Source organism: Lygodium microphyllum, chromosome 21 (genome assembly GCF_053477565.2).
Source record: "Lygodium microphyllum isolate KBCC chromosome 21, Lygodium_microphyllum_v1.1.10, whole genome shotgun sequence".
Classification (NCBI taxonomy): Eukaryota; Viridiplantae; Streptophyta; class Polypodiopsida; order Schizaeales; family Lygodiaceae; genus Lygodium; species Lygodium microphyllum.
The window spans coordinates 126883151-126955239 of record NC_141155.1 but is presented as its reverse complement, the minus strand read 5'-3'; the positions used below and the strand labels follow the sequence as shown (position 1 = coordinate 126955239).

The window sequence follows — 72089 nt, the reverse complement described above, 5'->3', positions numbered from 1 at the left end:
ATAGTATCCGAGCATGATAGCCCATCATAAAGACTATCACTAATCTTCTCATCAAAATTATTCTCCTCAATCTTTTTCAAGTCCATAGTCATCTCAATGTCAGAAAGCTGCTTGAATCTAGGTTGCTTTTTCGGCTTCGGATCTTTTATCTCCGAGGTATTCTGATCTTCCTGTACTTTCAATTTCTGAACATCAGTCATACTCTGCTTTGGTCCTGAAGAAGAAAGCTAAGAAACTGGATCACTCCTCCTAGTCATCCTCTTCGAACCTTCTGATTGATCCTCATCTTTTCTCTACTTCTCTTCAACAAGCACTTCGACTCCCTAAGATTTCTCCATCCTAAAAGAATTTGCCAGGGTAGATGAAGTTGGGGCTAAAACTGGAGCTGGACTAAGTGGCTACTACTCCATTCTAGTCATCTTGATTTGTAGGACTTTTAAGCTCTTTAATATCTCCTCCATCATATCTTTAATAGTCGGTTTTGCAGTTGGTTTGACAACCGCAACAGGAATAGGTATAAACATAGACACGGGTTGAGAAATAGGAGAAATAGAGGATGGTGCAATAGGAGAAATAGGAGAAGTTGTGGTAGGAGAAGTTGTCGCTAGTGGTGACTACATCTTGTTTTGCAAGCGAGCCTTCCATCTCCACCTCTTTGTTAGTGTATAAACCACATTGACAGTATCCTGTCAACCTGTCTTCAATCCCATAGGCTACGCACGGTCCTCTAGAAGCTCTCCTAAATCATCCAAAAGTGCAGGATTAGCTGCCTGTAAGAATAACTCCACTTTCTTTGAGTTCAGAGCTCTTTGCTTTAGTGCATCTAGCTGGTTGTATCTCTCTTCAAACTCTCGCAACAACTCAAAAGCAACAAGTCCTTTGTTGGGCTGATAAACCCATTCTCTGAATGTCTTTCGCATAGCAATACCATAATCCTCTAGAAAATATTCTTCTTGATGTATGCCTAATGGATGGCACTCATGTGTTGCTGATTTGATACTCAATTTTGAATAGTCAATCACTGTTGTACAACAGTGGGCTGAAGCATATTACTTTATGCTTGCCTATACCTCTTGGAATCAGGACATGCTTTGGAGATGTATTTTGATGTAGTGATCATCAAGGAGGATCAACTTTGAGCTTGATATTGCTTTGGATCATTGGTTGAGCTTGAGCTCCGCTTTGTAGCGCTTGAATCTCCGTCTTTGGATGCACTTTGGCATGTACCTCACTTATGTCTTGACCGGTCTTGACATGCTTGGCTTATGCCACTTGTACATGCTAGTTACATTGTCTTAGAGTTGATTGCTATTGCGGCTTACTTGGGCTTGACATTTAATTGCCCGGAGCTTACTTTGGCTATTTCTTGGCTTGCCAGAGTTACAATTTGGATGTACTTGATGTCTATGTATGCTATGTATGGATGCTACACGGGCTACATGTTCGGGATGTCTCATTGATGTTTGATCTTGGACACATGTCACTGGTGCACTCTTACATGCTTTGTTCGAGCTTTCTTGCTTGATATTTATGGCTTTTGTGCCAGTGGGAGCATCTTGATACGCTTGACAAACATAGATCAAGTGGGTCTATGCTACTTGAGCATTCAAATACTTGAGACTAGGATCTTCACTTTGGATGGTGCTTGGCTTCTACTGTTTGGTCCACTATAGAGCAAGTGAGTTTATGCTACTTGAGCATTCAAATATATGCTTGACAGACATAGAGCAAGTGGGTTTATGCTACTTGAGCATTCAAATACTTGAGACTAGGACCTTCAGTTTGGATGGTGTTTGGCTTCTACTGTTTGGTCCACTATACTTTCTTATGAGCTAACTTGGGTCGTTTTCTGTGAGTTGACACCTACTTGTGTCAAGTCTTGCCAGTAGCAAGTACATTTTGCTTTGTTGATTAGAGGTGTACACACTCACTGTCAGATGTTTATATGACATGTTTGGGTGTTTGTTTCATGATTATCACCTGTCATATGCCTACGCTATGCCTACATGATGCTGGTTTTGGACTTGGCAGTATTTGATTGACTTGGGATTTGCTTTTGGCACTATCAACTCTCATTTTCACTGTTCTGTAATTTATTGCAGCAAGCATTTATGTATAGATTGTTGTGAAATTTTCATGTTGAATCATCTTGATTTGATGTATTACTAATGGTACTTGGTAGGCAGCATCATTAGCTATCAAGTCATGGTCATTTTGCAATGGTTTTGATGGTATTTTGGCTGTTTACAATAGAAAACAGCAAGCAGTTTTGAACTGTTTGCACTATTTTAGCTTGTAGTATGGCATCTTCTTCCACTAATAGTGCTATCTTCAACATCACTAAGCTTAATGGTACGAATTATGCCTATTGGAAGAGCCAAGTTTGGCAGGTATTGGTGCGTTTCATAGATAAAACCACTAAAGTTACATGGAGAGTAGCCTGAAACTATAATTGATAACAAATAAATGGAGTTTGATGAGTTATGCAAGTCCAACCTTATGGGAGCTTTTGCTCAACTGCCAAGACCCACGGACCGCTTATTGTTTCAAGTGTTCCAAGCTGAGCACTAATGGCTACCTCTCACATAGCCGATGCGCCATCCATATCTATGGGTGTAGTGAGCTTACCTCCATGCAGATCGAGTTACCTCCTCTCCTGCGCACTCCGGTAGCTCTACGATCCAAGTACAAGCTTCAAGAAAGCTCTATCCTCAAGCTCCATGATCTAAGCTCCATTGCCACGAGCAAGACAAGAGAAGAGAAGAGAAGAGAAGAAGAGAGGAGAAGATGGAGAGCTTCTCCTCCCTGGTCCCTCACCCTCACACTCACTCCCTCCACTCTCTCTCTCAAGCACACGCTCAAGCAAGCAAGAAGAAGAATAAGAGAGCCACTTTTGGCCACACAAAAAAATGAGCTTCTCATTCACTTTTCAACTTTATATACAAAACCCTAAATCTATTTTGGGCGGTCATCCCCTTATCCCCTTTTTTACATGGCCGGTCGTAGCCTAGGCCCTTTTTCCCATTGTCCTTCTATCTTCCTAGCCTCCTTTCCACCACCCGTCTATATTTACAAATTGCACGAGTGAAAGCCCGACGCTCCTTAAATTAAATTATGATGCGCTTGCACTCTTTTACAAAAGTATTGACTTGCGCTTTTCCTTGTGCACCTTTTTCCCTTATTTAGGACTTTTCTACGCTTTTTGTGTTTCCAGATTTTTCTTGGCACGCCTTCATCTTTCGTTTCACTTTGCCTTGGCCTTTGTCTTCTACTTTATCTTTTCCAGATTTTCCACCTTGTTCATTTGATGGTTAACATTACCCCCCTCCTAGACGAGTGCCAATCCCATGGCACTCACCATCGTAGGTAGCAAGTTTTGGCATGCACTAAAGACATGGGTGGAAGGGACATATGTGGTTGCCGTGGAGGAGTGTTGGTGGTGGTGTGGAGGAAGGTTATTGGGGGCACGTTGGTGGCCTAGGTGGCTGGTGGTAGGGTTGTTGGAGCTGGTGGTAGGGTTGTTCTTTGTTGGGGATTGCAGTGATGGCCAGCACAAGTGTTGGTTTGTTGGGGATTTTGCACATGACAATTCTTGGCAGGCTTCCAAGATGATAAAGGATAAGAATTCAGAGTTGAGTGTTGATGAAGAGCGAATGATACTTTCGTTGGAGTCTTCAATACTTACAATTAAAAACCTCTCATAGGTGGTCTCTCCCTAGGGATAGTACTAGTCTTCTTTATCATGCACAAGACGTAGTTCAATTAGTTTGGGAGACAGGTCGAACTCTAAGCAAGCTGAGAGTATTGTCCTACACTTGAGGACCCAAACTCTTTATATATTTTGGTGCAGATATTATGTGAGTGCTTGTGCATACTTAGATATTATGTAGTTAGAAGACCGCGGGCTGGTCTCTCGTAATAATGTGTGGATGAAGCAAAGTTGTCCATGTTGAGAAGAAGTGCACGTGAAGGTGTATGAGACATCCTTTGCGTCATGATTGCACGACGTAGCATAATTGAACCTAGGGACACCGCACTTTCGGTAGCTTGGAGCTATTGGACTTGCTTGATGAGAAGGTGTACTTTTCATGGTCATTCGTGCGGTGCTTACCATGATTGATTGTAATGGTACTAAGGCGCATACTTAGATATTATGTAGTTAGAAGACCGCGGGTTGGTTTCTCGTAATAATGTGTGGATGAAGCAAAGTTGTCCATGTTGAGAAGAAGTGCACGTAAAGGTGTATGAGACATCCTTTGCGTTGTGACTGCACGACGTAGTATAATTGAACATAGGGACACCGCACTTTCGGTAGCTTGGAGCTATTGGACTTGCTTGATGAGAACGGTGCACTTTTCATGGTCATTCGTGCGGTGCTTACCATGATTGATTGTAATGGTATTAAGGCAGAGTGCAAGAGGGAACGTGTGAATGGGTCAGGGTGACAGGTCTAACCATAGGCGAGACAAGCTCCTAGGGTATGTCCTGCCCTTGATGTGCCCTGAACAATGGTGGGTGATGCGAAAGGGCGAGGGGAGATATCGAGCTTCGAAAGCTCAAGAAATGGATATTACAGTGATGATTGTGCCCTAGCCTCATAGTTAGAGAAGTAGTTGTTGAGATGGGGAGGTACATTTGAGATTTTGCAACCCTCTTTGGAATGTGAGATGTTGGTACAATTGAGGTAAGAGCTGTCGTGAGTTCCCGGTGTAGAGTGTAACCCAGAAAGAGAAAGTGATTATGATTATGCTTTGGACCATGCGATGTGGGTGATCGGCAATGGTGATTTTCACTTTCGACAGTGTGGCTTTGTTGCGGCTCTTTGTGAGGTTAGTGGTTTTGCGGTGATTTGGGCATTGAACATGTTCGCACGAAGACCTCTCACTTCATGAGAGTATATGCAAGTCGCATGTATCAAGTACAACGAACATATGCAATCATGTCAAGATATTACTTTATCAAAATCCTATGATGCTAATTGTGATGCATATTTCGGTGCTTGTTAAAGACGTGACATATATTAGAAGTAGGTAAGGAAAGTGTATAGAGGCGGGGAGCCTACCCCTTTAACCATTTAAAGACAAAAATTTATGGCAGGATGGCCTTTGTTAATCAGCTTATATATCATAGGGGCTACTCTATTTGTACGAGGTGGAGTGAGTCCGAGTGGTGGGGCGACTGAGGATGTGTCGGTGAGGGGCTCTTGTAAGGCTAGGCGAGGAAGATGTCGGTCGAAACCTAAATGGTGTAGTCCCTAGCCGAAACTATTTCCAGAATGCTTTTGAATAATGCATCACATTCTTGCTTGTTTCGAGCTACCCTCTCCTCTTTCGAGCACCTGGTACCTGAGCATCTGGTGGGGGCCTGCACAGTGGGTATTGCCACATCCCGTGTTGTGCTCCCTTAAGTCCTTGTCCTCTTGGCTTGGGGGGTTTTTAGCCTACATCTTGGGCGGTGGCTTTTGGGGCCCCTTTTCGGTGTGTACCTCATTAGAGTAGGCACGTAGTATTCTGGTGGGGGCGCTAGTGCCTTATACTCCCTCTGACGGGCAGAGAGCTTCCTTGCAAACCAGCTGCACTATATGGTCCATGACTACTACCATAGGGGAACCTGCAAAATGCAAACCAAGGGTTAGGCCCTAAGGCATGATAAAACTATTCACATGGAAGGGATTACATAGTGGGTTATTAAGCGCATATGATGAGGATGGGAGAGGTGAGGCATGCAGTGTTTATTGTAGAGGGATGGCCCCTGTAATGATGTTCGTTTTGCCTCCATCCATTAGCAGATCTTGGGTTATGCTAAGTTGCGTGGACCGGTTGTCATGGAGTGGGGCAGGGCTCATCCTCGGAAGGATAGACTGAAAAGGAGAAAGGTATATAGAAAGGGATGGTGCCCCGTCTCCACCATTAGAGATGTTGGTCAGGGCTTCCTATAGCGGTAATGAGGGTTGCATGCCCTCCACCTGAAAGCAGGGATGGTCACACGACTTCTAAATGTGTGGTGAGAGGAGGACCTGAGGAGCTCAGCCTGTCAAACCCAACTCTTCTCCCTATTCTTGACTATCATTGCTTCTTGTGTGTGTTGATATTATCTATACAGGGTCACAAAATTCATTGTTTGTTTATGTACATATTTACGAATCCATGTCACTTTATGAGGATAAAAACTAATTGTAGAACTCTGCATTGTACTAGAGTGTGGCACACGCATCCAGTACTCGTGGCAGCTTACTCAATCATGATAGATATTTTGCAACATCGAGTAGTATGGCACCTTGTCCGAGTCTACTGGTAACATGTAGCTCCTCCTCAGTGAGAACCTTATCAGCCAGAGAGTTCTCTTGGCTAGTTCTAGCTAAGTCCGTACCCCGAATGGCAATTAGCACTCGAAAAGAAGTTGGTGCCACATAGGTTGGGTCTCTTTGAGACTGCCATTTGGCCAATCACTTCTTTGAGACTGTTATAATTTGGGCTCCTAGTTCGGCCATTGCAACACGGTTTTCAAACCAACGTTTTTCAAATTGACTTCGACCTTCTAATTGTCGCTTTAGTTGCTCTATCTCTAAGAGATTTGGTTAGCAAAGCACATCATTGAATCTTATAGTTAAGCGTAGTTCGTCAGCTTCCTCGTCAGAGGTGAGTCACATGCGCTCATGCAGGATCCTGTCATAGTGCTCGTCAAGATGTTCTTACTCTTCCCAGGATAGGAAAAATGGAAAGTTTTCTTCAAGCTGCTCCCTAGGGAATGCGCCCATGTCTACAAGGATGTAGACACATGCGAATACCCTGAGTTTAGCATCCAAGTCAGTTAAGAATTCTGCGACACTTCTATGTTCAACGAGGGCTTGCTCAGTTGCTATCTCATGCAAGGTTCTAGGAGTTTCCCTAGGCTTCAGCATAGCTGGGGTCTCATGCCTATATGAGCAAGATTGGTCAACGCTAGGATTGCTTATGCTCTCGGGGTTTCCATGTTTCTCCTGAGCCTTTGTTATTGCGTCATGGTTCTCCTTGGATGTGACTGGTATAAATTTGTCACCCTGTTGTGACAATGTTGTATTTACTCTTGATTGGTCAATGCGAGTTCTGTTGTCGGTGAATTGAGTGTTGCAAGCAACCATTGATGGTAACGGCTGCTTTGATTTTTCAGAACACACGGATGTGTCTGAGGTTTCACTGCTATTAGGAGAGACATCAATGGGTTCATGGATGGACTCGATGCTTTATTCCTTAGCTCTTCGACACTCTTGGTTTCAATCTTCTTGGGGTCTATAGCCACTTGCAACTGCCGTTGTTGTTTTCGTTCTTTTCTCTTCTTTTTCTTGGGCAATCGAGGTGTATCCCTTGAATCGGGACCTTAAACTAGGTCAGTCCGTCGATGTGCTTGGTTGGGCCTCAGCATTCTCTTTCTCTAATGTGTCCTCATGGGACATAGCCGTGGCTTGTTGAATAGCCTCGCTAGGTTGTGAGGGTACAATTGCCTCCCTTTTTGGAGAGCCTAGCTCTTCAGCCAATTCCCTTCTGTTTAACTCCTTCAGCTTAGGCTTTAGGCACTTTGGAAGTGCTAGAGTTTTCAAGGAAGTTGGTTGCAACACCTCCTCCACAAGTGAACTACTAAGGACGCGTTCCGTAAGGGGCATTGTCATGGCCAAGGGCTATGACTGCTGTGATCCCTGATTGGAAATAGTAGTAGCTAGTTCAATGGACTGGCTACTATTTGTGGATTGCGATGTCAAGTCCTTAGACCGATTGAAAGTGGTCGTGTCTTTTATTTCCCTTTGAGCATTCACTTGTGCATATCTAGCCTCAGCTGTTCTAGTCACAATAGATTGCAAATGCATACCCTTGGGCCAAGAGCTAGGGGTGGTGCCATGTCCCACCTCTTGGACATTTGGAAGCTTAGATGAAGATAGAGATTGGGATTGAGTAGCTGCCCTTGAAGGCTGTTGTTGTGCTTCCTATGTTCGTTTGGGAAAAGAGGATATAGGAGATCTGGGACTCATAGGTGGACTTGGCATAGTCTGAATGATTTACTCGAGGCTGTTAGACAATTGTGCCATTTGCTTTGTTGAGCAATCAGCTTTCTTACGAGCAACGTTGTGCCTTTGGTGCTCATTATCCTCTTGGGAAGTCAAAAGCTCCTTGAGCACTGGTGGTCTTTGTGCATGCTCAATGGTTACATTTGACATTAGCTTATTAAGCATACTAGGCTAAGGCTCTTTCTTTCGAACACTCATGTTTGGTTTGTTGCCCTGAGACTTGGAATTTCTCTTAGATTTCCTCTTGTGCTTCGTTGTTTTTTATGCAATCTGGCCTTCAGCTGATAGAGATGGTTTCGTAAGGGGTTTTGGTACCCAAATCCATTAGTTACCTGCATAATACCCTTGAGCACGTAGCAACGCTTTGGATATCCATCTCGACATTGTATTGACTCTCCATCGATGCCTTTGTCTATAAGGCTTGGGCTTCTTTTGGGGTCTTCTACGATATTTATAAGTCCAAAGCATGTCCTTGGAATTGGCTCCCGATCTCCTTGTTTCAAGCATGGCCTCACTCACTGGTTCTCATTGTTTGACCTGTGCTTGTATCAACTCTTCCAACAAGTCCTTGCTTTCGTTAGCAGGCTTGACTAATATGTCAACACCTTCCTTGCCTTTCCCTTGAGGTTCGATGAGGTCACCCTTGCTAAAGGTTGTGATTATCCTCACACCTTGTATTGTCAGGTATATCCTCTATGCTACATAGTCAGCCTCACACTTGGTTGCCCTTTTGAAGGGTCTTCCTAGGAGGGTTTCCTTCCCGCAATTAGCACTATTTGGAGGAACATGAAATAGGATAGGCAAGCTTTCAATTTCAATTGTCGCAAGGATTTTTCACTTCCCTATAAGTACTTGTGGGTGTCCTCCGTAAGGGTTAAGAGTTGCATTAGTCAATGTGAGCTCTAGTTGGCCTAGTAGGGTCCATGCTTCATAGATCAAGATATTAAAATCTGGTCCTTCATCAATCAGAGCATCAATAGTGTGCTCTCTTTTTACGGTGAGTTTGACCCTAAGATAAGCTAGCAGTACTATGTCTTCATCTTCTGGGTCTTGGCTCATAAATTTAAGCCTTGTGACAAATGCCCTTGGGTCCGCAACTGCACGACCAGATGTGGATTCTCCACTGATGTCTTGGATGGCCGATACAGTGCTATTCAAGGTGCATCCATCGTTAGGACTGTCATATCTAGTCATCCTCGCCATTGTAGCTTGATGTTGTTGCTTTCCGCTTTGACTAAATGCAGTCCGAATGCAACACGTACGTGTTTTTGTAGTGTGGCCTTTTCGCCCTTGTTGGCTAGATTGGCCCATTGAGGTTCTAGGGTCTCTGTTTTTGTCTCTGTTTGGATATGGGCTTTTGGTTGCTCTTTTGCAAGTGAGAATCCATGCTCATGTAGAGCCATTACTACACTAGGGTCTAATTTGGAGGACCTATCACCGGCACGCGTTTTCTCTCCAACCTACTTAGGGGAGGTGCGGAGAAGATAGAGCCCCCTCTATGGGGATCCGAGGGGGGCAACCCCCCCCCCGGTCCGCAGGGCCATTACGGTACATGCCATGCGCAATTTGAAGGACCACTTATAGCCAAGTTTTAAACTACTTGCTCTAGATTTCAGCCCAGTGATAGATCTATGATGTGGTTTCGGCTCTATATGGTCTCTTGGTCTGTTTCAAGGTCTACATATTAAAATTTGAAAAAAATCCATATTCGGCCCAACAGTTCCGAATTGTAGGGGGCTGAATGCCCGATTCGGCCCATCCGAGGGCCGAGTAGAAAGAGCCGAATGTAATTGGTCCGAATATCAAATTCGGCCAGTCCGAGTTTGGTTGTTTGAGGGCCGAGTGGGCCGAGGGCCGAGTCAGGTGAATTTAGCTAGGTCGAACGTCAACTTGTCTGAGTGGGGTTGGGCCGAGTCGGTAGGACTGAGGGCCGAATTTCAAAGTTGGTCCAAATGGTTGATTTGGATGGGCCGAGCGATGGGTGTCCGAGTTGAGTTGACCGAGGGTCGAATTTCAACGCGTTCGAGTCAAGTGATCCGAGTCAGGTGGTCCGAGTGGTAGTGGACCGAGGGTCGATTCTGGGACTCGACCCAGAATCGTCGTCACTCGAAGAGCCCAAGCACGGTGCGACTTTGACCGGCGCAACAATAAATCGCTCGAATCACACGATTCAGGTCACGGCCTATCATACACACCTCCAGATCAAAGCTATGGATGGAGAGAAAGAGTTGTATATGTTGAGATATCGAGCTCCACTCGTGATATGCCAGGGTGACCGTTGTGCATTTATGTCATCGACTTATCAGTTGCAGATGCGGTTGGTACACCACCCATGAATAATAGCTAGATGATAACTATCCTTATCTACTCTAGTTCGTGGCTCAGTTAGTATGCCACCTTAGTTAGTTGAGTTTGGTTTGAGACCCATATATAGGGTTCTTCTATTTCTATGTACTTGAGTTCTTTTTTGCTTACACAACTAAGAAGAGGAAAACTGTTTTTCAGCCTCCACCTGTGTGTGTATTTCCCCATTGTGCAAGTAAGAAAGCTACAAGTGAGACTCCTTCCTTCTCTCCCACAATCTTGACATGGTATCAGACCCTTGTTCGTGGTAAGGAGCTCAAGAAAGCAAGCCAAGTTTGCGGTGTTCTAGTAAGAGGACCAGTGTTGCTTTCATTTTTCTGTTTTGAGAGCAAGTCTCTGCAGGTAGCACAACCGGAAAGTGCAAGAGTGCATTGTCTTAGATTGAGACGCCCTTCGGGGTGTAGCAAGAGGGCAATATATGCTGCATGATGGGGCTTTAGCTCTCGGTTGCTCTGTTTTTTTTATTTGAGGCCATTTCGGGGCCTGTTTTGGAGGTGGAAGTTTTCTGCACGCACTCAGGAAAATGCCCTGTTTTATGCTGTGCGACCACTATTCTACAGGTCGGTGAAAAGTTACTGTAGAAATTGCATCGTATGCCTGTGCGCAGAGACATTGGGAGTTACAGAATCATCCATGTTGCCTATTGATGCAAAATCGTCACTAGGAAGTGACTGTGTGGTCAAATACCACTTTCGCCAATTTTGCAGATTTGCCCTTATGAGACTAAAGCTGTCTTCTTTGCAGTGACAGAATTTTTTGCAGTGTTCTGTAATGGCGTCTAATTCTCTTTCACAGATTGTTACTGAAAAGCTTGACAAGAACAACTTCCAAGCATGGAAGTTCAGAATGACGAATTTCCTTATGGGAAAAGGATATTGGAAATTCGTTGCAGGAAATGAAGAAGAACCAATTCTTCCTTATGTTCCCAATCAACAGCAAATGCAGGCATTTAAAGCATGGCATGAGAGAGCTAGGAAAGTTATGTACTGGCTGTCTATCAGCATTTTAGACTCTATGATTGTGCATATTCAAGATGCAAGTACGCCAAAGGAGGCATAGGATACCTTGTCAAAAATGTATAGCACAAATACGCAAGCCAGGAAAATGCAGCTCAAGCAAGAGTTTCACAATGCGCAAAGAGAAAGTATGAGCATCAATGACTACCACATGAAGGTGAAGAAGATTATAGATGCACTTGCTTCCATTGGGTTGCCAGTGGAAGATGATGATTTAGTTTCTGTGACCTTGAATGGTCTAGGAAAGGATTATGCACAGTTCCGAACATCCATTTCCATCCATGAAAGATTTCCTGATTTTGAGGAGTTGATTGCTCTTCTAATTTCTGAGAAGCAGAGAAATGATGATGCATCTTCTTCAGGAGGAACTTCAAAAGAAGCTGTCTTCTACTCAAATGCTGGAAGAGGTAGAGGAGGTCGATCTAGAGGCCGTCGTAGAAATCAAAATATGCAGCAAACTCAAGAAAACCAGTCCTATGGAGGAGGACGTGGTAACTCTAGAGGTAGGGGGAGCCAAAGAGGTCGTGGTGGATAGCAAAGAGGCCAAAATGCAAACAGCAATGTTGAATGCTACTACTGTGGTAAAATGGGTCGTATGGCTAAAGACTGCTATAAAAAGCAGAATGACATCATGAATGGAAAATTGCAACAAGGGAATTATGCATCTTCTAGTAGACAGGGTGATGACAAAAATGAGCATTTGTTTATGGTGCAGCACATGACCAATTATGTAACAAGTGCAGAAGAAAGCAATGATGTGTGGTATGTTGACTCAAGTGCTTCAAACCACATGACAGGTCATGCAGAATGGATGCAGGATGCAAGGAAAATGAAAAAACTAGGATTTGTGGAGACTGGTGATGATACTGCACATCCTATTGTGCAGATTGAAAATTTTCCTTTGTCTATGCAAGATGAAAAAACGAAATACCTGTCGGATGTATTTCATGTCCCGAATATCACCAAGAACCTAGTTTCTGTTGGTCAAATGGTTGAGCAAGGCTTGCATGTCAGATTTAATTCTCATGGATACTTTGTTGAGGATATGAAAAATAAAGGTCGCTTGATAGCAAAAGGAAAGAAGAAGGGCAGAATGTTTATGTTGGATGCAGACATGCCTGAATTGAGTGCAACAATGTTTGCACATGGGACCGGTGTAGTTGCAGATATTGATATCTGGCATAAATGCATTAGTCATATTAATATACAGCGACTTAAATCAATGCAAGCCCAAAATATTGTTGCAGGATTGCCTAAATTCAAGGTTGCAGAAATGCATAAGGTATGTGAAGCCTGTCAGTTTGGAAAACAGGCAAGGAAACCATTTCCTGGACATGTTCAAGAGAGTAAGAAGCCATTAGAATTAATCCACTCTAATGTGTGGACTACTAAAGCTCCATCTCTTGGAGGCTGTCACTATTTTATCACTTTTATTGATGACTATAGCAGAAAATTTGTGTGTATTTTATGAAAAACAAAAGTGAAATTTTTGGGCATTTCAAAACTCTTCAAGCTATGGTTGAAAAAGAAACAGGCCTGCAAATAAAATGCCTAAGGTCAAATGGAGGGGAAGAGTACCTCTCAAAAGAGTTTGCAAGGTTCTTGTAGGAGCATGGCATAAAGCAGCAATATTCATGCAGTCATACCCCACAACAAAATGGAATTGTAGAAAGGAAAAACAGGCATATTGGAGAGGTATCTAGTGCCATGCTCAATGAAAAAGACCTGCCAAATTTTTACTAGGCTAAGAAAGTTGCTACAGCAGTCTACATAATGAACAGGACTCCTACTACAGCAATACATGGCATGACTCTAGAGGAGAGGTATACTGGTAGGAAACTAGATATTTCTCATTTGAAAATTTTTTGTTGCATTGCCTATGTTCATGTGCCAGATGAGTTGAGATCCAAGTTGGATCTAAAAGCTGAGAAGTGCATCTTTATTGGTTACTCTCTACAGCAAAAAGGGTATAGATACTATAACCCTTCTACTCGTAAGTTTACAGTGAGCAGAGATGTTGTTTTTAATGAGATGAGTAGCTGGTATAAACCAGTAAATGTGATTGATAATGTGGATGCACAAAATGGTAATGCTGCACAGAATTCACAGCAGCAGTCACAAGATATTAGTGGATCTGGAGAGTCCTCTAGCAGTGGTTCACATTCTTCGCCATGGACAGGCAGATTGAGATCAGGAGAATCTTCTCAAAGCAATGCAGATAGTGGTATGCAGGTATCACGAAAAGGAAAAGAGAAGGTAGATCAGTCCATGTTTGATGTGAATGCAGGTCACTCTTATGTGGATGGTGAATCCAGTGGCTCAAAACAGAGCATTGATGATGAGTTGGGTATTCATTCTATTGTTAAACCTGGAGTAAGGAAGACCAGGGATGTTTTGAGAGCACCTGGGAGTGAACCTACTTTGCGTAGTCTACCAGAGCTAGGTATCCTGTAGATAGGCTGAAATATAATGGATTTACAGCCATTCACTATGCCTATATGGTCAAAGTGATACAGGAACCAAAACCCACTTCTTTTGAGCAAGCCATGGGAAAAGAAAAATAGGAGAAAGCCATGGATGAAGAAATAGATGCCTTGGAAGTAAATGCTACATGGGAATTGGTACCTTTGCCTAAAGATAAGAATGCAATTGGTTGTAAGTGGGTTTATAAGGTGAAACACAATGCAGATGGTTCTGTGAATAGATACAAGGCAAGATTAGTAGTCAAGGGGTATGCACAAACATATGGCATTGATTATGAAGAAACATTCAGTCCGGTTGCAAGGATGGGAACCGTAAGAGCAGTCATTGCTATGGCTGCATCAAAGGGATGGTCTTTACATTAGATGGATGTAAAGAATGCCTTCTTGCATGGTGATTTGCAAGAAGAGTTCTATATGGCTTGAAGCAAGCACCTAGAGCATGGTCTGACAAGATAGGACAGTATTTTGTCACTATTGGCTTTCAAATTTCCAAGGTAGATTTCTCACTTTATGTGAGAAAAATAGATAAAGGTATTATGCTGCTTGTCATTTATGTTGATGATTTGATTATCACAGTTGATAGTGATGAAGATATCCTTCATGTGAAAATGCTATTGAAGCAGAAGTTTGAGATGAAGGATTTGGGAGAGCTACGTTATTTCTTGGGCATTGAGGTGATTAGATCACCAAGTGGGATATGGCTCTTGCAGAGGCAGTATGGATTGAACATGCTGTCCAAATATGGGATGACAGGCTGTAAGCCTATTTCAATTCCTTTGGAGCAGAATGCGAAGTTGAGCGCAGATGCAGGTGAGCTTCTCGAAGACCCTACTATATGTAGATGCATAGTAGGAAGTTTGATTTATATGACTATTACTAGGCCAGATTTGAGCTATGCTGTTGGATTGGTAAGTCAGTTTATGCAGGCTCCAAGGAAACCACATTTGGATGCACCTAGACGCATACTCAGGTATGTAAAGTCCACATTGCAGTATGGACTATTTTATGTGACTAGGGTTCAGATACAGTTGCATGGATACACTGATGCTGATTAGGCTGGTAGTATTTCTGATAGACGATCTACCAGTGGATATGTGTTCTCTTTTGGGAGTGCTGCAATCACTTGGAGCAGCAAGAAACAACCTACAGTTGCCTTGTCGAGCACAGAGACTGAGTACAGGGGTGCAACAATGGTTGCATGTGATGTAGCTTGGTTGCATAAGCTACTTTATGATATGCATCAGTCTATAGATGGGCCAGTTGTCATTTATTGTGACAACAAGAGTAGTATACACTTGGCAAATAACCCAGTCTATCATGCTAGAACAAAGTACATTGAGGTGCATTATCACTATGTGCGAGAGAGGGTTTTACTAGGTCTTATTGATCTAGTTTATGTCAGCACAGAGGATCAGGTAGCTGACATATTCACGAAGGCATTGGGCGCAGAGAAGCTGCGCAAGTTCAGAGACCTACTTGGTATGCAGGAATTGGGATTGAGCTCAAGGGGGAGTGTTGAGATATCGAGCTCCACTCGTGATATGCCAGGGTGGCCGTTGTGCATTTATGTCACCAACTTGTCAGTTGCAGATGCGGTTGGTACACCGCCCATAAATAATAGCTAGATGGCAGCTATCCTTATTTACTCTAGTTCGTGGCTCAGTTAGTATGCCACCTTAGTTAGTTGAGTTTGGTTTGAGACCCATATATAGGGTTCTTTTATTTCTATGTACTTGAGTTCTTTTTGGCTTACACAACTAAGAAGAGGAAAACTGTTTTTCAGCCTCCACCTGTGTGTGTATTCCCCCATTGTGCAAGCAAGAAAGCTACAAGTGAGACTCCTTCCTTCTCTCCCACAATCTTGACAGTATATACATGGAATAGCCAATAAACTCCAAAATGTAAATTGGTAATCGAATCAAACCCTCATGCCCTGTTATGATAGCAGAAACCTTGATGCTTGTTTTTTCTTCTTTTTCTTTTTTTTTTCCTACCCTAATGCACCCAAATCACAAAGCAAATAACTACACTACTCAAACATGCTTTTCCAAATCCCAAAAACCAAAAACCTACTTGCTAAGGAGATCGAATACCTCTTCAAACTCCCTCGCTTCCTACCTATCTACCTCAAGCACCGATTCGGGGAAAACCCTTACTTCGATGCTCAATTCAAAGTGCACAAGCGCTCAAGGCTTGAATCCGTTGGTCCCAGCAACGGAACCAAAATGTGGGAGCTTTTGCTCAACCGCCAAGACCCACGGACCACTTATTATTTCAAGCATTCCAAGCCGAGCACTAATGGTTACCTCTCACATAGCCGACGCGCCATTCATATCTATGGGTGTAGTGAGCTTACCTCCATGCCGATCGAGTTACCTCCTCTCTCACACACTCCAGTAGCTCCACGATCCAAGTGCAAGCTTCAAGAAAGCTCCATCCTCAAGCTCCACGCTCCAAGCTCCATTGCCGTGAGCAAGACAAGAGAATAGAAGAAGAGAAGAGAAGATGGAGAGCTTCTCCTCCACGGTCCCTCACCCTCACACACTCACTCCCTCACACTCTCACACTCCCTCTCTCAAGCACAGGCTCAAGCAAGCAAGAAGAAGAAGAAGAAGAAGAAGAGAGCCACTTTTGGCCACACACAAGAATGAGCTTCTCGTTCACTTTTCAACTTTATATACAAAACCCTAAATCTCTTTTGGGTGGTCATCCCCTTATCCCCTTTTTTATATGGCCGGTCGTGACCGATGCCCTTTTTTCCATTGTCCTTTTATCTTCCTAGCCTCCTTTCCACCACTCATCTACATTTACAAATTGCATGGGTGAGAGCCCGGTGCTTCTTAAATTAAATCATAATACGCTTGCGCTCTTTTACAAAAGTATTGACTTGTCCTTTTCCTTGTACATATTTTTCCCTTATTTAGGGCTTTTCTACACTTCTTGTGTTTCCAAATTTTCCTTGGTGCGCCTTCGTCTTCCATTTCACTTTTGCCTTGGCCTTTGTCTTCTACTTTAGATTTTCGAGATTTTCCACCTTGTTCGTCTGACGGTTAACAATCCTCATCTTGTCTCTCACTAAACAAGTGCATTACAATGTGGTTGAGGAAGCATAAAGTGCTTGGCAGCTTTGGGATAAGATCAAGAACATCTATGACAAGAAAAGTCTAGCAAGTTAGATGTATTAGCTCAAGTAGCTTATGGACCTATGCATGAAGGAGAATCTGACGGTGTTTGCTCATTTGAGCCAGTTCCATGATATTCTCAAGAACTTGACTTCGCATGGCATTACTTTCAATGATAAGGTTACTCAATTGTTTTTGCTTGAGACTCAAAGTGAGTCATGGGATGTATTTCGCACTGTCTTATGTGCTTCTGCTACTATTTTGAACTTGCATAATGTAGAGAGTGCTCTTTTACAGGAATAGATCAACCGTAAGAACTTGGATGCCTCGTGTGTCACATGCTTTGACTATTAGAGGTAGAGATGGTAATGGAAAGAATGACTGTGGGAATGGCCGTGGCAGAGACTTGAGGAAGTCTAGGTCTAAGTCATGTGGTAAGTTGTGTAGCAAGTCTTGTGGAAGAAATGCTAATGTGACATGTCACCATTGCAACAAGAAGGGTCATATATGCCAACAATGTCATGAGTTGTGCAATGAGAAGCACAAAGAGAAGGGGAAATACAAAGTACAGGAAAAGTGCTCTGATTGCAGCATTGTATCTATGAAATCTAGTGTGAAAATTGAGGAGATAAATATCATGCAAATTGATGACTCCAATGGGGAGTATATACTTGCAGCTAGTTCTTGTGATGCTACGCTGTTTACCAAGGTTCACTCTATGTATGCGCAGTGCTGGCTTTTGGATTATGGTGCTTCATTTCATGTTACACCATGTCGTGTGTGGTTCCACTCTTACCGCACTATCTCTAGTTCAGATTGCTTAAGTGATGATATGTCACTTTCTATTGTTGGCATTGGGGATGTATAGCTACAGTTCTCTACTAGCAGTATTTTTCTGTTTTACAGGATGTATGTCGTGTACCTGTACTTACACACAGTCTTATGCCTATAGGGCAGCTTGATGATATTGGGTTTCATGTCTCTTTTGGAGATTCTGCCTGGAAGATCACACGTGGCAAACTTGTGCTTTCTAGAGGTGCCGAGGCTAGCAGCCTCTATCCTCTTGTAGTTGATGGGTCCTCTATTGAACATGTTTTATCAGTGGGTTCCATCCCACATGTATCTCTTTGGCATGCTCGTTTGGGCCATATATCCTTGAAGGGAATGAAAATGCTTTCTGGTTTGCAGTACTTACCACCCCTTGACTATGCATGTTTTGATTCATGTGAGCATTGTCTTTATGGCAGATAGACTAGGAATACGTATAAGAAGTTTGGTAGGACGCGCATGAGTGAGCCCTTAGCTTTGGTATATTTGGATTTTTGTGGACCCATGTCCTGTCAATCTATGGGTAGCACAAAGTATTTTGTGACGTTTCTTGACAATTTTTCACGTAAAGTCTGGGCTTATCTATTGAGATGACAAGCTCAACACATGCAGACAATAATGATGGACTGCCTAGTTAGATGGGTCCACACGTCTACACTTAGCATGTCGGTGGTCATTATGACTCTCACATGGCTACTAACTCATTACTTATTATATTCAGGTTGTTACACCTATTTACAACTGGCATAGTTATAGCGCCAGTCGACTAGTGTAGTTGGTTATGCATTGTTTGACTTAATAGGCCACTTTCCTTTATGTTGTATCTTATCTATACTTTGTGTACGTTGAAAAGTGTGGAAGAAGAAGAAGAAACCAGCAAGAAAACGTTTTGGCCTCCATCTCTCTTCTTGTCTCTTGAGTGAGCTTCCCCTTGTGCATTCTATGTGTGTTCGGCGCAACATCTTGAGCAAGTCCCCCACCACGTGATTCTTGACATGGTATCAGAGCCGCGCCACTGAGAGAGGCTGATTTTGAAGGTTGAAGTGAAGGAGAAAGCAAGGTTCGAGCAAGCAAGCCACGGGTAAGAAGCTCTCCCATTCTTCCACTCTTTCTCTTGGACAGTGCTCATGGAGGCACCAAAAGCAAGGCAGAGCAAAAATCTCAGATTGTAATGAGATTTGGTGTGCGCGAAGAGCGCTGTGTATTCTGCAGAATTAACTCTTTAGGGCTCACCCGCTGCTGTTTTGGCCATCCGAGGTCATTTCAGGCCCCGTTTTAGAGCCACAAGGTTGCGGACAGCAATTCGAGATACCCTGCAATTTTAGCTGTCTGCTGTATACAAGTGCACTAGTTACAGATTTCAGATTTGTAAGTTCAAAGGTATTTACCAGGGAATAAACACAAGGTTTATCTGCAAACTGGTTGTTGCATGTATTGTTGACCAGACAGTGAAAAAGGCTGTCTAGTGTATTGCTGTGCACTACAGGTCGAGGATTGTAGAAGATTTTCTTGTTGTTTGGTATTAGTTTTGTGATAATGGCAGAGAATAGTGGAAACCCCATTATTGAGAAGCTCGACAATAACAACTATCATTCATGGAAGTTCCATGTCACGAACTTCCTTATTGGAAAAGGCCTCTACGAGTTTGTGTCAGGTGAAGAAAAGGAGCCGGAGGTGAGTGATCCTCCAACTGCAGAAGAGACAAAGGCAGGAAAGGAATGGAATGCAAAAGACCAAAAGGTCATGTATTGGTTGTCTGCAGTAATATAATAAGCTAGGACATATCAGAATTGCAGAGAATTCATATGCAGCTTGGACTATACTTGAAAGTATATTTTCCGTAAATACAAAGGCACGAAAGATTCAACTCAAGCAAGAGTTGAATACATTGAAGAAAGGGAAGATGTCTATCAATGAGTATGCACTGAAGGTAAGGAGCATTGCAGATGCCTTGGCAGCGATTGATGCAATGCCCGATGATGATGATTTGGTGTCATCTACCTTGGGTGGACTTAACAATGAAAAGGCTTGGAAGTCCTTTGTAACTTCCGTATATGTCAGAAAGCCATTTCCAGATTTCGATGAGTTGGTCTCTCTTATGATCACTAAAGAGATCAATATGCAGAGTGAGACACCTGAAAGAAGTGGTGAACAGGTCCAAGCTTTCTACTCAACTTTAGGAAGGGGACGTGGCAGGTTCTCTTCAAGAGATCATGGTACAGGACGTGGTAGTGACAACCAGCAAAACAAATTGAATCAGCAATTTGGCGATATGCAGGTTTCAGGAGGTCGTGGTAACTTTAGAGGCAGGGGACTTTAGAGGAAGAGGTGGATGGCAGAACAGAGGTCTAACAACTCTAGTATTATGTGTCACTACTGTGGCAAAACAGGTCATATTGCAGCCCAATGTTATGCTAAGAAAGATCATATTCACAGTGGTAAGTTACAACAAGGAAACTATGCATCGTCTTCACGACAGAATGAAGACAAAAATGAATGTATGTTTGTTATGCAGCATATGCTGAATGCTGTTATAGGAAAGAGAACACATGATGATGTTTGGTATGCTGATTCAGGTGCATCCAATCATATGACCAGCCATGTAGAATGGTTGGGAGAGATGCAGGATTTGTAAAATGCAGGTTATGTGAAGATGGGTGATGATTCATGCCACCAAATTTCACACATTGAAAAAGTTGCCTTGTCCTTGTATGATGGTAAGACAAAGAGTCTTTCAGATGTATTACATGTGCCATCTATTACAAAGAACTTGGTATCAGTCGGTCAGATGGTAGAGCAAGGGCTAAAAGTCAGATTCAATGCAAAGGGCTACTTTGTAGAAGACTTCAATGACAAGTGTAGGTTAGTTGCAAAGGGAAGTAGAGATGGACGTATATTTACTCTGGATGCTAGAATTCCTACTATGAATGCTGCTATGTATGCTAAAGAAAAATGTGTTGTTGTAGATATTGAAATTTGGCACAAACGCATTGGACATGCAAATATACAAAGGCTGAAATTAATGCAGTCCAAAGGGTTGGTTACAGGTTTGCCTACATTTAGAGTTGTAGAATTTCATAAGGTATGCGAAGCATGTCAGTTTGGTAAGCAGGGAAGACAACCCTTTTCACATGACAGAGATGTAAGCAGAAATATCCTTGATGTTGTGCATACAGACATTTGGGAGCCTACACAAAATGTATCTCTTGGAGGTAGTTCATACTTTGTCACATTCATTGATGATTGTTCTAGAAAGCTGTGGGTATATTTTATGAAGGAAAAGAGTGAAGCGTTTGAGCACTTTAGAACTTTCAAGGCTCCAGTTGAAAGAGAAACAGGCTTGAAAGTAAAGTACTTGAGGTCAGATGGAGGGGGAGAGTACCTCTCGAATGAGTTCAGTGATTTTCTGAGGTCTCATGGGATAAAGAGATAGTTCACATGCAGATATACCCCACAGCAAAATGGAGTTGCAGAAAGGAAAAACAGGCATATTGCAAAAGGTGCACGCACCTTGATGGCTGAAAAGAATATGCCTAAGCATTTTTTGTCTGAGGCTGTTCATAGTGCTATTTATATTATGAACAGAACTCCCATAGCTACAGTTCATGGAATGACTCCTGAAGAATGCTTTACTGGCAAGAAGCCTGATGTATCGCACTTGAAGGTATTTGGTTGTGTTGCATATGTTCATGTGCCAGATGAGCTACGGAAGAAGCTTGATCCAAAGGCAAAAAAATGTGTCTTTATTGGATACTCTTTAGAGCAGAAAGGGTATCGTTGTTATAACCCTGTCACATGTAAGTTCAGAGTGAGCAGGGATGTCATCTTTGATTAAATGAGCAGTTGGCATGCATCTAGTGGTGATGCATTGGATGATGATGATGATCATGACACTCATGTGCAGGCTGAAAAGCAAGAATCGTGGACTCTTAGTGGACCAGAGACATCATCTGGTAGTCCTTGGTCTAGGAGACTAAGGAGTAGCTCTACATCTTCAAGTGCATCTAGTAGCACTACAGGTAAAGACAAAGGAAAGAATAAAGTGTCAAATGGCATTGATGCAGTTCTTGATGGAGATTCCAGTGGCTCAAAAAGCTTGGATGATGAGCTTGGCATTCCTTCTGTCAGGACACCAGGTGTACAGAGAGCTCATAGTAATGTAAAGGCTCCATTGAGTGATCCGATGGTATGCAGATCTAGCAAAGTCAAATACCCTATTAAAAGATTTGGTTTTGAAGGTTATGCAGCTCACCATTATACTTATATGGTGAAACTAGTTGAGGATGTTGAGCCACTTGTTTTGAGGAGGCTGTTGGTTATACTCATTGGGATGCAGCAATGGATGAGGAGATGGCTGCATTAGAGGCCAATAAGACTTGGGATCTAGTATCATTGCCAAAGGGCAAGAAAGCTATTGGATGTAAGTGGATTTATAAGATTAAGCACAATGCAAATGGTTCTATTAGTAGGTACAAAGCTAGGCTGGTTGCAAAAGGCTATGCCCGGACATATGGCATAGATTATGATGAAACCTTGAGTCCAGTTGCTAGGATGGCAACTGTCAGATATGTGATTGCTTTGGCAGCAGCCAAAAGGTGGAGGTTGCAGCAAACGGATGTGAAGAATGCCTTCTTGCATGGTGATTTGTAGGAAGAAGTGTATATGGATTAGCCAGCAGGTTATGAAGATTTAGAGCATCCCACGTATGTGTGTAGGTTGAAGAAGGCGCTCTATGGGCTCAAGCAAGCACCTAGAGCATGGTCCAATAAGATCAGAGAGTATCTTATCAATATTGGCTTTTATGTTTCTGATGCTGATCACTCACTTTATGTGAGAAAGGGAGGTGCAGGTTTGGTCATCATAGTTATCTATGTGGATAACTTGATTATTACAGATGATAGTGATAGTGGGATTGCTGAAGTCAAGGACTTTTTGAAGAAGAAGTTTGAGATGAAGAATTTAGGTGAGCTAAGGTACTTCCTTGGCATTGAGGTGATCAGATGTGATGATGGTATATGGCTGTCCCAAAGACAGTATGGCTTGGATATGTTGTCCAACTATGGTATGACAGCATGCAAACCACTTTCAGTCCTGTTGGAGCAGAATGTAAAGTTGAGTGTTGATATTGGGGATGAGATAGAAGACCCTACTATGTTCAGGAGGATAGTGGGGATTTTTATCTACATGACCATTACAAGGCCAGACTTGAGCTACGTTGTTGGTCTTATAAGTCAGTTTATGCAAGTACCTAGAAAGCCACATTTGGATGCAATCAGACGCATATTGAGATATGTGAAGTCCACATTACATTATGGACTTTTCTATGAGACAGGTATAGATGTACAAGTGTTTGGATACACAGATATAGATTGGGCTAGTAGTATGTCTGATAGAAGATCTACCAGCGGATATATGTTCTCTCTTGGTTGTGCAACAGTTGCTTGGAGTAGCAAAAAGTAATATACAGTTGCTTTGTTGAGTACAGAGGCTGAGTATAGAGGTGCTGCTGTTGCAGTATGTCAGATAGTATGGCTACAAAAGTTATTGGCTGATTAAGATGTGCTGGTGGAAGGTCCAGTTGTCATTTACTGTGATAACATGAGCAGTATACAGTTGGCTAGGAACCCTGTGTTCCATGCCAGGACAAAACATATTGAGGTACACTATCACTTTGTGAGAGAGAAGGTACTAGCAGGTGATATTGACTTGGTGTATGTCAGCACACAGGATCAAATAGCTGACATCTTCACGAAGGCATTGGGTATAGAGAAGCTTCAAAAGTTTCGAAGCTTACTTGGAGCTGTAGAGATGTAGTTGAGCTTGGACCGCCTGGTTAGATGGGTCCACACGTCTACACTTAGCACGTCGGTAGTCATTATGACTCTCACATGGCCACTAACTCATTACTTATTATATTCAGGTTGTTACACCTATTTACAGCTGGCATAGTTATAGCGCCAGTCGACTAGTGTAGTAGGTTATGCATTGTTTGACTTAGTAGGCCACTTTCCTTTATGTTGTATCTTATCTATACTTTGTGTACATTAAAAAGTGTGGAAGAAGAAGAAGAAACCAGCAAGAAAACGTTTTGGCCTCCATCTCTCTTCTTGTCTTTTGAGTGAGCTTCTCCTTGTGCATTCTGTGTGTGTTCAACACAGCATCTTGAGCAAGTCCCCCCACCACGCGATTCTTGACATTATCCCATTAAGCTTAAGTCAAATGTCTTAACAATGTTTTAGAGATGGCTTGCATTGGTTGAAAACTAGACTGGGCACAGGATGAAATACCTTAGGACTGACAATGGGGGAGAATATGTGTCATGTGCCTTTGAGCAGCTATGTGACAAAAGGGGTATTAAGCATCAATTGATCGCCCCCTATACCCCACACCAGAATGGTTTGGCTGAGCGGATAAATAGAACCATCCATGAGCGTGTACGCAGTATACTTAGTCATGCAGGCCTACCACAAGGCTTTTGGACTAAGGTAGTCAGTACAACTGTGTATATTACAAATAGATCACCTTCTAGTGGTTTGAATTTCCAAGTTGTAGAGGAGGTATGGACTAAAAAACCTCTATCTTATGCGCATCTATATGTCTTTAGATGTGAGAGGTATATTGCCATGTGCCCAAAGACAAGCGTAGTAAGTTGGATCCTAAGAGTGTCAAATGCATTTTTCTTGGCTATGGAGATGCATGCAAGATGGGTTACTACCTTTGGGATCCGTAGGCATGGAAAGTCATCCGCAGTCATGATGTAGTCTTCCATGAAGACAAGATGAATAGGCAGCCTAAGAAGGTGGTAGAGATACGCAGGGTTATATTCCAGGAGGAGCCACATGCTCTTGCATAGCCAATTGGATAGCCTGCAACAGCAGTTGGTACACATGGTGAGGGTGTTGGACATGTAGCAGAGCATACAGTGAGATGATCTACTAGAGATAGACATCCCCCTAATAGATTTGAGCCCTCAATGCATTATGTATTGGTTACAAATGCAAGAGAGCCTCTCACCTATGATGAGGCTATGCGCAGGGGTGATAGTCACTTCTGGGAGAGGGCTATGTAGTCTAAGATGGACTCCCTACATAAGAATGACTTGGGATTTGGTTGTATTGCCTAAGGGCAAGAAGGCCTTGCCATGCAAATGGGTATACAAGCTGAAAAGTACCCTTGCAAACACCAAGCTGGCTTATAAGGCTACTTGTTGCTAAGGGTTTTAACAAGATCATGGAGTTGACTTTGATATCAAGATGACCATCCTACTCTTTGTTTTGACCTTAGTCGCACAACTTGAATTGGACATGTATTAGATGGATGCCAAGACTGCATTCTTGCATGGGGATTTGCACGATGAGATTTACATGGAGTAGCCTAAGGGCTTTACAGAACCTGGTAGGGAGCACCTAGAATGCAAGTTGAAGAAAAGTCCTTATGGCTTGCAGCAGGCACCTAGGGAGTGGTATCATAAGTTCGATACCTTTATGCAATCACAGAGGTATAGCAGGAGTGCTATGGATCCGTGTCTTTACACGAAGAAAGCCCATAATGACTCATTGCTTATTTTGGTACTTTATGTGGATGATATGTTGATAGCAAGGAAAGCTCATGATGAGCTAGATGGTCTTAAGAAGAAGAGCTTTGAGATGAAGGATTTGGGACAGACCTCTCACATTCTTGGTATGCGCATTAAGTGCGATAGGCATCAGGGACTACTCTACCTCTCACAGAGGGAGTACATTCATAAAGTCCTTGAGTGTTTTAGCATGTAGGACGTGAAGTCTATTGGCTGTCCATTACCTTCTTATGTGAAGGTCACACAGGACGATTGCCTGCAGATAGATAAGCAGAGGGCTGAGATAGCCAAGATCCCTTATGTATCAGTCATGGGTAGTTTGATGTATGCCATGATAGCCACTCGTCCAGATATTTCCTTTGCAGTTGGTGTTGTGGCACACTATATGGCTACACCTGGCAATAAACATTGGGATGCCGTGAAGGGTATCATGAGATACCGGCATAACAAATATATGTATTTTCTATGGCAACCGGGATATAGGAGTTGTGGGGTACATAGACTCTGATTATGTAGAACATGGAGATAGTAGAAAGTCCACTTTTGGCTATATATTCACCTATGTTGGAGGTGCTGTCTCTTGGATGTCCAGGGTTCAGAAGTGTACGACTCTATCTACCACTGAGGCCGAGTATGTTCCAACTATCGAGGTGTGCAAGGAGGCCATATGGTTAGGCCGTTTGGTTCATGACCTTTGGGATTGATGCTATATCTATGCTACATTCAGATTCTATGAGTACTATTCAGCTAGTGTGAGGTATCACTTCATACGTGGGGTCATGGAGGACAAGTCTATTGACCTTGTCAAGATCTCCACTGATGAAAATCCTACAGATTTTCTCATGAAAAGCCTCACTATTGAGCACTTTGCCTTGCTCAGGAGATTGATGGGCGTTGGATGAAATGACGTTCTTTTCCTCATCCTGTTGTACACGTGTACATTATACTATATTTTTCTTCTTATTTTTTTCTTTTTCACTCCTCATCACTGGAGCAGATTTACTTTTAAGTGGGAGGTTGTTGGGGGTAAAGGCGCCTCTGCCTAGCCGCTTGTGTATTACTACACTAATAGTACCCGCCACCACTGTACACTATAGGTGGCAGGCGCCTATCATCGTCACTTTATTCTTTATTCTTTTAGTGATAGATTGAATAAAGAAAGGTCCAATCACGCATTGTGACTATTGGAGTTCCCATTTCTCAACTCTCTCTTTCTTGCTCTTACTCTCTCGCCATAGCTCTCCAAGTGCAAGCTTTGATCCTTCTCACCTTTCACTTACTCTCTCGCCATAGCTCTCCAAGTGCAAGCTTTGATCCTTCTCACCTTTCACTTACTCTCTCGCCATAGCTCTCCAAGTGCAAGCTTTGATCCTTCTCACCTTTCACTTATTACATTTGCCCTTAAGAACATGACAAAAAGCCTCACATCCAAAGACATTCAAATGAGAATATAATGCAGGTTTTTTAGAACATAGCTCATTTGCAACATGATAACCAATAGCAATACATGGGGATCTATTTATCATATAGTAATCACCTCATCCCAAAAATATTGTGGTAAGCCTGCTTGGCTAAGCATGCTGTGAACTCTTTCTTGAATCATCCTATTCATGCACTTTGCAACACCATTCTGGGATGGGGTGTAAGGAGCAGTCAGCTAAGCACTTAATACCTTGCTCATCGCAAAACTACTCAAACGATTTAGAGACATATTCACTCCCATTATCTGACCTGAGGCATCTCAGCTTATACCCAAATTGGTTCTCAATAATAAAAGCAAGTCAATATTGAAAGGTAGCCAATAAATCTAATATTTGCTTTATGGGATATGCCTAGACCTTATATGAATTATCATCAATGCAAATCACAAATTACTTTACACCACCTAGTGATTGACAAGGTATGGGACCACAAACATCAAAATAAACAAGAGCCAAAGGCTTATCCATGTATGTAATACTGAACTTCCTATGACTACTGTATGTCTACCTACCATACAAACAAATGATCACATGAATCAAAACATTTATAGTCAAGGGGCAAAAGATATTGCAAATAAGAAAGCACATATGTCCAATGCAACGATGCCATAAAGATACATGTGATATGTCAACCACACCACAACCAAAACATGGTCAATAGACCTAGATACAAGTAAGGAATAGAGGCTACTAGCCTTGGCACCTCAAGCATAGACAAGATTCCCACATGTAATCTTTTACGCTGAATCACCAAAAGATACATGATATCCTATATCATCCAATGACCCAACAGAGAGTAGACTTTTGGTCAAAGCTGAAACATGGCGTATATCATGCAAAACAAAAGTGTTGGTTGAAGCAAACTGTAGTCTAATATCACCAATGCCAAAAATATCCAATGCTAAGTCATTTCCTAGTCTCACAGAATGTGTCATGCAGCAACAGAAATGAAACCAATTCCTATGTGGGGTAACATGAAAAAAATACCCCAAATCAAGTAGCCAACACTGAGAGAAAGTGGACAAGCCATGAGCCAACTGACTAGCATCAAGAGAAGAAGTTGTGAAGATGTAATCATTATCAGACTCGAGCTCCAAGGCATTTATCTCTTTAATTTTCATGCTAGACTTATTAGGAACAATGCTACACTTATCGAAAATTTCTTGCACTTTTCCCTTACCTTTCTCCTAATGCTTATCATCACGCATTTTATGGCAATGTGGCCTGATATGACCTTGCTTCTCGCGATATAATGACATGTAAGAGAGGCCTTACGACCACGTGACTTATTGTGAGATTGCCCATGAGACTAAGATATCCATGAGTCTCTACCATGGTAGTCATGCTCTTATCATCATGTTTGCCTCTAATAGTCAATGCATGAGAAGTACATGCCACATCCACATTCTTTCTATTTATCTCCTCTCTGAGTAAGGCACCCTTAACATCCTAGAGTTTTATACCATCCTTAGGTATATTACCACACATGGTAGTATGGAAAGTATCCCATGAGAAGTGTCACAAGCAAGAACAAGGGAGAGAGATTATCCTTGAACCCAATACCCTACAAAGTCAACTAGTTGAAAGTAGAATAAAATTCATTCAAATGTGTAGACATAGTAGTCTCTTCCTTCATGTGAAGGTCCATGAGCTATTTTAACCATTCAACTCATCCCACGTATCTTGAGATCAATGCCTTCAAGCTTTACACTCTCGGTTTTCAAAGGCCTAACCTACCTTTTTGAAGCAGTACTTACCATATTTGCATCTTCTAATAGGTGAAATTTATACCATCAAGCTTTTCAATATTGAAAATAGCATTATCACTTGAAGAACTAGCCATAATAATAGTATACCAATGCAAAATATAAGAGAATGAGCTATTGTAAATGACTGCAAATCGGCCCCAAAATTTAGCCAAACAGAGTGCAAAATAGGAGGGATAATCAAAATAGAGAGATGTCCACTAATTGCAAGTAATGAATAGCCAAAGTATAATGTCTACTCTCTAGGACAATGCTCAAAATTATAATTACAACAATGCTAACATAAAGACAATACATATGTCAATCCAAATATGGGCAAATAGCCAAGAAAGAAAGCTCCCACTTAAGGATATTTGAGTAGCAACCAGGATACAAAGAATGCAACTAGTAGTGACTAAATATAGACCACTGGTACCAAAGACTGTCACGGAATCAAAGTGTTAGTAAACCATACATCTCATAAGCATATGCATCATTAACAGATTACTAACAAAGATCATTGCTAGTGTTCAAAGCATATAATATCAAATAAGTTCACAAGCGGAGGTAACTATACCCAATAGCATACAAGAGAAAATATACATAAACCAAGAGTCTCATAGTCTCAAAGAACCATGCTTTGCCAAGTAAGTACAAGCATCTCCCATTGAAAGAAAATGAGAAATGCAACAGTAAGCAAGCAAAGCTCAAGACATATACATCAAAGCATCTCGAAAGCCTAAGTGTATCACAAATACATCTATGAGTATAAGTGTCAAATGAAGCTTCAATTCATGTAAGCAAGTAAAGAGAGTGGTGGGTTGCATGCCTATTATAAAAAGTTTGCGGCACCTAAATTAGGGTTTGGCATGTGGGACACTGTAACTCTCTAGGATCGCGTTTCTTTTTAAAAATGATAAGGTTTCATCATTAATTAAGTGTGTTTTGGGGCTGTTTAAGTCAGTCTAATGCAATTTCAGCTCAACAACAGGCACCAATCCTGGATGTCCAAGGATGAACAGTGGGTTCTCTTTGCTATCCCATATAGACAGCTTTGACAAGCCTTGTATGTATGTGATGTAGCTGTTTTTGCTCCAGCCAAGCTGTTGAGCCCACGTACTTCCATGGATATATCAAATGGAGCTCAAATCCAAGTATCAAAGTGTATTGTGACCATATCTGAGCTCATACATCAATGTCAAGACATGAAGAATACAAAAAATACAATGTAAACACAATAGGCATTCAAAGCACAAAGTTCACTTTTGTACACTTGCTCTCCAAATTTTTATGATAGCAATAAATCTCTATAAAACTAAGCTAGTTAAGCTCTTAAATAATCCTTACAGCACCCCAAAGCATAACCATATCATGTGGGTACCAGAATAGTATCCTCAAAGTATTAAACATGCATTATGAAATTTATTGTTTGTTGCTCAAACCAAAACTATTCTATTATGTGTGAAATAGAGAACTAAAAATTGCATAAAATCAACTCTATGGCTCAAATCTACAACTTTTGTTGTGCTCTTCATTTCTAGCTATAGAATGCCCGAATCTGATACATATGAAAAAGTTATGGCCAAAATATAAAAGTGATGTCAAGTTGCCAAAGCTATCCGTGACTTCTATAACATGTTCTTTATCCACTCAAAATGGATAGAATGGCTACTTCTTAGCTCAATAAGCACTCAATAAGGCTTCTCTAAGCCCTAGGAAGCTTCTCGACAAGCCTGAAGCAAGTTAGAACAAGTTGGGAGAAGGAAAGACTCAATGCATACCTTTGGAGAAAGAAACAATGGTTGCCATGAAACCTTGAGCTAGAATTTGGCTAAAGCAAAGGATAAAGAAGCTCCTCGAATGGTTGGCTTTGATACTAGTTGAAAGGTAGAGCCCAAGTGGAAGTACACAAGTGGAAGCAAGAACTACAGTGGATGGAGCAAGAGAGCAAGAGAGAGAGACATCGTATGTGGGAATTCCAACAATTGCAATGTGTGATCAGCATTCCCTAATTCAATAGTTATTAAAAGAATAAATAATAAATTTCAATGATGGGCACTCGCCACTTGTAGTGTATATGTGTGTGGTCATAACGTGTGAAGTAAACACAAGGCAGTATAGGTGCTTTTACCCCCAACAAGAAGATCAAAACCGGTATAGTTTGTGTTGAAGGGGTTGCTCAAGCCAGTGCATACCAAGAGCTGTCGCCTCCACATACTAAGAGCTAATGCCTACACTTGGGCCGCCTCCTCCACGACCCCTTCATGTGACTCATCACTATCACCAACTTGGCTCATCTCTCTCTCTCTCTCTCTCTCTCTCTCATGCGAATCATTAGGACAACATGCAAACAACATTGGTGGGATCGAAGGTGTTGGTGGCAGTGGCTAGGGGCAACCACGAGCAAGCAGATGGACTAGCCACCGATGCATCTCTCTCTCTCTCTTTGTAGTGGAGATGTTGCTAAAGCCCTTGCATACACCTTGGAATGTTGTTGTTGTTGTCCATGCCTACACAATCTAGGCATGGCTTTTTCCCATGTTGTAGTTGCTATAATTCTCAAAATTCTATGGAGCCATGGTGTAGGTTCAAGACATCACCAATGGTGTCTAATGTGTGGTTCCATGATTTTGCAATGCTACATGCACAGAGTTATTTGAATGATCTACAAATAGATCAAGGCCGTGGATGTTCGTGGGGAGTTTGAATCATGCAATATTGAGCAAGTTTGACATGTTATAATCTAGTGCAAATCAGGCCAACTTGGAGAAATGGAGGCATATTCATTTGTTGGTATGTAGCAAAGCTAGGGAAGAAGAAGCCATGAGCAGTCCTTTGGATGCATGAAGCTTTTCTTTCCATATCTAGCAAAGAAGCAAGATGAAGTTGCAAAGCTATTGGCTAGATCTTCAATCAAACAATACACCTAGATTATTAAAAAAACAAGTATCCAAGTGTTGATTAGCTTGAACAAACCAATGGTTATTGGGATTATGTAAGCTTTTGCATTGGAATGGATCTGGCTAGAAGAATATTGATCATTGTTGTATGTTTCTTTGTGAAGTCCTTTGATTGGAATTAGAAGATATTGCAAGCATTAGGAAGCCTTATGCTTATGTGTAACCCGGACGTACCGTCCCAAGTCGCTAAATGAACATGATACATAAGCTTTAATTGTTGAAGAAAATTGTATAGTTGCCCCTCTTTCTCTCTTAGTATTTGAACTACAAAACTCCAAAAATGACCATCAGAGACCTACAAAACAATATTTGAACTCAAGTTGCATTCTTTTAGGGCTTTCTAGCCATCTTTAACTTTAGGTGCTACTCATTGTACAAGTGAGGTGATTAGCCTAGTTGCTTATGAAACTGCATGTAATGGGGTAGCTAGGTGTTCATGTTTGCATGGCCACCAATACTAGGACAAATTTTTTTAGCTTGTCTTGTATTTGCATGTAGGAAATTTCACTTTATGATTTGCAATTCTAAGACAATACTCTCAACTTTATGCTATAATGATAAAATTTGAAGGCGGTAATAAGTTTTTCAAATTAAGTGTAGAGTGACCTATGCTTCATTATGAAGGGTAGATAATTTTTTCTCACACTAATATGAGTCATATACTTTACACATGATGTCTAATATGTAATGGGCTCATACTTTGCACTTTCATGATTAAAAATCACATTCTAATACATGTATAACACATGCAATTTGTCTTGGACCAAGAGCAATTCTTTTCTTTATCTCATATATTAAGAAGAAGTTTCGTGGGCTTTGCCATGTGGTGGATGCCACCAACCAACCCCCCCCCCCCCCCCCCCCCCCGCCGCCCCAAAAAAAAATAAAAAAAATCACACACACACACACACGCACGCACCCACGCACGCACGCACGCACACACACACGCACACGTGTATGTATATGTATATATATGTGTACATGTACATGTACATACATACATAGTATGTATGTATGTAAACATGATCGTTATGCTTATAAAATATATATTAATTATACTATAATTATTAATTATATTATTAGCATAATAGATCTTATATTATGTAATACAATGAATATACATTATATAGTTAATATTATAATTTGTATGTAATATAATTATGTATTATTAATATATTATCATATGTGTGTATATATACATACTCGTCAGCTAGCATGCACACGTACTTTCTCTCTTTCACACATTTCAAGGTATTTTTTTCTTATGCATTAATTTTACTTATTATAAATGTCTCTCTTTTTCTCTCTAAAATTCAATGTTTTTCTACATTCAATATACTTTAATATTTATAAAAGTGTGAAGCATTGCCCTAGAAAGAGTGCCGAGCACAAGGATAGCCTGCACACATTGTTAGAGCTTTCCAACCAATAAATAATTGGTCATTTCATGCTTCAATAAGTTTCATACTAAAAGCCCTTACACACTTACCTTAACCTTCAAATAGCCTCATTCCTAACACTAACATGAACGCGCATTAAAAACTAGCATAGCTGCCCTTCAACACCAGCGCGAAGCACCGGGATGTAACTGGAAGAATGAGCAAAAAAATCTGAGTGCTTCTGGCCAGAGAAAAGAAGAGCTATTCGTGAGAGAGCGATGGCAGCAACCAAGCCTTACCCCGCGCAGGTGGGCGCTGCCATAAAGACCCGTTGCAGGCCTCCCCCGAGGGAACATCCCATCGCAAATAACATATGGCAATAATCACCAGCTCATGACCGTCAATCGTCTGTTTGGTTGCGTTTCTTCGCTCCTCCGGTTGGGTTTTAGGGTTATGGGATTGACGCAGGATGGGTGAAATGAGAAGTTGGGATCGATTGATCAAGCGGGAGCAGAAGCATTTATCACTTTGCTTTACGAGGTACACTCAATTTTCATTGCATTAAAACACACGTTGAAGAAAATGTTGCTTCTCTATTGAATGGCATGCAATGAAAATGGTTGCTTGATGTGCACTACATTGGGTAGATCAATTGGCTTGCTTCAAGTTAACTAAAGTTCACACTAGTGGTTGATGTGCACTATTGAGCAATTGATTACAACACGCTGCTTGTTGAGAAGAGATAATGAATAACATCATGTTAATTAAAATTCACTAGTGGTTGATGTTGCACTCACTATCTGGTAGAGCAATTGAGTTACATCAAGCTAACTAGAGCCACACACGCCCTGCCCCCCTACCCCCCCAACCACCTGCACACGTACATGTGCATTGTGCACTTGGAGGCAGTTGAAGCAACCTGGATTAACTTGTTCTAGGCAATGCCTAACTTTTGGTATTTGCTTACATGAAACACAATTTGATTAACTTGTTCTAGGCAATGCTTTTGCACCCTTTTTAATCCTACTATGTTGATGATCATTATGATAAACCGACATTTGCTCCCATATTGGTTCATGTCTAATGGCAGTCCCACCAAAGCTTGATCGATCAAAGTGGTTAGCTTTGAAGAGTTGCCTCACTAAGTTGGCATGACATTAAAGGATCTAAAGTTTCTCCAACCCATTATGTAATCCTCTAGCTTCCAAGGATTTGCTTCTAGTATTGGACACTTTCTTTCTAGTGTTGTGGTGACAAGGGCCCATCTTTGTAGGCTTTGAATATGACACAATTTAAATGTTTTTATCAAGTGTGTTATGGTTGGATAGGAAGAGGATCCTTACCATTAGTGTGATGATATCTAGGAGTGAAAAGATTGTGTGAAGATATGCTAGGGTTTGCACAGAGACAACATAGACAATATGAACCCGACTAAAACACAAAAACTCAGACAAAAACGCAAAGATGCCAAAACACAAAATGCAAAATGCAAAATGCAAAAACACAAAACGCAAAAACACAAACAAACAAAGAAAAGAGAGAACTTTGAAGTGAATGAATCAATGCTATAAATGATGGAAAGAGTATACAAGGTGCTCAAAGGTAGAGCAATGGGAGTAGTTGGAGAGTGCGGTCCACTAGAGATGGATCTTGAGTGCTGTAACAACTAGTCAGAGCTGAAAAAGTGCTGAATGTAGAAGGGCAACAGGCTGGAAACCAAAACGTGGTAGATTGGAGGTTGAATTTGGCAAACATAGTAGTATATCACCAATCAGAGGCTGAAAAACTGATAAAAAAGGCTGTAAACAGCAAGGCGATAGCTAGGAGGGTGAGTTGGATGTCATACGGGCTTGCAATGACAAAAATGCAAACTGATGTCAATCAAGAAGTAGATCAGTAGGGCAGCCAATCAGAGCTGAAAATTCAACCATTAGGGGTTGTAGGAGTAGTTGCCAACAACAAGAACAATCTCTAGACAATAATTGGATAGGTGCTAGGTATGGGCTGCAATTAATAAATGTTGGACAACAAATGGATGTGGGTTGTAGGCTGGAAATAGGGCACCAACAGCATTGGAGAGAGTGTGGATTATGTGACTTGCAAAACAAGGATAGGCTGAATGGTGGGCAACCTTCCATTTATAGATGTAGAAGGATCCTCCCAAATTATGGTTTTTCTTATGAAATACAAAATCTCTATGGGAACACATTTCTTTTTAATGAAAGTTTTGATAATTATATGTTTTGGGGTTGTTTGAAAGAGCTAATAAGTTTGTAATGCATTTTTAGGTCAATATCCCCTCTTAGGCTCAAAGTTAGAACCGAAAAGGCACCGTAAAAAAGGCTAAACGACCCCAAGGCGTCCCACCCCAAAGTAGCCAAGGTGTTAGATAGGGTGCTTGTCCACTTCCCAATGGCCTACCAAGACTGTAGAGGCGACGGTTATCTTAACAAGGGAGCCTAACTAATCACCCTATGGAGGCCAATGCATTAGACAAAGGGTGCTTGTCAGCTGCCTGTGGCCTATTAGGACCTATGAAGGTGGATGGAACCACATTGAACTTTTTTTTTTTTTTGGGATTTTTCTTTTTCAAAAAATGGTTTTGAATAAGGTTTACATCCTATTAAGTAACTGTGCCTGAGGGGAAGAATGAAAGGGATGGTTAGGTCCGCCACATTACAAAATAGATAAGTTATCTCGACTATCTATGGATATTGGTGACTAAGAAAAAGAGTGAAGAGGTAAAGGGGTGGAGAAGTATGTGTTAAGAGTGCAATGAATGTGGAAGCATATGATTGGGCTGAAAGAAAAAAGTGAACATGGAGAGAGAGAGAGAGAGAGAGAGAGAGAGAGAGAGAGAGAGAGAGAGAGAGAGAGAGAGAGTGTGAGAGAGATTGAGAACGGAGTGTGATGGCGGGAGCGAGACAGGAACCCTACTGTCGGTCCGTCCTTTCTGCGCCCATTTGGCCCGTCGCTGTCGTCGTCGCCTGACCCGTCCGTGCCAGTCGTTGTCGTCGCCTGTCCCATCCGCGTCAGTTGCCGTCGCCTGTCCCGTCCGCGCCCGTCCTCGCCTGTTCGTGCCTGCTCGGACCCGCTCGCCCTGGTCCGCCCTGGTTCGCGCCCCATCTGAACCTTGCTCAACATCGACCTAATCATTTGTGAGCCCCCGCGCGCACGTCTCTGCCGTTTTCCCTGTCCGGCGGTCCCTGCGTCTGCATGACGACCTGCCCCGCGATTCCCTGTGTCGGTGCGCCTGCCTGGCCCCTCATTTGACTCGTTCTACTGAACTTGTGGCGTCGGCTGACCTGCCCTGCGAACCTGAGACGTCGGCTGACTGTGACCTGGCTAACTTGCCCTGCAGACCTGCGACGTCGCCCTTGGCTGCGCGCCCTGACAGAGAGAGAGGCCAGTAGTATGGCTGGCTGGATATGGCTTTTATCGACCAGACGGTGGCTGCCCTTGGTTCTGATTCTGATACAGAAGAGCCGGAGGATATGGTTCCTTTCATGGAGGAGATGCCTTCTGGTTCCGACCTGCCGCCTGTGGGCAAACGCTCCAAGCATACTTCCGACGAGATAATGGGTCCTCCGGAACGTTCCTATGCGCAGGTTGCCTCTGATTCTGTGGATTCCCAGGAGATTGACTGGGAGCATTTGCTGGAATTTGCCAATACTTTGCTTGGCGATTATGTCCAGCATAATCATGAAGCTTTTTCTGACTCGGGAACGGATGAAGTGCTGGAAGCCACGGTGGACCCGAAATCAGTCTTGCGGTCTTTTTCGGTGTTTATGACCGTGCAGTTATACTCTTCTTCACTGGCCGGATCCTAGTGCTTTCCCATATCCGCCAGTGGCTGCACCATTTATTACAAGGGGAATGTGTTGAGGAGATCTTTCTTGGACCCCGCAGCTTTTATGAGGTGCTGCTGAAATCAGAGACACATCGGGCTGAGCTCCTATCCAAGTTGCCATTGTTCTTTGATCGCCGCTTGGTCCATGTTGTGCCATGGCGCCCTATGGCAAACTTTCAGCGCCTGCTTCAACGTGAATGCCCAGTGTGGGTTGAAGTGGAAAATTGTCCGGCAGTCTATTGGCCATTGTTAAAGGATGCGATGGCAGTTGTGGGAACGGTGCTGGTTCCCCCAAGCCTAAGGGCTATGAATCGAAACCGTTTATGCATGTTATGGGACACTGCCAGGAAAAGGCCTGCGTGGCTTCGTCTCAATTGCTCTGGCATGCATCCTTTGCACTTTCGCTTGAAATGGGGCAACTTTGCAGGACACTGCTTTTCGTGTGGAAAATTGGGGCATTTTATGGCCGAATGCCCAGAGAGACAACCGTCTTCAGATGATGCGCATGTTGTGCTACCTAAGGATGACATGGTGCTTGATGCACCTAATGTTGTGGATAAAGGTAAACAACATGTCCTGGGTTTGGATTCCCGTAGCAATGACTGGCTCGAGGCACGTCCCAAAAAAGGTAAAAATTTGGATGCAGGCCTGGTGGATTTTGGGCCTAATGTTTCACAGGATTCCGTGTGCACGTATATGCGCATGAAAGAAATGTTCTCTTCATAGCATACTGCGCGTACTATGGTTCCTTCTGCCCCCCGTACTCGGTCTACAAGGAAAGTCTATATAGACGGTCCAAAGGGCCCACCTGCTAAGCTGGCGTTTGATACTAGAGGTAATGTGATTACACCCTAGGATCATTGTTATCCCCGTTCCACTCCCAAGGCAGTGGATATTCCATCTACCTCTAAAGCGGGCCACCAGAATTCATTTGCAGTGTTAGTTGATTTTCTGGATGAAGGTGTCCTGGACGCTCTCGCGGAAAAGGTGAAATCGAGGCAACAGGTGCCTCGTTCCTGATTCTCTTTTTTGAAGATATATGAAGATAGCCACGTGGAATGTGCGAGGCATTTGTTCTCGTCATAAGCAACATGCCATGTGGACTGTCTTGCATGAGAACCAATGGGATGTCTTGTGTGCGGTTGAGTACAAGAGTCACGGGGAAGCAGGAAAAGTTGTGGATTGCCATGGGTTTCGCCTGTTTTATGCAGGGATACATGCTATGCACTATTCGGGCGTGCTTATGATTGTCCATGAGAAATACCAGCCTGTTCTTATTCAAAATGATGTATAGGGCTGCTTTGTGGTAATCGAAGTTTTATTTGAAGGAGAGATTTTATGGTTGTTGGGCCTCTATGCTCCGAATGACCTTGCATCCCGATGGGATCTTTGGAAGACTTTGCAAAGCTCCATGTCCCTTGGCAGAAGGGGTTTTTTGATGGGGGATTTCAATATGTGTGTTGACTCTTCTCTGTCCACTTCAGGGCATTCGGTAATGGATGCTTTGGAAAGTCGGGTATGGAATGCCTTTGCTCTTCACGTACTTAAGCAAGATCTGTGGTCTTGGCTCCACCCTTCTTCTTCAGGGTTTACTTTTCATTCCGCACAATATGCAACTACTTGGTCGCGGTTGGACCGAATGTATATCATGCAGGGGGATGATTTTCTTCCCGAGATGCTGGAAATGAAAGTCTTGCAGCAATATGCCTTGTTGGACCATTTCCCTCTCCAGCTTGAGATGCTTACACAACCTATTGTACCTTTTATGCAGTTGTTGGATAGACTCCCTTTGCGTTTCAACTCGTCTTATTTGAAGCATCCAATCTTTCAGGGCTATATACAGCAATTGATTGAGAGGTTTTTATTGGACTTCGCCTCTGAGGGCTTGGCTTCCTTTGCACGGCGGCTCTCTAATGTGCAGCGGGTTGCTCGGCAGTATGGGATCCATCATGTCTCTATTTGTCGGCGGCATCGACATGCAGTGGAGGATTTACTAGCTTTGGTTCGTTCGCTGCTGGTAGACACCCCAGATGATGAATTTCTGCTGTCACTGGCGATGTGTTTGGCTGATCTTATTCAAGTATTTCAGTTGAAATCCTATTAGTAGGCCAAACTGCACAACTTGACTGACACATTGCAAGATAGTGCTTGTCAGACTCATAAGTTCTTTCGCGCCTTGCATGCTTCTCCTACTCGAGAAAATATGATTAGACTTCAGGATTCAGAAGGTCGCATGGTCACTGATCCGCAGACCATTGTCAATATGTGCATAAATTATTTTATGGATCTTCTTGGTTCTTCTCCGTCGCCTCCTAACCAGGTTACGCATGCACGCTCGGTCTTCCATGATCCGGTCCGCCAGCAGGTTCCACTTGATATGCAAACTACTTTGGAGGCAGATATTTGTGAGGAGGAGGTTATGGATGTTTTGTTACACCTGCCTAAGGATAAAAGTCCTGGTTGGGATGGTCTCACCAATGAATTCTTTGAGAGCTCGGCCACCCAGCTGGTGAAGCCATTGGCGGCTATGTTTCAGCAGGTTTGGGAAACCGGGGTCATGCTTTCCTCATGGAAAGAAGGCCTTATCAAACTGCTTCCAAAGGTCCCTTCACCGTCGATGTTGCAACACTGGAGACCAATTTCTTTGATGGGTTCGATGTATAAAATCTTTTCCAAAGTGCTGGCGAATCGACTTCACAAGCACCTTCCAGCTATTGTGCATCCTCTTCAATATGGTTTCATTAAGGGCCGCAACATTCTGCATAATATCTTAAATGTGCAAATGGCTATTGACTATGCGAGGCCTCCAGTCAGGAAGTGGTATTGATTTAATTGGATCTGGAAAAGGCTTTTGACTATTTAGACTGGTCTTTCATTGTAGAACTTATGTCTGCCATGGGTTTTGGTACTCGGATGTCCCGATTGATCTACACCATTAGCGCTGCGGCTTCTTCACGCGTTATGCTCAATGGTGGGGTTACAGAGCCATTTGTCCTTGCACGCTCGGTGAGACAGGGTTGCCCTTTGAGTCCTCTCTTCTTTGCCCTGGCGACTCACCCGGTTCTTTCAATGTTATCTTCAATGGCGGCTTCTGCACAGCTGGCTGGATTGTCTCTTCCTTTGGGACAGCACTTCATTAGCCAATCTCTGGCTGATGATAGCTTTATGATTTTGCGTGCGGACAAGGACAACATTCGCAAGGCATTAGATGTTTGGATGCTCTTTGGCCATGCTTCTGGTCTTCGCATCAATGCCTTCAAATCAGCCATTCTTAGTTGCACGGAGTCTGATTTACAGTCATTGGGTTGGCAGGGTCAGGTTGTTTCCCGTGGCTCCATTGTCAGGCAACTTGGATACCCATTGGGGGTTGATGTTCGGCCAAAGGAACTACTGGAGTGGATTTCACAGAAACTGGCAGCTAAGTTTATGTATTGGAAGTCGCAAGCGTGGCCATTCCATGTCCGCTTCAAAGTGGCTCAAACAATTATGCTGCCAATGCTCACATATTTTTTGCCATTGCTGCCGTGGGCTCCTACTACTTTGAAGGCTCTCACTCGCCCCATTCGTTTCATGTTATGGAAGAAGGATTCATTGCATGCAGGTATTTGGTGGATTTCATGGGCACATACATGTACCCCCAAATGCCTGGGTGGTGGAGCTATTTTGGATGCTGAAACTCATATGCTGGCTCTTCGTTGGTCTCTTTTTCACGCTATGTGTGTGGTTCACAACCCGTGGACCATTATAGCCCGTTATTTTCTTGAGGACAGCGGGCTTTGGCATGGTAATACACGTCTTCGGTGCTCCTGGTGGCATGTCCTTAATGCAGACACTCGATTTTCCAGTCCCTCCTCCTCTCTGTTACTGCATTTGGTCGGCTCCTGGAAAGTGGTGCTCCAAAAGGCGTGTTGGCATCCAATGGGGGACCGCTTGCATACTAACTCCTTTCAACTGGAATTGTTGGCAGTCTCGAGATTACTTTCATGGGAAGACAAACATGAGCTCAGACCAAGATTTAATCGCATGGCCCGCTTGGGTGTGACTTCAGTTGCGGATGCCACCCTTGCCACTCGTAATGTCTTCGCATCCTTTCGTACTGCCAGGAGACTGTTCAGGATCCCACGCGGATACTGTGATTTATGGGAACAGCTTTTGTCGGTGCTTCGGGGCAAGCAACCCTTTCCTGCCCTGGCGGTGGATCGTCCTTGGCAGGACTGGGATCTTGTAGGCCAGTTGAGCCTTGAAAAGGCCTCTGCTAATCAGGTGTATCATCTTCTCATTAAAGATCAATGGCTGGGTGTGAAAGCTAACACTGTATGGGGATTGCGGAAATCTCAGTCATGGTGGAAGGCAACTGTGATGGAGGGCTGGTTGAATAAGACACCTTTCACATGCAAGGTCTTTCTTTGGTGGGTGATGATTGGTGGTCTTCCTCTTGCCTCGGCCCTTTCCAAGCGGAGAATCTCGAACGGCAATTGTTTCTTTTGTACCACTACTGTGGAATCGGCCCGACACCGGTTTATTTCTTGCCCCCTCACCAAGAATATCTGGTCACTCTTGTCACAAGTTTGGCGCGCAGTGGTGGGGTCCTCGCTAACCCCTTTCGATTGGGTTTTTGTGCGCCCAAAATACCCCACACGGCCACAGTTGCATATGAAGATCTTATTCCACTTTTTCAGATACTGGGGATGCTGGCACATTTGGACCATGCGGAATGCCTTTCTTTTTGATTCGGCCTCTAATGTACCGAGACACATTGCTCGGCTTAAAGGTCTCTTGCATTGGCAGATAGATCTCATTCGGCACTCGGACTTGTTCCCTCGGGAGGACTTGCTTCCCTGGCATAGGGCAATTTCCTCTGGGTCTTTGCCATGACTTGTGGAATTTTTTCGTGGCTTAGTTCTGGGATTTTACACACGTTGGCCTAGGGCCCTCATGTATCTTGTAATCGTGTAAACTTGTACCTTTTTTTCGTAATTAATACAATTACCTTTTACGAAAAGATAGAGAGAGAGAGAGATGGCGGAACTGTGGACGCGATTTCCTGCCGGCGCTCGTGTTTCCCCTGACCAGTGGACGTTCAAATCTGCCTTGCGTGTTGCCTGAGCCCTCCTGGCAGTCTTGCGCTGGGTCCATTCCTGCTCGAGCCTTGCCCTATCACGCTTGCGAATAGTTGACCTGCACTGCAAACAGTCTTGCTCTGCGACCTGACATTCCCGTGACGCCCTGCTCTGCGTTTGAGTGAGAGACTGAACAGAGATCAATTGCATCCGTTAAGAATCATACCCTCAGGCCGTGTGCCCTTTCAACTGCCCACCTTGTGCCTAAGCCCTGTCGCCAAACTGTCTTGCGTCTGGTGTTGGGTATCTGTGCCTTCTGCACAGGGAGCTGGCCTGTGACCTTGCAGCTGTTGGCAGGCTTGAAGGCCGTCTGACCTGCAATTCGTGGCTCCCTGTCTGACCTGCGTAGGGTTTGTTCATGGTGTTTTGTTCTGCATCTGGGTGAGACAGAGAGTTAGAGAGAGAGAGAGTGAGAAGGCCTGTACAGACAATACACAGAGTGAGAGAGAGAGAGTGAGAAGGCCTGTACACAGAGAGAGAGAGAGAGAGAGAGAGAGAGAGAGAGAGAGAGAGAGAGAGAAGGCCTGTACAGACAGTACATCAAATTCTCAATCTACACAAAGAGCCTGAAGCACATCTGCTTGTAGAAGGTCACAGATTCTATTCAGATCTGTGACAGCCAGTCATGGTTGAGAGAGCTTGTAATAAGGTTAAAGATCGGTTATGGCGAATCTGCAGGTGTCTAATGGTATTGATATGGCCTTTCTTGACCAGCATATAGGAAATGGGGATAATAAAGATTTGGTAGAATTGGATGGTGACTCGTCAGCTAAAGATTCTGGGCAGTTGATGGTTGGGGATGAGATGGGTAAGCGTCGTAAGATGTCGGTTGATGAACCGTTTTTGTGTGCCCCGAATTGGCCTCAGCAAAATGTTCATGCTTCATGCTCTCAGACTGATGGGTCTCTTTAGTTTATGCTGGCCACTGCCAACAATCTCATGTCGGATTATGCTCATGCCAATGAGGGTAAAGCGAGTTCTTTACCGAAAGGGGAACATGTGGTCGATGCTATGGAAATTGATCTAGTCCTTCAGCAGATTGCTACTTTCCATGAGAGGGAAGCCATCTTTTACTTTACGGGAATGACTCCTTTGATCACTAGAATTCGTGCTTGGTTGCAGTCTATGCTTGTCAGTGTTGAGGTGTGTCAGGGTGATGCTTCAGGGCAAGTGCAGGCCCCTCTCGTTGAAGAGATGTATGATGGACCTAGGGGGTTTTTTGAGGTTCTTTTTTGTTCCCCAGAAGTGCATGCTCACATTATGCAATGCATCCCTTTGTTCATGGATGGTTAGTTAGTACATATGGTCCCATGGAGGCCTTTGGCAGAGTTTGAGGAGGTACTTGGGCATGCATGCTCAATTTTGGTCGAGGTGGTTGATTTTCTTGCACATCTTTGGCGACTTCTTTCTTTGGTTTTGAGATCCCTTGGTGAGGTGTTGGTGGAGCCGTGGTTGGCCTCCCGCAATAGGAACAGGGCATGCATGCTTTGGGATACAGGGAAATCTTGCTCGAACAAAGTTCGTTTTGAGGTTCCGAGGTTGTAAACTTTGGTTTATGAGCTGAAATGGGGCACATTTGGTGGACACTGTTTTAGATGTGGCCAATTGGGCCATTTCATTTTAGAATGTGATAGAGGCCTTGAGGTATTGCAGCGTTCTATGGATTCATTCATATAAGGCAAGTTCTGTATAGTTTCAGTTAGCCAACTTTGGGATCTATCTTTTTTTGTCCTAATCAGAAATTTATTGTTAAGTGCTCCCTTTGAAGAGGGCAACATTAGCTTCGATTTGAATCAAGAAATTTATCGATTAGAGCACTCAATCAAAAGTTATGGCTGATTTAGTAACTATAGGTATTGTAGGACTGCACTGTTCACAGGCAAGGAAACAGAGTATTACGAGTCATATCGTACATAGAGATTGGTTCTAGTAGGATAGATGTTTTTTTGTAGTAGTACTACTTTTTTACAGCCTTTTGAAGGCAAGGCTGTATTACATTTGTTTGTATCATTGCTTAATCAATCATCTCAGCAGCAGTTAGAATATATATTGGTATTGCTGCTAATTAGTGGGCTATGATCATTTGTATACCTCCATTGGTTAAGAAGCGGTCATGGGCTTCATTGGAAGGACAGCTAGTATGGGAAATTGCAAATGTAGGTATGAATTCATTGGTCAAACTTCTTGGAAGAGCTTCTACCAACGTAAAAGAATACGCTACTTTCATATTGATTCATCTTTGTATCTACCATGAGGATTTTTGTAGTCGTCTGGAGATGGCAATAATCTTTTGCTAAAGCATGCTCAATTGAAAAAGAAAATGCTTGCATTGATTGCCACTTGGTGCAATCATGAGGGTAAAATTCAGCCTACTCTGCAAGATGTGGTCATTTCTTTGGAGCATTATGATGCTGGTTACATGTCTAACTGTGGAGAAATAAATCATGGGCAACATGTATACTTTAATGTTAGGAAGAAGAGGATTATTTTGTTGATCTTGGACAGCAAAATGCAATGTTGAATTCTTTGTTTCTTCAAGGTAATAATGATGCTGAAGTGGACAATGGGCAATATGATAGGCAAGAAAAAGGACAAGAAGAGGCCAATGAGCAAGATGACAAACAAGAGTATGAACTACAAGAAGATGACCAAGATGCTCAACAAGAGGATCACCTAGAAGGGGACAATGCATATGAGGATCACTTACGGATTAGTTGAGGATATGCATCAGCTCACACTCAACCAAGGTCTGCACCAACTACAAGGAGAGCGGTATGTATATGATTATGAAGACTTTGGTGATTACTATTATGATTGGTATGTTGATGATGAGGATGTACATGTGATTCATGATGGTTATGATTTGATGGATAATAGATATGTTTATGGTTGTGATTATGGGGATACTTCTTCCTACCCATTTGACCTGGGTGGTAAAGGTTATGAGTTTGATGATAGTTTTCTAGTCTGGATCATTATTATGATGGTATATCCTTTGATCCAGGAGGTTATAGAATGGCTTTCACATCCTCATTAGGTCAACATCCATTTTGGGATCAAAATCTTTACTTTTAAGAGGTTTACTTGGCTGAAAACTAGTCTTTTGACCCATAGCATGCTTGATTTGGATATGCCCACCATCAAAAGATATCTCAATTTTACTACAGCAAGGTCTATAGTAGACAGCATGCTGTCTATTGTTTATAGGTCTCTTTTCTTGAAGTTATGGTGGTCTAGTTCTTAGTTTTATAATCTAGAATGGATGCACATATGGTCTATTTGGTTTTCCACTTCAGATTCCATTCATTACTTAGTATATATTAGTGATTTTCCTATTTTTGTAGCCACTTGTAATAGAGTAGTACTTTGACTTCCTTTACATTCAATCATTGTAAATAGTCTCAACATGTTTTTGAGGACAAAAACTTCTTTTGAGTGGGGATGGAACATGAAGGATGGGAAATAGGATATATAGGGTGCAAGTATAAAAGGTGAAAGTACTAATCATTTTAATACTCAATTTTGATATAGTATAAGTCTTTTCTTGTTTCATCTCTCTCCTTCAGCTTTCATGGTTGACATCTTCTTCCCTTTTCTGTGTTTCTCTCTCTTTTTCTAGTGTTTCTCACACCATTTCCTTCTTTCTCTCTTCTTGTAGTCTCTCTCTCTCTCTCACACACACACACAGAGACACACACAAAAAATTCACTTCATGACAAAATGACTATCCACTTTTTGGAACATGGATGACATAAATCATTCATCATCTATTGGAAAGTTGCTTGAGTATTAGTTACTTGAAAAGATAGGATGAAAGTAAGTAATTGCAAAGTTGCCTAGTTATCTTGTCCTTCTCTTTTGGGCTCAATTGATAGGATTGCTAAGACACAGGATGGCTAAGGGGCAACTGTCTTGATCCTATGGTCTAACATACCACTTGCATGCTTCTCTTTCGGGCTAGGTAATCATAAAATTATCTAGTTATCTCGTCCTCATCTTTCGAGCCAAACTAATATAATTGCTAAGACACGAGATGGCTAGACATCAATATGTTTGTGTAGAATTGGATTCAAATATTTTTAATATTTGAACTTGTATCAACATTATTTCAAAAGACATGGAATTACATTGCACCGTAGACAATTGAACATTTTTAATAAAATAAACGTTAAGTAATAACATTTGGATCACGAAAAAATATACAAAATTTGAAGCTGATATATCATGTCACATGCTCATTAGATTCAGTGATCTTGGAGGGTGAACAACCCTGGATCACATGATAGCAATCATCAAGCTCAAAAGAATACACACACGAGTTTTGCAATCACTGTACAAAGAGGAAAATCTATTAACAAACCACGGTATGCCAAGAATAACATTGGTATGCATCACGATCAAAGCTCATTAATCAAAAGTCCAAGAACTCACAGTAGTACTGGGTTGAAGGATCTAATCTCCACACCATTCAATCCCAAGGATTGACAATTGGGCCCTCCACATAACAGACACGATATTCTTGGTTAGCATGTATTATGTGGAGTTAAAGTCTTTGCAGCAATTGAGATTGATTGAAAAGAAAAAACATTATGAGTAGAATTGTCATCAGACAAAAATGTAACCGTTTGGTTAGTAATATAGCTAGTAACCTTTAAAAGATCATGCGAGCCAAACACAATTTTATTTACAGAACGACCATTACAACTATTCACATTAGCAAAGCAATCATTTGCTAAAAATTTAGGAAAAATATATGGAGCTTCTCCCATATTTACGGTAGCCTTTGAAGTTGACTTTGCCTTCTTGTTCTTTGGACACTCTTTATCTCCAGGAAAGTGTCATGTCTAATGGCAAGCAAAACAACGATCTTTAGAGTGGTCCTTCTTGCGAGTCGCTTCGTGTTTATCATCCTTCTTCTTGCATGATTTTGAAGGCAATTGATGTGGAGTTGTTGGGGTAGATGTTTTCTTTGACTTAAAGCTAGAGGTAGGTTGATGGGACCCACCCATCGACTGGCTGCCTCTACTTGTAGCCAAAGTCTTGTGAACGTTTTTGGTGTATCCTAGATATCCTCTAGGAATGTAAAGGATTTCGGTGTGTCTCGTTTTGGTAATTTAGCAATAACCCGAAAAGATATCATATATAGAGTAATATCTGCAGATCATCCAAAGTCTTTGTTTTGAGGTCTTTAAATTCTTGTGAATATATATCTAGGGTCTTTAAATTCTTGTGAATATATAATATCTGCAGATTATCCAAAGCCTTTGTTTTGAGGTCTTTAAATTCTTGTGAATATATATCCAGGGTCTTCTTTCCCATATTAAACTCAAACAACTTGTGTAAATTTTTAATCCGATCATTGGTCACAAACGACTTTTGAAAAATGGATTGAAAATCTATCCATGTCTTTGGCTTGGGGCATAGCCCTACCCACCAAGTGTATGCCTTCCTTTGCGATATAATCTATATATGTTTGATACATTGAGTGTCCTTGCACTGGTACAAATCGAAATAGGCTATCCACTTGGCTAGCCATGAGTCAATGTTGGTCTCATCACATTTCTTCTTCTCCCCTTGAAAGGGATTAGGCTAAGAATTAGAGAGGCAATGTCCTCATGACTGGGGGCACAAATGGAAAGTTGAGAATGTGCAAGTTAGTCAATCGCCATTGCATATCTTTAATTTGAGCTTGCAAAACTGCCACACGGGACAAGTTTGCATTAGATTTCATGGAAGAAGATCCTTCGGGTCGGTGTCTATACGTTTGTTTGGGTTTGGGAGAAGCCAATCATGCATCTTTCATGTGTTGATACTCACTTGGAGTAGGTGCATCGAAAAAGTACATCGTGAGAGGAGAAGGTGTCGATAAGAGATTGTGTGGAAAGCAAAGAAGGTTGAGGGAGTAGAGAAAATAAAAGGTTATGTCTATAACAGGTGCAATATTTGGGGCCTTCTTTTTTAGGGAGAGGAGTAGGGCAAGTAGAATAAGACTGAACTGTCCCAAATTTTAATATATCCCCCACACCCACCAAAACCAATCCCCCCCTGTAAGGGCTTTGTAGCTATACCATGCCGTTGCTACCGATTGCACCTATATAGGGAGTAGTAGTGACTCAAAGCCCTGCCTTATTTCCACTCTACGTGTGATTCCCTATGCCCAGTGGTGAACCCTCTTATGTGTGGCGTCACGAGGGTGTAGTCCTGGGATGTGTCTATGTTGTCCCGCTTTTTGGATTGAATAATACAAGAGTATACCTTGAGCTCATATCGTGTTACCTTTCTGTGCCGTGTTGAGTGCGTAACGAGTGCAGGTTTATCATACTTGGTATCAGAGCAACTCTTGCTTGGAGTGAACGAGTGCTCATGGAAGCAGGAGGAAAGATCCAGTGCCCCGAAGAGATCGAAGTCGTAACGACCCACAGCGCGACGCCCCGCGTCGTGTCGCCCCACGTCGCGTCGCCCCACGTCGCGACGCCCCCCAATGCGTCGCTCCGGCGTGACGCCCCAACCTCGACATCCCACCGTTTGAAGACGTGACGCAACTTTCCCGCGGCACGACCCACACCACCACAGGCGAAACGCGGCTTCCCCGTGGCGACACCACCACCAATCACATGGAGGACGAAAGGGAGAACGTCAGCCTCCCAACATTGGAGGAGAGGAAGAAGAGTAGGGGGCAAGAATGGAGAGTGGCCCAAGAGGAGAAGGTGGCCCGACTAGAAAGACAATTAGATGGTATGTCAGGCATGCTAGAATCAATATGAAGGAACATGCAGATGAAAGAAGAGGAGGAAGAAAGGAGGAAAAAACTAGAAGTAGAGCAGGACTATAGAGAATGGGTGATTCAACAAGAAGAAGATGATAAAAGACACCGAATGCAAGAGGAGATGGATAGAACAGGTAGAGAGGAGACATCTAGGAGGGCGCAAGATACAAGGAAGGAGAAGGAGAAAGTAGTAGAATTAGGAAGCAAAAAGAAAGACAAAAAGAATGAGAAGAAGCACCATCGCAAAGAAGAGGAAGATAGCAGTAGTTCAGAAGATGATTATGGAAAATTCAAGATGCCCCAATCCGCGAAGTACAAGGGAGAGAGAGATGGGTTGGTTCTGAAGAAATGGATCACAGAGGTGGACATGTACTTAAAGTATTCACGAATTACCGAAGACAGGAAGGCGGAGGTGGTAGCCATTTACTTGGAGGAGCACACTGCCAGTTGGTACCTGCTAGAACAAGAGCAGGGCTACACAATCTGTTCGTGGGAAGAACTCCAGGAAGAACTGAAGGACTACTTTATTCCAAAGCTGGAGAAATTCAAAGTGAGAGATGAATGGAGGAATCTCAAGTAATGTTGAGTGTTGAAATGATCTATTTTTTGGCTTATTTTTGTTGTTTTTGAGAGCTGAATGGTTGATTTTATGAGATGATTGATTGGTTTGGAAGTGGTTTGAGAGTGTTTTGGATGATATTGATTATGCTTTGGAAGTTTATGATGATTTTCAGTGGAGATATGAGGTTCTGTGATGTTCTGATAGGTTCTGTATACCTTCTGTATAGCTTCTGTTTTGTTCTGATTGTCTTCCGTATGAAGCATGGATTGATGATTGATGAGGATTGAGATTGTTTGAAAGCTTATTGAGTGATTTTTGATGGTTTGGAATGGTTTGAGTATGAGTTATGAGGTTTTGATGACCTTCTGTAACCTTCTGTAAATCTTCTGTAGAGCTTCTGTCTCTGTTCTGGTACTGTACTGTGACTGTTCTGTAGACCTTCTGCAGGTGTTCTGTAGAATGTATGTGTAATTTGGGAAAGTTTTCTAGCCTTGGAAAGAGGTGAATACAAGTGCAAAAGAGCTAAAAGAAGTGAAAGAAGTAGTTGCTGAAGACTCAAGTAAAGACTGGAGTGAAGTGATAGTGGTGAGCTATAAAAAGACATTGTAGTGGCTCTGGTAACTCTTCATATCAGACATACCTCTTGGGAGGGGTATCCACGATCTAAGAAGGATTATTGTGAGTAATTATGAGAGATTGTAGTGAGGATATGATGTATTATTGATGGAGAGAGAGAGAGAGAGTCAGAGATAGCCAAATCTACTAAAACAGAGTGATTGTATATGAGAGATTGAGAGAGAAGACTATGAAGACATTGAAGATGAATACTATGTGATGTATTTCCATTCAAAGATGGTGTATTCCTTTGCTTTCTTTGTTCTATTGATGGATTTTGTGAAGATATTAAAGAATATGGTTGATTCTATCAAATTCGTGGGAGATCTACATGATGCTGCATGAAGATTTGTTGTGCCTGGTGTTCTTTTTTTCATTGTGATCATATAAACCCTAATAAAAAAGCTTGTTGATGTTACAAGATAGATTTTCTTGCAAGAGAATTTCCTTTTCCTTGGTGTTCCTCTTGGGGCTCCATGTTTTTGGTGCACAGCCGGGGAAACTTGCCATCAACAAGCACCAGAAGCGGCTGAAAATGAAGGAAATGGCATTGTCAAGAAGAGAAGAATTCAATGGATGTTTGTAAAGTTTCTTCTTCCATTGAAGAGTTGGAATTTCTCATAATTAAAGCCACTTTCCACAAGAAGTTCATCCCACAATGGCGGAAACACATCACCATCATGATGCATGCTCTATGTGGTGGACAGTTTCCTCTTCCTGTTGAAGCAGTAGAAACTTGCATCTTGGTGGCAAACTGTTTAGGGACAAACTGAAGAGCAGAAACAGAGAGAATGACCATACATGGAAGATTTGACATTCATTGAGAAGTTTCCAGACATCATCAAGTGGGAGATTGTGAAGAAGCTTCAGGAGTCTTGGTTTGTGGAGGTTCACAGAGACAAGAAGGAAAAGAGTTGGAATTTGTTCGTGGATGCTCAACAGCAAGATACATGGGATGCTTGGTGTTCTGACAATCTTCTGTTTGTTCAATTGGCAACCCACTGGAAGTTGGTAGACAGAGTGTTTTTCACAACATACACTGTTGAAACCATCAGAAGCTGGCATTACTATGACGATAGCACCACCACAATGCTTAGACGTATGCATTTTGACACCTTCAGAACCGAATACCTTCCTCTGTGCAGTGGCATGAAAGCAGAATTCAGAGACGTTGAAAAGGAAAAAGTAGAAGAAATGTTGGCAAGAGAGTCCTCTAGAGACTGAAGTCTTCTGTTAACCCTCTGTGGAGCACTAACATAGTGGAGCCAACCCCCTGATAAATGACGCAATAAAGAGACAAACATTGGAACGAGTCCAGAGGTACGTGAGAAGAGAGAAAGCAAAAATCAAAGCTGAGAACGAGCTCGCAGCAGAAGCCGCCTTTGACGCCCTTGCGGAACTCTTTACAAAAGTCCCAATGGCACATCAAGCCCTTCCTTCTCCTGCTGGAGGTCCACTTCCAAGCCAGATCCGTCTTGGAAATATTGATGACAGGCCAGCGAATGTAGTTCCATTGCTAGTTTTTAAGGGAGAGTACAATGAAGACCCCAATCTTCATGTAGTAGAGTTTATGGTAGCATGTGTGGCTAACAATGCCAGAATCCCCGAGCATTGGTTAGCAATATTCCCCGCCACTTTCAAGGGCGTGGCGTTTCAGTGGTATGAGAGACAAGCAGCAGGAACTTTTGACACATGGGACGACCTGAAGTTGGCCTTACTAAATTCAGGCGTGAAGGTTTTGAAGAGCAGATGCGAGAGGAATTTATGAACCTAAGTCAGTCCTTTGGAGAAAGAGTAGAAGCTTATGTCTCACGAATGGAATCCATCCTGAAGAGATGGACTAACCATAATCTAGATGATGGCATTCAGAAGGGGGTATTTCTCAGAGGATTATAACTAGAAGTCCGTAAGTTTGTGGAGCTGCAAAGATCAGCCACACTGCAAGCTGCAACAGAAGGTGCAAGACTGTACGATGAAGTGGAAGCTAGATTGGCGATGAATCCAGGAAGAGGAGTCCTACCTCCTCTGATGCCAGGAATGATGTACCCACCAAATGCAGTCTCAGGGACAGTTCCCTACCCTTATCCACAGATGCCCTCAGTATCACAGTACAGTGTACCAAATCCACAGTGGCCACAATCAATGCCTCAAATGATGGTTCAACCACAACAACAATGGTCCCAACCAATTTCCTCAATGCCAAATTAGCAGCAACAGTGGAACCCTACCAACTGGAGCCAACAGCCAACAGTTCAAACAAGAGCTTTGAATCAGAACCAGAACAGAGATCCCTCTGCATCAATCCAACCTGTTTATGCAGTGGTTACAGAGACTCCTCAAAACTCTACTGCCAGTACCTCAGAAGGAGAAAGCTTGAAGGATTACTTATCCAACTCAGTTGCAAATATCCCTTGTTACTGGGCAGACCATGGCTTTTTGAAGCTAGAGCAAGGACGGATTGGTTCAAAGGAACCTTGACCTTGGGTAGAGGATCTAAAAAAGTGGTGCTGAAGCTATATGGTTCTCAAAAAGGGCATGGATCCACCTCCTTGGAATTATCTTCTGACTCCCCTAATGAGGCTACAGATGGAACATCAGCAGACGAAGATGCTGTCAAACAAATCCTTCCCAAGAAAACAGTGGCACGTTCCTTAACAGTGGATACTGTAAGCCGACTTCCAAAAGATGCAAAGTCCCTGTCAATGGGTGAATACTTCCTGCCTGAACCAGGAATGATTTCCGAAATCACTTCTGACAGTGAGATAGAAGCATGGATGTACTGCTCTCCCTGTTACATGGCTATAGCAGAGCCAGAGACAGAGGCAGAAGATGAAACAGAGAACCTGTTCTTCTCTTACAGAGCTCCTACAGAGCTAGAGATAGATACAGAGCCAGAGCCAGAGATAGAGACAGAGACAGAGACAGGAGAGGAAGGAGATGATATGGAAGAAGAAGGTTATGAAAGCGAGATGGAAGAGTCTATCCCACCCGAAGAGGATATATATGAAGAAGAAGTTCCAGAAGCAGACGAGCTCATGCTGTGGGACAGAATGGCGATGGTATCATTTGGTCTGGTAAATGGATCTTCTCATATGCAAAATCTTTATAAGAAATGGGTTAAGAAGAATAAGCCGTTTTTCATTCAATATCTTCACAAAATTCATCAATAGAACAAAGAAAGCAAAGGAATACACCATCTTTGAATGGAAATACATCACATAGTATTCATCTTGAATATCTTCATAGTCTTCTCTCTCAATCTCTCATATATAATCACTCTGTTTTGATAGAATTGACTATCTCTAACTCTCTCTCTCTCTCTCCATCAATAATACATCATATCCTCACTACAATCTCTCATAATCACTCACAATAATCCTTCTTAGGTCATGGATACCCCTCCCAAGAGGTGTGTCTGATATGAAGAGTCACCAGAGCCACTACAGTATCCTTTCATAGCTCACCACTGTCACTTCACTTCAATCTTTACTTGAGTCTTCAGCAGCTACTTCTTTCACTTTTTTTAGCTCTTTTGCACTTGTATTCACCTCTTTCCAAGGCTAGAAAACTTTCCCAAGCTACACATACATTCTACATAACACATACAGAAGGTCTACAAAACAGTCACAGTACAGTACCAGAACAGAGACAGAACAGAGACAAAAGCTCTACATAAGCTCTAGAGAAGGTTATAGAAGGTCATCAAAACCTCATAACTCATACTCAAACAATTCCAAACTCTCAAAAACTATTCAATAAGCTTTCAAACAATCTCAAACCTATGAATCAATACTCCATCCCTCCTTACAGAGAGAAAACAGAACAAAACAAAACAAAACAGAAGCTCATCAGAACATATCAGAACTTCATCAGAACTTCACATCTCTACTAATAAATATCATGAGCTTAATAAAACTATTTCAACCTATCCAAAACACTCTCAAACCACTTCCAAACCAATCAATCATCTCATAAAATCAACCATTCAGCTCTAAAAAACAACAAAAATCAGCCAAAAAACAGGTCATTTCAACACTCAACATATCCCCACACTTAATAAGGAAGCGTCCTCGCGACCCACGAAAAAGGGGATACAAGTTCATTCAAAAGCTCAACTTTGATCTTCAATACATTTTCAAAAACAGTCCATCCAACCACGACCCCAACTTATCACATGTATCTGATATAAAAAATACAACGAAAGTAAAACCCTTTATACATTAACACTTCTTATCAAACTGAAAATCACAACAAACTTGTAAAGGATATAAGAGGTTTCTTCATCATCATCATCAGCATCAACTATCCAACCAGCAACACCATCACCACAATTCTCCAAAAATGTAGCTCGCACGAAAGCCAATCGAATAGGCAACCACCACGATCTTATCACATCAATTAACCCTCAACACAAACACTACACACAACACAACCATCTGAATGACTCCTTCAAAAAGAGATTTATCATTAAAAATCATCCACCATACATGGTAAAGGTATCAATGAAGATGATCCCTCTTGAAAGATTGGTGATTTCGGAAACGATCCATAGACAAAGATTCATCTACAAATGTCTTGGGAGGATTCTGAAAAAACTGAAGGTAGCATATTCTTTCCAACAAGACAAGGTATCTGCTAGGCAAACAAAGGGCATGAAAGTACAATACATCCAGTTGCTGGGAATCAATGCTCACATTGACATTCATGCACAACTTTGGAATAGGCTTTGAATCATTATGAGAATGCCTATGCATATACGCCAGGTACCAAGCAAAATGAGCAGTTAATCTCACCGAAGGATCCAGAGACTGTGAATATTGGTGAGCAAAATGAATATAGTTCTGGTATGCTTGATTGGCAGTTGTCCAATTTCCTGGAATTATTGGCCAGTTTATCTGAGGTCCTGTAAGAGAATCATTCGAGCTCCATCCCCTTCTTCTGGAAATCTGATGATCAAACTCGTCATAGTCACTAACCAACTGAGGTGGTTGAGATATAGAAGTGGCAGGAGATGGAAGTGGAATAAGGAAAAGTGGATGAAGAGATGGGAATGCAAAATCATAAAAGGAGGAATAATTTAAAGGAGTGGCTGAAAATTTTAGAGAATCACTTAGGAAGGGTCTTAACTGATAAGTAGGAAAGGTAGAAGGTACATGAATGGATGGAGAAGACATGGTGGAGAAGGGGAAAATACTCTATCCGCGAAAAAAGAGCACTATGTAAATATGGGAATTTGAGGAAAAGATTGAGGTTGGAAAAGAAGGGGTAAGATGTTTGTGGAATTGGTTTGATAGAGGGAAATATATATATCATAACGGTGAGCCATTTGTTGGTAATAGAGTAGGGTAGGAACAGAAGGACCTAAGATAGATCTTCTCTGATAGGCATAAAAAAAGGTAGAATCAAATGGATTATGTTTGGAAAGATAAGCTAAGAGATCCACCCTCAGTTGATTAGTACTCTGGACATAGGTAGGAGCTGTGTTCTGTCTTTGATTCAGGACCACAGAATCAATCATGGTATGCTAGGAATTATCAGGGCAAGTAGCCACTTTGGAGGCATAACTCTGAAACATGTCATCTATTCGTAACTCCAAATGGTTGACATACAAAACAGCTTGTAAAACCATGTCTCCCACATACCAAGCCATATCCACTTCATCTGGAATCAACAAGTCTCCTCGTAGATACATATATGACATCAACATGGTATCGGTCGTGACAGAATCTTCAAACACCATACGGACCACCTCTGTCAGCAACTCAGGAGACCAAGCCCCACTCCAACCATCCTCTGGAATAGGTAAATCCATCGTGGAAAGCTTCATGTAGAAGACCAACTTCTGTAATTGATAGTGAACAAAGAAAGAATGGTCCGGAGGAATATATTTTTGGAATTGCTCAAATGAAGACCATAGCAAATCCATTCGAGATTGCAATCTTTCCACCTTGGTCTGGAATAAGGGACATAAGGTAGCCTGTCTCTGAAGAGCTGCCAAGTCCTACTGTGAGAGAGAAGGGATCAAGGGAACATGAGGGCTTGGAGGAATAGATCGTGACTTTGCCAGTTGATCTTGCAACTGCTTGATTTGGGAAGCTTGTGATTCCGCTGTGTCATTAGCAGTCTGTAAGGCTGAAAGTTTGACATCTAAAAGAGTTTGGAACTCTTGCGCTTCTTTGGACATCCTCTCCTTCTCCTCTGAGAGGCTAGTAACCTCTGATTGAGCCTCTATTAACTGAATCTTCAAAGAAGATATCTCATCTCTTTGGGTTTCAATCAGTTGGGTTTGTTGCTCCATTTGCTTAAACAAATCTGCTAGGGTATCCTTAGCAGAGGCTAACTCGGATGTTGCCTTATGCAACTGGTCCTTAGACTGCATCAGTTCTTCATAAAAGGAAGCGTACAGCTGTTGAACATAGGTTGTCACTAACAGTTCAATGGAACTCTGAATGTCTTTACATAGGAAAGGAATGGCATCTCTCGAGACGAGACTGTTCAGTGAGGGGACTGATATGTCCAACGAACCTTCTCGATGTGCTCTGAACAGGTTATTACATTTGAGATAGCCAGGGAGATCACTGCCAAAGGTAGCAAGAATGGGCACTGAAGGAAGAAGTGAAGGAGCTTTATCTGCTACCCGCTTCAAGCGTTTGCGCTGTATGACTAGGGGAGGCGGAGAATCCAAATCCTCTATATCAATTGGTTCTGACTTATCTGAAGGTGGAGGAGGAGGTACTGGATCAGATGGAGGAGATGGAGGCACACTCTTCTGTAAACCTGAGTAGGTCAAGAAGGGAGACAAGTACGATCCATAGGTGACATTGGTAACATTGCCTTTGGTGACTTTGATGAAATGTTGATCCATCTTAGTGAGTAGGTAAGTGTTCCAATCAATAGCTACTCCTTTTAACACCATCTTTGAAGCTGTAAAGAGCTCTTTGGACAAGTAATGGGATGGCGTTTTTGCAGGCATAAACCTGTCTTGGAGAAACTGACAGACCAATTTCCACACAGGATCAGTAATCATGGAAAAGAAAACTCCTGAAGAGTTCATCACCTTCTTAACATCCAGAATTTCCCTGGTCTGCTTTTGTAACAGCTTCAAAGTCTTTTCGTTAGAGAAAAGTTGGCGAGTTGTAATAAAGGGTTCACCTTTGGAGGAAAGAGACAAAGCCTTCCCGAGGCCTCGAGGTGTCAAAGTCATGGAAGTACCCTGGACCAGTCCCGACTTCTTGCTGTAGGAGGCCAGAAACTTGTCACACATCGATGGATCCTCTGGAAGCAATGGAAAGGAGGCAACCACGAAAGTGGCGAGTCCCGCCTTCGTGAGAGGCTCAAAAGTGAGCAGGGAAGAGTAATCCCTACTGACTAGTGGGACATACTGGATAGGGGGAGGAGCGTGAGGCGCCATTTTACACACACACCACAAACACAGACAATCAAAGAGAATGCCTGCAAAGCAACAGACAAAAACGAAGGATAAGATATCAACCAAAACGATAAAACGGGACTCGACTAACTATCCCGAAGCAAACCATATCCTAGAAAAAAATTCGACATGACCTCGAGACATATGCGACCAAAAGCTTCGTGCTATGCAACATGCAAACACCCAAATCCCCGTATCAGGCAATAAAGAAAAAAACTACATACCGTACCCTTAACCGTAACAAAGAAACTGAACCAAAACATAACAACAACCCATACATATTAAGACCACAACTTTGATAATCAGGTTTGACCATGGAGACAACTCCGAAGACTTCGCGTACCCATCCCACGAAACGAGTTCATTAAAAAGGGGAAATAAGTGCAGTGAGGGGAAATTAATTGAATGAAAGGTTCATTTTAATAAATTATTAAGAAATGAGTGAATTTTTATTAAGTGATAAACTTTATTAAGAAAACGGCGGTTCCTTCTTAAAATTTTAATTACCAATTATTAGGTTAAAGCGGTGTATTAATCCGAATCCTGGACTTCGATACCCAGACTGAGTCTCTAAATGCAAATTCATTTATTAAAAATTAAAGTGATGTGGAGCACTTTTTTTGCCAGCGCGTGCTTTTGTGACGGTTGGTTAATTTTTATTAAAAATGTTTAAGTGCCTCTTAAGCGCACTTAGCGCGTGTTAAGTGAACGGCGGGTTAATTTTTATTAAAAAATGGTATGTTAGGCGCGAGCGCACGTGCCATGGTGGTGTTTAGGGTTCATGTTAAAAATTAACCGTGAATTTTGGGGTAGCGGAAAAAAATAAAAATAAAAAAGGAAAAAAATACCTGAAAGTGAGTATATGTGAATGCAATGAATGCGCACTTCTCAATCCCAAATGGAGGTCAGTAATCCAAAAAGAATCAAGGTATCTGGATTTTTAAAGAATTTTCAGTGTGGGTTTTGAATGAAAGAATTTTGTACGAATTTAGCATTTAATGAAGTATTTTTGCAGCTTAGAAAATATTCCAAAAATAAGTAAAAAAGTTAATGAAATTTTTAGGAATTTTTTTGCTATTAAATTGAATTTTTTACATTTTTGAATAATTTTTTTTCTCATTTTTTGCGTATTTTTAAAAAGAATTTTTAATTTTAAAATGGTCTGAAATTTTTTCGAAAATTTGCAGTTTAGAAAAATATGGCAATTTATTATAGAAAAATTGGGAATTTTTTCAAGATTTTACTGTAATTTTTTTTAAAAAAAATTAGTTTTAAGTGATTTTAAAAAAAATTTTCAATGTAGTTTGAGGGTTTGCGGGTATTGGAATTAAAAATCCAGGAATATATTCAAAAATAGACTGCGTGTCAGCTGCGTGTGAACAGCGGGCTGCACACCACACCACCTCACGGACCAGCTAACGCGCGTCCCTGCGCGTGAACATCCGCTAACGGTCTCCCGCACACGATCACGAACAATCACAATCAACCACATGCGCGTGTGTCAAGGGCCGAGAGAAGAGGCCTACGGGTTCTGCGGGTGTGAACAATGCTTGGGTGGGATTCGGTGGTTCTGCGAGTGTGGGGTTCTGCGGGTGTGAACAGGACTTATGGAGGGGTTTCGATGGTGGGGTTTCTGCGCGGGGGGGGGGGGGTGGGGAGAACAGGAGCTTGGGTGGGGTTTGGTGGGTTATCTGCGGGTGTGCGGGATGGGGGGCTTATGGAGGGGATTGCTGCGGGTGTCTGCGTGACGGGGGGCTTACAGGGGGGTGGGTAGGTGGGCTTGGGGGGAAGGGGGGCTTAGGTGGGGGGAAAGGGGGGTTTGTGATTGTGGGGGGGGAAAGGGGACTTAGAGGGCCACCCCTATCCCCTACACTTTCCCCCCTGTACACCCATGGGCCTCCGCCCATTCCCCTATACTCCCCGACACCCTTTCCCTTGCCCATTCCCCTATGGTCCCCCTACCCCTACCCTTCTCCCCTATGCCTACCCAGACCCATGGGCCCCCACCCACCTTCCTGGGCCCCCATGTGACATTAATGTGACATTAAATGTGATATTTAATATCACATTAAGGTCATAAGTGTAGAATGTGACATTAAAAGGGATATTTAATGTTACATTAAGGTAAATTTAGGGGAACATGCACGAGAATGACCGTCCGGGCTCTTGGGCGCCCGAACGGGGTTAAGGGGAGCCTAGAGAGTAAGGGAGTCCAGAAATAGTAGGACTCCAGCAAGTTGACGGCTAGCAAAGAGATAGGCTTGAAGGCCAGCACTTATCTAGGCGTGGCTGGGAGGTGAAGAACACTCGTGCTTCCATCAGTTTCAAGAATTCTGTTTCCCGTAATCTAACATTGGTATCAGAGCCTATGTTTCTGATCATTTAAAAAACAAGAATCCGTCAGGTCGTCAGTTTTGGTCATATCGTGTGAGCAACCGGAACCAGGAGCTATGAAGATGTGACGTGATTCGTCACGAGAATAATCGTTGGGGTCGCTGGTCATCAAGACGTCGATAATACTCGACGGGTCGTCAGTCAGAAAACAGGCCGTCAGTCAGAAGCGCCCCGTCCCGTCACGTTAGAAAACGGGCCATCAAAAATTTAAAAAATTGCAGCGCCATGTCACGTAAGTGACATCTAATACTGGTCTAACGTTACGGGGACCTGCAGCAGGAACGAAACGGGCAGAAAAACAAAAAAAAAACGTAAAGACCAGCACGAAGACCAATCAGACCAGGCGTGCAGCCGTCAGCATCCGCGAGGACCAGGAGTGGACTCGCCAGCATTCGCGAGGATCAACCAGCTCAGAAATGGAGCTGCCAGTATCAGATTGCTGTTGACGGATAGGACTGCTCCTGAGGCGGATAAGACTGCGACTGCTGTGAGACAGGCATAAAAATTTCATACACAACTGAAGCTACAGCCTCCATACATCAACCCATATGCAGATCCTCACCGTAGAGACATCTCCTTTGAAGAAGGAGAATTGGTCTATCTTAAGGTGCCTGAATAGACTAAAACTATGAAAAAGGGACATTGTCCAAAGCTTTCACCAAGGTATTGTGGTCCTTTCATAATACTTAAAAGGGTGGGAGAATTGGCTTACAAGCTCCAACTACCTGCTGGTAGTAAAATACATCCAGTTTTTCATGTAAGCAAATTAAGGAAGAAGCTGGGTGATTTGGATAATTTAGTTTTAAATGATAATATTGAGGAGTTATTCTATGACCAATCTAATCCACATGAACCAGAAAAAATATTAAATGTTCGTAATAGACGAACGAGGAATACTATTTATCAAGAATGTTTGGTTAAGTGGAAAGATTGTTCAAAAGAAAGCTCAACATGGGAGCGAGTAAGTACCTTAAAGAAACGGTTTCCCGATTTACAGTTAGACCTTCCAAATATCGTTTTCGAGGACGAAACCGATTTTTAAGGGGAAGGAAATGTGACATTAAATGTGATATTTAATGTCACATTAAGGTCATAAGTGTAGAATGTGACATTAAAGGGATATTTAATGTTACATTAAGGTAAATTTAGGGGAACATGCACGAGAATGACCGTCCGGGCTCTTGGGCGCCCGAACGGGGTTAAGGGGAGCCTAGAGAGTAAGGGAGTCCAGAAATAGTAGGACTCCAGCAAGTTGACGGCTGGCAAAGAGATAAGCTTGAAGGCCAGCACTTATCTAGGCGTGGCTGGGAGGTGAAGAACACTCGTGCTTCCATCAGTTTCAAGAATTCTGTTTCCCGTAACACCCCACCTACCTTCTTCTCCACCCCCCCCATCCATGGCCACCCCCCCTTGGGCACCCCCCACACCCTTTCCCCCACACCCTTCCCTATCCCCTCCCACCCCCCAACCTTTCTCTCTCCCCGACCCTTCCCGCCCCAACTACCTCTCTCTCTCTCCCATTCCCTGCGTTTCTCCCCCCTCCATCTCCTTCCCCTCCTTCTCCTCCTCTCCTCCCTCCTCTCCTCCACGAAACCTGCCGCCCCCTCCTCGTGGGCAATCCTGCCTGCGCCTGCCGGGCGCCCTCCCCCTGACGTTGCTGGTCGTCGTGGTGCCCGCCGTCTTCACCGACGTCACGCCCTCTGGCTCTCTTCCCGCCACGACGCCCCCTCCTCGCTGATGCGCCGCCTTGTGCCGCCGACGGCCTCGTCGCTGGGCCCCGCCTTTGACGTCACCGTCTGCGCCCTGGACGCTATTCGCCTCCTCCCTCTCTGGCCCTCCTCGCTAACGTGACGCCCGTGCTGTGTAGCCTCTAGCCGCCGCCACGTGGCGCTCTCGCGCCGCCCCTCTGGCGCCCTGCTCCCTGATGTCGCCCGACATCGCTTGTGGCCCGCCATTCTGCCGCCGCCACGTGGCTCTGTGGCCTCTGCCCGCCATCCGCCTTTGTTGGGTCCCCTGCACACCACGTGTCCTGCACATTCCCACCCTACCCCCCCATCTAAGCCCCCCTTCCCCCCCCAAGGCCCAAACACACACCAAAACCCACCCACCACCCACCACCCCCACCCAAGCCCCCCGTCCCACCCTCAAACCCCCTACCCCCTACAGGCCCCCCTTCCCCCCCCATAGGCACGCCAGCAGCAAACCACCCTCTTCTCAAACACTGTTCCCCCCAGCAGACCCGCAGAACCCCTCCATAAGCCCCTGTTTCCCCCCGTAGCCAACCATCGAAAACCCTCCATAAGCCCTTGTTACCCGCCGACACACGCAGAAACCTGCAGCCCCATTTTCAGTCCACGATCACTCGCACAAAGGTGAGTACGCACGTGTGGCTGTTCGTGCTTGTGCGGATTCGTATGCGGGAGACCGTTCGCGGATGTTCACGCGCGGGGACACGCGTTAGCTGGTCCGTGAGGTGGTGTGCAGCTGGCTGTTCACAGGCAGTTGCCACGCAGTCTATTTCTGGGTATATTCTTGGATTTTTTAATTCTAAAACCCGAAACCTTCAAAATACATTGAAAAAGTAAAAAAAAATCATTATAAAACACTTAAAATAAAAAAAAAACTTGAAAAATTTTTAATCTTTTTGCAGTAAATTGCTATATTTTTTTAACCTGCAACTTTTAGAAAAAAAATAATTCAGACAATTTTAAAATTATTTAAAAAAAAAACCTTAAAAATAAAAAAAATTCATTAAAAATGGTAAAAAATTTCAATTTAATTGCAGATTTTTTTTTTCAAAATTACATTAACATTTTTACATATTTTTGCCATATTTTCTAAGCTGTAAAAATACTTCATTAAATGCTGAATTCATTAAAAAAATTTCTTTTGAATTCAAACTACACACTGAAAAATCTAAAAAAAAATCCAGATACTTTGATTCTTTTTGGATTGCTGACGTATAATTTTGGATTGAGAAAAGCGCATTCATTGCATTCATATACACCCATTTTATAATTTTTATTTTTTTTCGCTACCCAAAAAATTCACAGTTAATTTTTAACATGAACCCTAAACACCACCATGGCACGCGCGCTCGCGCTAAACACACCACTTTAACTAAAAATAAACCCACCGTTCACTTCGCATGCGCTAAGTGCGCTTAAGAGGTACTTTAAAATTTTTAATTAAAATGAACCAGCTGTCATAAGAGCACGCACTGGCAAAAAAAGTTCCACATCACCTTAATTTTTAATAAATGAATTTGCATTTAGAGACCCAGTCTCGGTATCGAAGTCCGGGATTCGGATTAAAGCACTGCTTTAACCTAATAATTTGTAATTAAAATTTTAAAAAGGAACCGCCGTTTTCTTGATAAGGTTTATCACTTAATAAAAATTCACATATTTTTTAATAATTTATTAAAATGAACCTTTCATTAAATTAATTCCCCCTCACTACACTTATTTCCCTTTTTTAATGAACTCGTTTCGTGGGATGGGTACGCGAAGTCTTCCGAGTTGTCTCCATGGTCAAAACTGATTATCAAATTTGTGGTCTTGATATGTGTGGGTTGTTGTTATGTTTTGATTCAGTTTCTTTGTTACGGTTAAGGGTACGGTGTGTAGTTTTTTTTCTTTATTGCCTGATACGGGGATTTGAATGTTTGCATGTTGCATAGCATGAAGCTTTCGGTCGCATATGTCTCGAGGTCATGTCGAATTTTTTCTAGGCTATGGTTTACTTGGGGATAGTTGGTCGAGTCACGTTTTACCATATTGGTTGCTATCTTATCCTTGGTTTTTGTCTGTTGCTTTGCAGGTATTCTCCTTGATTGTCTGTGTTTGTGGTGTGTGTGTAACCATCTGAATGGCGCCTCACGCTTCCTACCCCTATCCAGTATATCCCACTAGTCAGTAGGGATTACTCTTCCCTACTCACTTTTGAGCCTCTCACGAAGGCGAGACTCGCTACTTTCGTGGTTGCCTCCTTTCCATTGCTTCCAGAGGATCCATCGATGTGTGACGAGTTTCTGGCTCCTACAGCAAGAAGTCGGGACTGGTTCAGGGTACTTCCATGACTTTGACACTATGAGGCCTCGGGAAGGCTCTGTCTCTTCCCTCCAAAGGTGAACCCTTTGTTACAACTCGCCAGCTTTTCTCTAACGAAGAGATTTTGAAGCTGTTACAAAAGCAGACCAGGGAAATTCTGGATGTTAAGAAGGTGATGAACTCTTCAGGAGTTTCCTTTTCCATGATTACTGATCCTGTGTGGAAGTTGATCTGTCAGTTTCTCCAAGACAGGTTTATGCCTGCAAAAACGTCATCCCATTACTTGTCCAAAGAGCTCTTTACAGCTTCAAGGATGGTGTTAAAAGGAGTAGCTATTGATTGGAGCACTTACCTACTCACTAAGATGGATCAACATTTCATCAAAGTCACCCACCTGATTAAAACCCAAAGAGATGAGATATCTTCTTTGAAGATTCAGTTAATAGAGGCTCAATCAAAGGTTACTAGCCTCTCAGAGGAGAGGATGTCCAAAGAAGTGCAAGAGTTCCAAACTCTTTTAGATGTCAAACTTTCGGCCTTACAGACTGCTAAAGACACAGTGGAATCACAAGCTTCCCAAATCAAGCAGTTGCAAGATCAACTGGCAAAGTCACGGTCTGTTCCTCCAAGCCCTCATGTTCCCTTGATCCCTTCTCTCTCACAGCAGGACTTGGCAGCTCTTCAAAGACAGGCTACCTTATAACCCTTATTCCAGGCCAAGGTGGAAAGATTGCAATCTCGAATGGACTTGTTATGGTCTTCTTTTGAGCAGTATCAGGAATATGTTCCTTCGGACCATTCTTTCTTTGTTCACTATTAATTACAGAAGTTACCCTTCTACATGAAGCTTTCCACGATGGATCTTCCTCTTCCAGATGATGGTTGGAGTGGGGCTTGGTCTCCTGAGTTGCTGACAGAGGTGGTCTGTAAGGTGTTTGAAGATTCTGTCACGACCGATACCATGTTGATGTCATATATGTATCTACGAGGAGACTTGTTGATTCCAGATGAAGTGGATATGGCTTGGTATGTGGGAGACCTGGTTTTACAAGCTGTTTTGTATGTCAACCATTTGGAGTTGCGAATAGATGACATGTTTCAGAGTTATGCCTCCAAAGTGGCTACTTGCCCTGATAATTCCTAGCATACTATGATTGATTCTGTGGTTCTGAATCAAAGACAGAACACAACCCCTATCTATGTCCAGAGTACTAATCAACCGAGGATGGATCTCTTAGCTTATCTTTCCAAACATAATCCATTTGATTCTACCTTTTTTTATGCCTATCAGAGAAGATCTATCTTAGGTCATTCTGTTCCTACCCTACTCTATTACCAACAAATGGCTCACCGTTATGATATATATCTTTCCCTCTATCAAACCAATTCCACAAACATCTTACCCCTTCTTTTCCAACCTCAATCTTTTCCTCAATTTCCCATATTTACATAGTGCTCTTTTTTCGCGGATAGAGTATTTTCCCCTTCTCCACCATGTCTTCTCCATCCATTCATGTACCTTCTACCTTTCCTATTTATCAGTTAAGACCCTTCCTAAGTGATTCTCTAAAATTTTCAGCCACTTCTTTAAATTATTCCTCCTTTTATGATTTTGCCTTCCCATCTCTTCATCCACTTTTCCTTATTCCACTTTCATCTCTTGCCACTTCTATATCTCAACCACCTCAGTTGGTTAGTGACTATGACGGGTTTGATTATCAGATTTCCAGAAGAAAGGGATGGAGCTCGAATGATTCTCTTACAAGACCTCAGATAAACTAGCCAATAATTCCAGGAGATTGGACAACTGCCAGTCAAGCATACCAGAACTATATTCATTTTACTCACCAATATTCACAGTCTCTGGAGCCTTCGGTGAGATTAACTGCTCATTTTGCTTGGTACGTGGCGTATATGCATAGGCATTCTCATAATGATTCAAAGCCTATTTCAAAGTTGTGCATGAATGTCAATGTGAGCATTGATTCCCAGCAATTGGATGTATTGTACTTTCATGCCCTTTGTTTGCCTAGCAGATACCTTGTCTTGTTGGAAAGAATGTGCTGCCTTCAGTTTTTTCAGAATCCTCCCAAGACATTTGTAGATGAATCCTTGTCTATGGATCGTTTCCGAAATCACCAATCTTTTAAGAGGGATCATCTTCATTGATACCTTTGCTATGTATGGTGGATGATTTTTAATGATAAAACTCTCTTTTTGGAGGAGTCATTCAGATGGTTGTGTTGTGTGTAGTGTTTGTGTTGTGGGTTAATTTATGTAATAAAATCGTGGTGGTTGCCTATTCGATTTACTTTCGTGCGAGTTACATTTTGGAGAATTGTGGTGATGGGGTTGCTGGTTAGATACTTGAAGATGCTGATGCAGAAGCAGAAGAAGAAACCTCTTATATCCTTTACAAGTTTGTTGTGATTTCCAGTTTGATAAGAAGTGTTAATGTATAAAGGGTTTTACTTTCGTTGTATTTTTTATATCAGATACAGGTGATAAGTTGGGGTCGTGGTTGGATGGATTGTTTTTGAAGATTTATTGAAGATCAAGTTGAGCTTTTGAATGCACTTGTATTCCCTTTTTCCTGGGTCGCGAGGACGCTTCCTTATTAAGTGTGGGGATATGTTGAGTGTTGAAATGATCTATTTTTTAGCTGATTTTTGTTGTTTTTGAGAGCTGAATGGTTGATTTTATGAGATGATTGATTGGTTTGGAAGTGGTTTGAGAGTGTTTTGGATGATATTGATTATGTTTTGGAAGTTCATGATGATTTTCAGTGGAGATATGAGGTTCTGTGATGTTCTGATTGGTTTTGTATACCTTCTGTATAGCTTCTGTTTTGTTCTGATTGTCTTCTGTATGAAGCATGGATTGATGATTGATTCTGTAGATCTTCTGTAGAGCTTCTGTCTCTGTTCTGGTACTGTACTGTGACTGTTCTGTAGACCTTCTGTAGGTGTTCTGTAGAATGTATGTGTAATTTGGGAAAGTTTTCTAGCCTTGGAAAGAGGTGAATACAAGTGCAAAAGAGCTAAAAGAAGTGAAAGAAGTAGCTGCTGAAGACTCAAGTAAAGACTGGAGTGAAGTGACAGTGGTGAGCTATGAAAAGACACTGTAGTGGCTCTGGTAACTCTTCATATCAGACATACCTCTTGGGAGGGGTATCCACGACCTAAGAAGGATTATTGTGAGTAATTATGAGAGATTGTAGTGAGGATATGATGTATTATTGATGGAGAGAGAGAGAGAGAGTCAGAGATAGCCAAATCTACTAAAACAAAGTGATTGTATATGAGAGATTAAGAGAGAAGACTATGAAGACATTGAAGATGAATACTATGTGATGTATTTCCATTCAAAGATGGTGTATTCCTTTGCTTTCTTTGTTCTATTGATGGATTTTGTGAAGATATTGAAGAATATGGTTGATTCTATCAAATCCGTGGGAGATCTACATAATGCTGCATGAAGATTTGTTGTGCCTGGTGTTCTTTTTTTCATTGTGATCATATAAACCCTAATAAAAAAGCTTGTTGATGTTACAAGATAGATTTTCTTGCAAGAGAATTCCCTTTTCCTTGGTGTTCCTCTTGGGGCTCCAAGCAAACACAGGGAAAGATGAAAGAATATGTCAGCAAATATAGGCAAATTATGCTGCAGCTACCAAACATGGATACAGACACTAAGCTACATGGATTTTTGTTTGGGATGCAAGAATGAGCTATAAGAGATGTGGAGAGACAGGAGCCAACAAGCTTAGCAGAAGCCATGAGAATGGCCGAACGACTGGTGGACTTGGAAGGCAGAAGAACAGCACAAGGGAATCAAAACAGGTTCAACAACACCTTCAACAACAACTCATGGAACCGGAGGCCCAATGTCCCTAAAGGGGCATTCACAGATACAAGGAGCCAAAACACTACTAGCACCACGGCCGTATCACAAACCTCATTAGTACCAAGAGGAGCAGCAGGAAGATGGGGAAACAATCACTACAGGCCAACCCCTAGTACATCATATGGGCCCGCAGGATCAAATACATCATGGTGGAGACCCCCGGGCCCTTCCACCGGCATCAGATGCTTCAAATGCTACCAAAACAGATGCCCAATAGAAGATACAGCTTCATCGAGTGGATCAAGGGTGAATGTAACTTGTGCATATGGAGTAGAAGAACTATAACCACCGCATATCTAGGAAATTCCAAATGGGAGTGAAGAAAGCATGGACCACCCAAGGGTAGGGTCAGTTAGTGCCCTAGCCCAATGCATGGCAGCCAGGGTAGCAGCAGTCCACCATCTATACATCAAAGGCCGAATGGGCGAAGGAAACCAACCTATCATGGTGGACACAGGAGCAACACACAACTTCATGACACCAGAATGTGCAGCAAAACATGGATTGAAGCTATCAAAGGCCCCAGAAGGATTAACATTAACATTCGCACAAGAAGAAGCCAAGGAAGTAAAACAAGTCTTTGCAGCCCAAGTGGAAGCCGACAAGTGGAAAGCGAAACTCAACTTTTTAGTAATCCCCATGGATGATTTTGAAGTGATATTGGGCTTAGAATTCTATGACAAGTATGTCATTGCAATGTTTGGTAAGGGTGTGAATGAAATGATGCTAGATATGCAAGGAGAAGGCATCAGAGTGCCATGCGAAAGAATGCAGCTACCTGGCAGGACCCCAATCAAGGTGCAAATGAAGGAGAATAAGCCAGGAGTATCATGCCAAACAGTAAAACCAACTGCAAACCAACCAAAGGGCTAGACCCAAAAAGCACCGGTCCAAGGGACCGTGATCAGGCCACGTATCATGACATGCAGTGCAAAGCAAGTCGAAAAATCAGTCAAGCAAGGAGATATGGTCTATCTGTGTATGATCCGACCAATTGAAGAAGAAGAAAATGGCAAGAAACCCAAACAACAGAATAGGAACACAGAGGTGGCAGAAATACTTGAAGAATTCAAAGATGTAATGCGAGCCGAGCTACCCAAGGGTCTACCACCCAGGCGAGATGTGGATCACAAGATTGAGTTGATTCCAGGGTCTGCCCCTCCGGCCCGAGCTCCCTATCGCATGAACCACACTGAGCTCATGGAATTGAAGAAGCAACTACATGAACTAGAAGAACAAGGATTCATCCGCCCTAGCAAATCCCCCTTTCGTGCCCCAGTGTTGTTTGTAAGGAAGAAGGATGGGGGACTTAGACTCTGTGTAGATTATAGGGCTCTTAACAAAATCACCATAAAAAACAAATACCCTATGCCCCTAGTGGAAGACCTCTTAGATAGACTGCACGGGGCCAAGTACTTCAGTCGGATTGATCTTAGATCAGGATACCACCAAATCCGCATAGCCGAAGAAGATATCCCAAAAACAGCCTTCCGTAGAGCACAAGCAACACTTACGCCGAGTTTTTGAGAAACTGCGGCAGCATCAATTATACGCCAAGCCGGAAAAATGTGAGTTCGCAGTGAAAGAATTGGAGTTCTTAGGCTTTATTGTAGGAGCAGATGGAATCAAAGTGGACCCTAAGAAAGTGGAAGCTGTCCAAAGATGGCCTGTTCTTAAAACTGTAAGAGAAGTGCGGGAGTTCCTCGGCTTCACAATATTTTGTCGAAGGTTCATTAAAGATTACAGCCTTATCACTGCCCCCCTCTTCCACCTCATCAAAGAAGATCACTCTTTTACATGGGGGACCGCGCAACAGGAAGCCTTTGAGCAGATGAAGAAGTGCATGAGCCAAACTCCCGTCCTAAGGGTGCCGAACTTCACCAAACCCTTTGAAATCTCTACAGATGCATCTGACTATGGCATAGGGGGTGTACTGGTCCAAGAGGGTCACCCCATTGCGTATGAGTCAAAGAAATTTACCGATGCTGAAACAAGGTGGAGCACACATGAGAAGGAAATGTTGGCAGTCATCCACTGCCTTAGAAAATGGAAGCACCCTTGGAGGTAGCACGCCTCTTCTTCACACATGTATTCAAACTGCATGGCTTACCACTGGCCATTGTATCAGATAGAGATGGAAGATTCATGAGCGACATGTGGAAGGAACTCTTCAAGACTCTGGAAACCCAAATGAGATTCTCATCATCCTTCCACCCGGAGACAGATGGACAGACAGAACGAGTCAACCAAGGCATCGAAGATTACCTTCGCAGCTATGCTCGAGTGGACCAGAAAGATTGGGCCTTGTACCTTGATGTCTTGGAATTCCACTATAATAGCTCCATCCACTCGGCAACGGGGTACACGCCCTTTGAGTTAGCCACAGGAAAAGAAGTCATTACACCACTGGCCTTAGCATCCGGAGCGGCCAAAGCAGAGGATCAAGATGTAGAAGAATTCTTGAAGAAATGGAGAGATCGCAATGCAGCAGCTAAGCAAAGCCTCGAGCAGAGCAAGATAACCATGACAGAGCAAGCAAACAAAAAGAGAAAGGCTGTACTATTCGCCAAAGGAGACATGGTCCTAGTGAGCTCTAAGAATACGTCACTTCCCAAAAACATGACCCCCAAGTTCAATCACCGCTACTATGGATCCTACCGAATCACTCAAGTGCTGAACGAAGTTACCTACAAGCTGGACTTGCCAGACAGTGTTTGTGTTCATAATGCATTTCATGCTCGTCTTCTGCGCAGGTTCTATCCCGACAACCAATGGGGATGGCGCGTACCAATGCTCCATTCGAATGGTCCATTCGAAGTAGAAGCATTCCTCCGACACCGGGAACAAAGAGGCTTCCCCGAATACCTCACCAAGTGGCGCGGGCGTCTACTCAAGGAGGCCACTTGGATCTCAGAAGCGGAGGCCCGTGAACGCGGAAAGGATGCCTTTACCCTTTGGCTCGAGGAAAAACCCCTTGCTCCTTCTACCGATCCTTGAGCCGCCCCAGTACTCCAACAAATAATGCGGTTCTCAATCATAGACCCCAAATGTGCCTCCACTTCTCAAATGTAATCGAGTCGAGGGTGGACTCGAATGGTAGCAATCATCACAAATAACTCCATCAAACGAAAAAGCCCCCAACGTCTTAGTGCGGCAGACATTGGCCAGTCTGATAGTATAGACTGTGTTAAGACCCTGCGGTCGCCTTAGACCGGCAAACACTGACCAGCTTGCTAGGAAAAGCTGCGTTAAGACCCCAGATGAGTCAAATAACAAACGCTACCCTTACATTGCTGAGGTCAGCAATCCAGTAAGCGGGGGTGAGTGTAAGGGCTTTGTAGCTATACCATGCCGTTGCTACCGATTGCACCTATATAGGGAGTAGTAGTGACTCAAAGCCTTGCCTTGTTTCCACTCTACGTGTGATTCCCTATGCCCAGTGGTGAACCCTCTTATGTGCGGCGTCACAAGGGTATAGTCCTGGGATGTGTCTATGTTGTCCCGCTTTTTGGATTGAATAATACAAGAGTATACCATGTGCTATATCGTGTTACCTTTCTGTGCCTTGTTGAGTGCGTAACGAGTGGAGGTTTATCACAAACCCTCCCACCCTCCCCTCCTCCCACCCCCCCCCTCCCCCTAATGAAGGGTTTGGACACATGATTAATCATGTGGCAATCATACCTCTCACAAAAGTCGGTGTCACGAGAAGAAACTATCTTGCCGCTAAGGTGGTGAATTCCCAAGTGATGCCATGCAGCCCCAACTAGGTGTGCGCCAGATAGATGGAACCGCCTTGTAATCGAGCCGGCCTCTTCATGTCACATTAGGGCATGCCAACTAGGACACGACCCCCAACTACTATTGTACAACCCAGACCAACCACTAGCTTAGATTTTGTCAGCCAGCCCCACTCACTTCAGCCGCTATAGTTTGGCTCTCTCTCAACCTAGTAGTCCTTGCCATGGTGTTCTCTCCCTTTGACACCTATCTTCTCTCTCTTCGATACCCCCTTCTCTCTCCCTCTCTATCTCTCTCTTTCTCTTTCTCCTTGACACTAAACACTCATGTCAAACATTAATAGCAAGGCTAAAGTTGAATAATATTGTTGGTAACAATAACGTTAAAATGTAACCTAACATTGAGTGCCAATGTTACAACGACATTAAATGCCACACCAACCTTTATATTAATAATTACATCAAGATTAAATGCTAATGTCGTATAAAATCATTGATGTCTATTTTGGCTACAAGATTTCAATCATTCACGATGGTCTACCATAGCCTTGGAGTGATAGCTCCCTGGGTTCCAACTACCAATACAACTGAAAATCCTTGCATGCAAGCATCTTATTACATGTCTGACAGTATACGGGACTGTCCTTTGTCTTCTGCCGATTC

At 42.8% G+C, this 72089-nt stretch overlaps 1 protein-coding gene across 8 annotated transcripts; it reads left to right on the top strand.

Moving 5' to 3' along the window:
• Nucleotides 1-33144: 33144 nt before the first annotated feature.
• On the top strand, nucleotides 33145-67609 carry LOC148018535 (uncharacterized). Of its 8 annotated transcripts, none has more exons than XR_015687657.1 (3): nucleotides 33145-33532; nucleotides 44502-44734; nucleotides 63551-67605. XR_015687657.1 is itself a non-coding variant. In XM_087661412.1 (2 exons), the coding sequence occupies exon 2, from the start codon at nucleotides 52080-52082 to the stop codon at nucleotides 53073-53075; it is 996 nt and encodes a 331-aa protein (XP_087517538.1). In that variant the 5' UTR covers nucleotides 33145-33532; nucleotides 49727-52079; the 3' UTR covers nucleotides 53076-55779. The 8 variants fall into 8 exon arrangements, 1 of the variants encoding a protein (XP_087517538.1); XR_015687659.1 differs by having other exon boundaries at nucleotides 66144-67594; XR_015687661.1 differs by having other exon boundaries at nucleotides 66276-67593.
• The last annotated feature ends 4480 nt before the right edge of the window (nucleotides 67610-72089 follow it).

Excerpts from the sequence above, each read along its gene's own strand:
- LOC148018535 (XM_087661412.1), top strand. The coding sequence starts at position 52,080 with ATGGTCCCAACCAATTTCCTCAATGCCAAATTAGCAGCAACAGTGGAA.